General features: G+C 38.4%; 3 protein-coding genes, 1 long non-coding RNA gene and 1 pseudogene across 4 annotated transcripts; 3 read left to right on the top strand and 2 right to left on the bottom strand.

The window, feature by feature from the left end:
* The first annotated feature begins 6,048 nt into the window (after positions 1-6,048).
* LOC139785587 (uncharacterized) lies at positions 6,049-6,875 on the top strand. Its single transcript, XR_011722005.1, has 3 exons — positions 6,049-6,320; positions 6,535-6,628; positions 6,789-6,875. It is a non-coding gene; the product is annotated as an uncharacterized lncRNA (long non-coding RNA).
* Positions 6,876-19,809: 12,934 nt separating this feature from the next.
* On the bottom strand, positions 19,810-24,933 carry LOC139785591 (uncharacterized). The gene is made up of 2 exons (XM_071724763.1): positions 21,856-24,933; positions 19,810-21,753 (listed from the first exon to the last, which is right to left on the bottom strand). The coding sequence occupies exons 1-2, from the start codon at positions 24,931-24,933 to the stop codon at positions 19,810-19,812; spliced, it is 5,022 nt and encodes a 1,673-aa protein (XP_071580864.1).
* A 12,662-nt stretch (positions 24,934-37,595) lies between these two features.
* On the top strand, positions 37,596-39,839 carry LOC139785590 (putative nuclease HARBI1). The gene is made up of 6 exons (XM_071724762.1): positions 37,596-37,795; positions 37,885-38,025; positions 38,457-38,478; positions 38,557-38,724; positions 38,815-39,135; positions 39,675-39,839. The coding sequence occupies exons 1-6, from the start codon at positions 37,596-37,598 to the stop codon at positions 39,837-39,839; spliced, it is 1,017 nt and encodes a 338-aa protein (XP_071580863.1).
* Positions 39,840-41,028: 1,189 nt separating this feature from the next.
* On the bottom strand, positions 41,029-42,804 carry LOC139785589 (uncharacterized). The gene is made up of 4 exons (XM_071724761.1): positions 42,780-42,804; positions 42,242-42,495; positions 41,851-42,004; positions 41,029-41,156 (listed from the first exon to the last, which is right to left on the bottom strand). Exons 1-4 carry the CDS (start codon positions 42,802-42,804, stop codon positions 41,029-41,031), a joined length of 561 nt encoding a protein of 186 aa, XP_071580862.1.
* A 610-nt stretch (positions 42,805-43,414) lies between these two features.
* LOC139785588 (serine/threonine-protein phosphatase 6 catalytic subunit-like) lies at positions 43,415-45,592 on the top strand (annotated as a pseudogene).
* Positions 45,593-62,000: the final 16,408 nt, after the last annotated feature.

The raw sequence follows: 62,000 nt of genomic DNA, 5'->3' as shown, positions 1-62,000 counted from the left end.
CCTCTCTCTCCTCTCTCTCTCTCTCTCTCTCTCTCTCTCTCTCTCTCTCTCTCTCTCTCTCTCTTCTCTCTCTCTCTCTATCTCTCTCTCTCCTCTCTCTCTCTCTCTCTCTCTCTCTTCTCTCCTCTCTCTCTCTCTCTCCTCTCTCTCTCTCTCTCTCTCTCTCTCTCTCTCTCTCTCTCTCTCTCTCTCTCTCTCTCTCTCTCTCTCTCTCTCTCTCTCTCTCTCTCTCTCTCTCTCCTCTCTTCTCTCTCTCTCCCTCTCTGCTCTCCCTCTCCCTCTCTCTCTCCCTCTCCCTCTCCCTCTCCCTCTCCCTCTCCCTCTCCCTCTATAATTCTTTGAGATTCGGTCAATTATTTCCCGAAAAATTAGAAAAATTAGAAAAATTAGAAAAACCGGTTTCCAAAAAATCGATAACAAAAAACTATACACATAGTGACACTCCCCGGAAAATTCTACCCCTATTTCATATACTTTCGGTAAAAATTCGGTTCAGGGGTTTGAGATTCGGTCAATTATTTCTCGAAAAATTAGAAAAATTAAAAAAACCGGTTTCCAGAAAATCGGTAACGAAAAACTATACACATAGTGGCACTCCCCGGAAAATTCTACCCCTATTTCATATACTTTTGGTAAAAATTCAATTCAGGGGTTCGGGCTGGGCGTTGATGAGTGAATGAATGAGTCAGGACATCTTCCTTTATATATATAGATTATATATAATTTTTTTTTGCCGGGCAAGTTCCATACGCACACATGACCTGCAGTATTATTTTATAATACTGAATTATATAATATTATGTAACGAATTTTTGAATTTAATATCTATAATATATATAAAAACGATTCAAATAAATTTTTAAATTTAGGATTAAATATCTGCAGCATATATGATACTTGCGAATCTATATCTATACAGATATAGTGTTATATCTGGTTGTACATAGGACAAAATTAATCACATTAATATATCTGGCTATATATGACTGCATATATAGTTGTATATAATGCTATATCTAGTTATATGTAGGGTGCACTACTCACATATCATTATATCTGGCTTCACATAAAATTATATACATTTATATACAAGTAGATATGGTGCTATATCTGGTTGTATGTGGAACCACTGATTGCACATATGGCCATGTATAATCAAGTTAGATATGACCCCATATAAAAACATATATAATTATATATAATTATATATATACCAGATATAATTATATATGATTATATCTAATCATTTTTTCCCGGGTAGCTTCTTAATACTTACGAATAGTATAATTAGTTCTGTAATGCTTCTATTCGAATATACCTTATGTTGAATTTTAAATTTTTCAACAGATTAAATCAATGTAGAAATATCAAAATGTATTTTATTTATTTTATAAAACCAGTCTAAAAAATATAAACTATATTATCTCTATTAACAATACGATTTGGTACTCATGTTCGGGTCGGTCAAAGGGGATAAACACAGAAATCTCATTGCGCATATTTTAAAAGCACATAAATTGTGGAACATTTTAAAACTAAAACCAATTTGCTATCTGTATTTTAATCAATTGTTATATTTACAGATCATCTGAAATACTTCTTATGCCCGTTTTCACCAACGTCATTTAACTTGAACTTTAGTTCAATTCACTCTTTGTCTGTTTCTACCCAATCAGCAGACAATGTTTTTTAAATGTATTTTTAATATTTATTTTTTATTAATTATACATTTGTACAATTCATTGTAAAAATAATATTTATTTAATGTTTATTAAATATTTATTTCACATTGATTATTTATTTGAAGTAATGATTTAAAAAAAATATTTATTAAACGTTTATTTAACATTTATTTAATATTTCTTTTTTATTAATAATTCATTTAAAGTAATGATTTAAAACATTATTTATTAAACGTTTATTTAACATTTATTTAATATTTCTTTTACATTAATAATTCATTTGAAGTAATGATTTAAAAAATTATTTATTAAACGTTTATTTAACATTTATTTAATATTTCTTTTACATTAATAATTCATTTGCAATAATAATTTAAAAAATTATTTATTTAACGTTTATTTAACATTTATTTAATATTTCTTTTACATTAATAATTTTATAGCAATAATGATTTGAAAAATTATTTATTTAATATTTAGTCGACATTAATTTAATATTTATTTTATATTAATTATTCATTTGCAATAATGATTTGAGGATTCCCCCGTGGCCACCGGCAGGGGAACAGGTGGATCACAGTAAGGGACGTGAAAAGTGTCCGGAAGAATTGAGAAGAGAAGAGGCTGATGGAGAGGAGTGGCGGAGGACGTGAGGAAGGCAAAGAGGAGGTGGAGGAAATGGAGGCGAGAAAAAAGGTGGAACAGGACAAATGAAAACAGTCGGAGAAAAAAGCCAGAAGAAAGAGGTTATGGTTGACTGGAGGAGATGGCACAGGCAGGGAGATGGTACAAGAGGCGGAAAGGATGTAAGGCGGATCCGCAACGAGAGCGCGCATCGTGTAGCAGCGGGCAAACGGAGTGATCGAGGGATCGAAGTATCGAAGTGGGGATGCGATTGAGCGAGGTGAACGAGGTGAGCAGAAGGAAAGGCACGTAGAGACACGTGAGGAAGGTGAGTGCACGTGGCGGTGGTTAAAGCGAGCAGTGGAAGAAGGAGAATAGAAAGAAAGCGGTGTTTGCCGACATATTTGTCTGCGGAGGTTGGAAAGGTAAAAACTGGCAGTTAAGGTGAAAGAAAGAGTCGGATGGAGGACAGAAGGAGAAGACGAATACAAGAAAGCTCATAGGTTAAATAGAGGAAATAATTAATTTTGCTTACAGATGCCGAGAGAGGAATGGAAAGGAAACATGGACGGAAAAGTGGAATGTAGAGGGACATTAGCAATCGACCGGGAGGTGATAGAGAAGATAGCGCAGGGGCAAGCGGCGAGAATGACGAAGGAAATAGAAGAACTGAAAAAGGAGGATGCACAGAATGGAGCAAACATCAGGAAAAAGGAAGAGAGACGAGAGTGAGGAGAGAGGGGATAACGCATTCAAGAAAAAATGGTGGTATGAAGATGACGAAGAGAATGAGGAAGAAAAAAGAAGGAAGAACGTAATAATTAGGGTAGAGAAAGAGAGATGGGGAGGAGGTAAGTCAAACTGGGAAAAGGTGAAGCAGTTATTTACAGAAGGATTAAAGCTGGAGGTGGAAATGAAGGAGGTAAATGTGATAGGACAGAGAGGAGATTGGTTAACATTGCTAGTAAGGACGGGAAGCGAGGAGGAGAAATGGAAGGTACTTGAAGCAAGAAGAAAAGAAGGAAGTAGAATGAAGGTGAAAATGGACGAAGACAAGTCGATTGAGAAAAGAATAAAGGAAGGAAAAGTGAGGGAAAAGAGATGGGAAAAAAGAGAGGAAGAAGGCAGGAGGAAAGAGAGGTCGGCAGAGGAGGAAATCACGAAGAAGATGGAGGAAAATCTATTAATGGAATCAGACGAGGATGAAGAGGACAAAAGGGAGGGACCGAAGGGAAGGCACTGGAAGGGGTAGGGAGGGTGTGAATCATATTAGTACTGTGTAAAGGGTTGGGCACGTCCCTACAAAACGCCACGTTATGTATGATGGAATGAAAAATTGTGTGTTGTACAGGGTTGGGTACGTCCCTACAAAACGCCCTTTCAGACCCCTTGGGGTAATAAAGTAACTTTTCTATCTATCTAATAATGATTTGAAAAATCACTTATTTAATATTTATTCGACATTATTTTAATATAATTATTTTACATTAATTATTTATTTGCAATAATGATTTAAAAAAACGTTTATTTAACATTTATTCGACATTAATTTAATAATTACTTTACATTACTCATTTATTTGCAATAATTATTTAAAAAAAACGTTTATTTAACATTTATTCGACATTAATTTAATAATTACTTTACATTACTCATTTATTTGCAATAATGATTTTAAAAAACGTTTATTTAACATTTATTTGACATTAATTTAATAATTACTTTACATTACTCATTTATTTGCAATAATGTTAAAAAAAACATTTATTTAATATTTATTCGACATTATTTTAATATAATTATTTTACATTAATTATTTATTTGCAATAATGATTTTAAAAAACGTTTATTTAACATTTATTCGACATTAATTTAATAATTACTTAACGTTACTCATTTATTTGCAATAATGATTTAAAAAAACGTTTATTTAACATTTATTCGACATTAATTTAATAATTACTTTACATTACTCATTTATTTGCAATAATGATTTGAAAAACATTTATTTAACATTTATTTAATATTAATTTATTATTTACTTTAAATATTATTTTATATTAATTATTTCATTATAAGAGATGTTTTATCATTTTTCTGTTCTTATTTTGCTCTATAAAAATGCCGTTTTAATTGTGGCAAATTTCCGCGTCACGTATCTATATATATAAAGCTGATATATATATTATATATATATATATATGTATGTGTGATAATTATCAGTTGATTAAAGATGGATGAATTCACACACACATCACACATATATTATGTATCAGAACATTGAAACATATAATTTTATATTTAATAATGGTGATATCGTGTGAAAAGTGAATTACTATAATAAAGTGTGGATTAATAATTGATCTATAAATATTTGGTATGTATACAATTATAAAAATTTTGTATAAATAGAAAACTCGTAACGTTTTGTTCCATTAGAAATAACTAATTAGCTTGTTTCCCGCTTTTCAGTCTGGAATCTACACGGCGATCATCTTCTCTCGTGTAAGCTCAGCGCCTGCACGGACATGTGCATGGTTCCTATTTGTGTGAGTATCCCTTCTATCTCTGCTTTTCAATTAGGCCGCGTTTCGAATCCCGCGCGACGTTCCCTCTCCCTAATCCCGCAAGTCTCGCCCCGCGTCGTCGCCGTTTCGTTTGTCGCGTGCAGGCGTGCAGCTCTTGCTGCTCTTGTGCTCACTGCTCACCAGTACTGTGTACGTAGCGTGTCGTAGATCATCGTTTGTCGATCATCGATTAAGTTCCAATAGCGTATATTACACTTGAAATCCGGTTCCACCGTGTCTGGAAAGGAGGACAAGCGATCGGCTCGTTTTCCGAAACTTTCTTAGAAAGTCGAGAAGGACGAGCGCAATCGCGAGGTGTCGAGACGAGACGACAATAAAGCGGGACACCGAGTATTCTCAGACCCGCAGCGAGAAGAGAACGTACGACGGAAAGCTCAGCCACGAGGCTTTCGCGCTATCCAGGCGAGTCATCTCCGTCGCGGCAGAGGCGGTTTTCGTATTCGGAAAATCCTTTAACGAGGATCCATTGGAAGGCAAGTCTGGTGCCAGCAGCAGCAGTTTGTAGACACGTGGCTCTGCGGACGTACGTATTTAACGTCGGTTTTAGTCAAATTTTGATGGCCTTGTTATGTATTATTTTCCGTTCTACGTGTGAGAGCTGCGTTCCATTTGGCGTTCGCAACGCTCTTGGAATCGTTCGTTGTTTGTCAAAGAAAGAAGGACAAACAAGGACATGTAAGACGTACACCAAGGATAGGTCATTTTTTATATCCGGCAATCGTGTATATATATCACGTTTTAGCTGCGTGCGACGTGGCTAAAGCCCCTTGCACAATTCCAGGCAACAGGCTGTTGGTTGATAGGCAAACGACTAGCGTTTACATTTGTGCAGTAAATGCTCTGAAGCGTTCTTCTTTTCTTTCTTCCTTTATTGAAACAACGGAGAAAAGGAATGCTTCGAAGTATTCGTAGCATTAAGTGGACCGCAGCTTATCACGCATTTTCCGTGCGATCTAATTGACTCGAACGTCAGTCTAATTTAAATTAACAGATCCGTGAAACCCTTCTTTCTTTACATTTTACCAAAATACGCATTTCGTAGCTATTTTATATATTGCATATTAAATATTTTCATACATAACACTTTTGATTTTCATGCTTAGTTAGATATAAATGAGTGTATTGATCCTTGGATTTTTCATCTCCAGGTAGACTGCCATTGCTTCTCATAAAATTTCCGATTTTGCTGATATCCTTCGAAGATTGAGGATTGGAAAGAAATTGGAGGTTTGGAATTGACGTTATATTTGAAAGCTTTAAATTTCACTGCTGTGTGCATCTGGCAATTGCTTATCACATTTTGGTAAGTCCACTTGAAGAGTTAGACTCTATGTATTTTGATGGCTTTTAATACATGCAATTTGGAAGGGTCAACGAGGAACCAAATTGAAGTTATCGAAGCGCCGAATAACCAAAGTAATGATCGGTAAGATTTTATATTATTTTACAGTTAATCTTTTCGCTACGGCTGATTTGCTACCATTACGCTGCACGGGAAAGCAAGCCACGAATGTATACTTTGTCGCAGAGAGTCTAATTTGTCTATTTCTAATTTCCAATGTACATAAACTTTAATCTCGAATCTCGTTAACTTTAACTTATCTTTTCTTGCTATAATAATGTTATATTTTTTCTTACAGATGCGGTGACTAAGGAATTTCCAACAATAAACGAGACGATGTTTGGTAGAAAAGCGGGACCATGGCTAGCTCAGGCTACTTTTCGTATAAAAAAGTAAATATACATTTTAGTATTATATAAGATTTTTTTTGCAGATTTGGTTATGGTTATTATATAGATATATATCTATAAGTTAAAGATTTATAAGAAGTAATTGGACTGTACAGCATTAATTATATTTGTTCATTAATACTGATATATTTAACATTAACAGACACATCGGCAACAATAACGAGGCTCATTCAGATGACGACGATGATGACTCTGAAAACTGCAATAAGAGTAGTGATGAGAGCAATGAGGGAAAGAATGATGAGGAAAAAAATCTCCCATAAAAATATTTTTAGTATATGATAAATATATTAGACATGTAAGAAAGAAAAAAATATATATATATAACACATAGACATATTATTTCGTGTAGAAATATATTAAAATTATATAATAAAAAAATAAAATTTTTATTTTTTCAATTTTAATAAAGTACTTTGTTGTTTTAAAGCCTATCAATGAGCACATACGAATACTAAGATAATACGAATACTAAGATTTTCATACAACTATATAATAATATAAATATATATAAAAGAACAATTTTTTGAAGATGTTATTTTTTAAATATTAAAAAAATTTTTCTCTAATGTGAAAGAAATATTTATTCAAATCTTAAATTAACGTTTGTCAAACGTTAAAAAAACATTTTAGAACACGTTAAAATAGATGTTTTTGTAACATAAAAAAACACTTTTTCAAACGTTAAAATAAACATTTCCAAACATTAAAAAAATGTCCTTTTAAACGTTAAAATAAACATTTTTTAAACATTAAAAAAACATTTTTCTTAAACGTTAAAATAAACGTTTTTGAACATTAAAAAAATGTTTTTTTAAATGTTAAAATAAATGTTTTTTTAATGAAAAAAAGGTGTGTTAACCCATGATTTTTAACATTTTTAAAAATGTTTTCAAAAATGTTTTCAAAATGTTCTTAAAAATATTTTTAAAAACATTTCTTTGCTGATTGGGTAAGAGAGTCCATTAGAAAAAGACAAGGAGTGAATTGAACTAAGGTTCAATTTAAACGACGTTGGTGAAAACGGGCATTAGTTTGTAAAATAATTTCTACAGCATCCATAGATATTACAGATTGTTTTATTGGCGAAAAAATTTTTAGATGTGTATTTAAACGACTTTAAATATAAGAATAGATTATATAAATAAGCCTTAGTGCGCACTCAGTATGCACTAATGCAAGCGCCTGAATTTGCTATTACAGACAAAATTTCACAAACATCGGTTAACTCTTTGTCTCTTTCTAACGTCTCCCTTACATCCATTTCTACCAATGCGGATTAATTTTGATCTCGGTTTAATTTACTTTTTATCTTTTTCTAATTTTTAAAACTAAATAAGGATAAAAAATAAGTTAAACAGAGATCAAAGTTAATCGGCATTGGTAGAAATATTAGAAAAAGACAAAGAGTGAGTTAACCTAAAATTAAAAGTTAACCAATGTTTGTGAAAAAAGTAAACATTTTGTTATATATAATAATAATAATAATAATAATTTAATATGTACATAACATACCTCAAGGCACACAAACACAGAATTGCGTATAAATCCACGCGGCGGTGCCCGATTCAAGAAACCCTATTAAACACACATAAATCTATAAGCTAGAAGAAACAACAAATACTTTACTTGTAAATTATTGTTAATACTTACCAAATTACTATACACTTCTCTTTACTTCTCTTTTTTATTATATGTTTCTTTATCAAGAAACACGGTTATCGCTTCACTGACGTGAATCGCTTCACTGACATAAAGTCTCTATCTATCTAAATCTATACCACCATAAACCAAATAAATCATGATATTACCATGAACAATCCCAATCGATAATTCCATTTCGCGTATCGTCGATAATGTTACCGATTGTATAAGAAAAGAAATTGTATATAAAGCGGGGAGCACAGACTTTTGCATAACGCATAATGCGTAAGCATAAGAAAATTGATTGGTCCATATACATGTGCATAAAGAAATAGATCAATCAATTTTTTTATGTTTACGCATTATGCATTATGTAAAAGTCTGTGTTCCCCGCTTAATACATAAACCGTGGATGAGCAGCTAAGTAACAATTAAATATGATTGGTTGGATCCAAAGATAAGAACCAATCACATTCTGTGTGCGTTCGAAAAAACTATTAGCGCTAAAAGCGCGCTCCCCGAACACAATCTCTATTGTTACTTAGCCACTGCAGTCGCCACCCGCGCCACCGTCATTCGTCATTCGTTCATCAACCGACGTCCGCAAATGGCGCGAATCCGCCCCGGAGATTCGTTTCGAACGGCCACACGGCACGCCAGTGAAGTACGCGTAATAACCGCGTGCATCTCCTATTTCCTAGTGCGCGACGAGGATCTCAGCCAGCCTGGGCGATCCTCGGTCCTCGTATTTTGTTTCTTGCGCGGACGAGCGTACGAGTGTTACGCGCTTCGTCTTGAACGGCCACACCAGTCGAGTCATCCGCGCAAACACGTACGTACGTACGTACGTACGTACATACATACATATACGCGTCCCCGCGTGCATCTAGCATCTAGTACGCAACGAGGATTTAAGAATGACAGAATTAATGGACACAGTAAGTATTACGAAATCTAAAAATCTTGGGTACTCGCAAATTGTCGCGTCGTGTAAAAGATCCATGGTGTGATCTCACTTCGCGTATACTTGACGTGAGACATTAACCTTATCTCTTGATTTATTATAATCGAATAATAATATATAATCCTTTTTTTATTTTACAGTCGGAAGACAACGAAATAATAATGGCAGAAAAACAGATGCAACTGTTAGAGTTGAAACATAAGTTGACTGCGAGTGCTGCGGCAACTACAGCGGGCACAGCGGTTGCGACAACTACAGCGGGCACAGCGCCTGCGACAACTCCGATGGCTGCGGCTGTGGCTGCGGCCTTGTCAGCTCCCACGAGACGTAAGTATATAAATATAAATAAATAATATTACATATATATATATATATATATAATATACTTACAACTTGTGTCCGCTCGCGTAAATATATAAATAATATAATCTTATATAATCGTTAAATAATTTCGCTTTTTGTTACAGCAAGGAGATGGCAAAAGTCGAAGAAATCTCGCGGCCCATACCGCGGTGGACATGGCCGCGGCCGCGGATCCTACGGCGGTGGACGTGGCAGCAGCAACGAACATCGCGGTGGACGCGGTGGACGTGGTGGACGCGGTGGACGTGGTGGACGTGGTGGCACAATTATTCAAACATTTAACATGTGGTAAAATGTTTGATACACACACACGCACGCACGCATGCACACGCACACACACACACACACACACACACACACACACACACACACACACACACACACACACACACACACACACACACACAACGTTCGTAATGTAAAAGCGATGGCGCCGGTTGGTACATTTAGTAGATGGTTGAACAATCGATCGACCGGCAGGAGAAAAAAGGCTGCAAACGTTTTCTTTTTCCTGTACTTTTTTTTATTTACACGCGTCTATATATTAATTATGTGCATTGTATTTTTTTGTTTCTTCTCTTTATGCGAGTATACTGTTTCACCGAGTGTATTGTACAAGCGTTATCACTCGTCGAGTGTAGGCCCATAGACCAATTTTTAATCGATTATTTACTATTATTACTGATACTATTATTAATACTACTACTTTTTTTTCTACGATAACGTTGATTGGTGTACGAAAGCGAACGTATTTAAGAGTTTAATGCATAGATATCTACGTGTACAAGAAATTAATTTTAAGTACTTTTTAAGTATATAAGTAAGTTAGCGATTAAGATTTTTAGTTAACCTAGCAGTTAGGATAAATCAACATAAAACATAATCGCAATATAGCATGATTAATGTTAATAAGTCGTTAACTGTAAAATTCTTTATTTATTTTTATCCGCGTATCTTACTGAATGTTGTTCGTAACTGTATATGTACCGATATCTTCAGGAATCGATATTTTTGATAATTACAGATAGACACCTGTAACACGTGTCTGAAATTTACCTGATTTTTTTATTCTCTTATTCCCTTCAACTAATCGCAAATTAATTCTATTTGATAAAAGCAATTCTGTTAAATTTCTCATACATAACGCATTGTTTATAATTTTCTACTAATTATAAAAATATCACGAAAAATAATGAGGATTTGTTGCCACTTTATACAATTAATAATCTCCTAGCGACTTAGAAGATGCATCGTAGTTGTAAATAAAATTCGAAGGAACACCTACCGTGTTTGTTATACCATATTTTTTACTACAAAAACTTATACAATGGATTACTGATTTTCTAGAGGTTTGATGAAAACAATCAATTTATCGATTTGACCGTCATGAGACAGGTTAGTTTTACCCTACTGATGACCAGTCATTGCGATAGTAATCCTGCTCAGTACGAGAGGAACCGCAGGTTCGGACATTTGGTTCACGCACTCGGTCGAGCGGCCGGTGGTTTTATCTCTACTTTTTCTGCTGTTAGAATTTTTTTACCTCTTTCCTAATATCAGAATATCGAAGAGCATTTGTCAATTGATGAACTACTTTGTCAATTTTATTAGCCTGTTTAAAATTTATTATTATTATGTACATTACATTTTTTTTATTGAAGACACCTTACCTTAGCACTGACATTCTCACAAATGCAATTTATGACACAGAGTTTTGTCACAAATATAGTGGTCCATGATGATATATGATACCATGCGATTATTGGTATTTCCGTCCGATCTTTCCGCATTAGCATTCCATATAAGTAATAACAAGATGATGTTAAGAATAATAGGTAAGACGCAATTTCGAAAGTCATTTGCGTTCCAAATATGAAATTCAATTCGCGTGCAATGCGACATAATTCTAAATGGAGATGCCTGAAAGGATAGATTTCGTTACTAGAAGATGTAGAAATTGTGAGAATTGATGAAAAGTAGTTTTAATAATTTATCGTTAACTTTTTTATTCTTATATTAGCACTGATTAATATTTTATGCAATTATATACGTGTACCGATTTACATTGAGCTCCATAATATTTGTTTGTAACTGTCAGCATATAAAGTGTACCGATAACTGCAGGTAATTGCAAATTTTTTCCATGTATTTCTCAACCACGCTTCTCTTTCACCAGTAGACATTGCATATGTTCCTGTACTTTATCAAATCTGATACCAATATACCTGTATTATAAAAGACATTTTACAAATTTTAACAGCGAAATCATTGATCCTAATTGATCTTTCAATAAGAAGCTTGTAAAATAAATTATAATATAATTTTTTAATTAAAAAAATTATATTTAGTTACAGAATATTATATATAATTATTATATATATTGTTGCGCTCACCGCGTCGCTCGTTCTCACACTTTACACTCACTCGGTCGCACTCCCGACGCTCGCGGAAATAAGGAAACACTGCGATTATAAAAGAACAATCTCAATCTTTATTGCAACGTCGCGATACAGAAGAGCGTGGACACACGTCCGTTCGGTCCAGCAGCTCAAGAACAAATCCATCAGCTGTTTCATTAAATCAATAAAATCAATAAATCAGGCTCGTTGCTAAGGACAGGCGTTTCGCATCTTAACGGAAAGTTTTCCGTTGCACGCTTCAGCTCGGTGTCAGAAAAGTATACCGGGCGGCTTGGACATGCACGCAACACTGCCCCCCTTCTACAGATTGTCGTCCCGACAATCAGGAAGACAGCTTGCTGCAAGTCCTCGGGAGACCTCTGTCTGGACGGTTTCCTGCCCTCCTCGTGCTGCTGCAACGAGTTACCGGGCCCCGTCCATTCTAGCCTCCACTTCAGGTTTCTTCAAGCCTCTCCTCATAGAGCTGGCCAGACCCTACGACGAAGATCCTGCCTGACCCCTGACTCCTGCCGCCGGTGCTCCTCTTCCCTCTTGAGCTTTGCGCGCTTGGGTCTTCTTTCTTCGGGATCAGAGGGGGAAACTTCCGTGGACCCATCGCTCTAAGAGCTCTCTGTCCCCTGCCTCGGCATTCGCCCTTAGTCTCACGGGAAAACCACGGTCAAAAACCGTGAGAGAGGCAGTCCAGAAAGGTTTCCCAGGAGAAGACTGTCATTCCCCTGCTGTCATGCCTTATCCGTAAGATGTTAATATCTGTAACAAAAACATTTAAAAACGCAGAAAAATTGAACAAAAACTAATTAGTATTTTCCTAAAAATAATTAAAGTACGGGCTCAGACTCATGTCGGATCAGACTATCACTAATACGAAATCGGAAAATTATTCCCTTTCCTGAAAAGGAGCCAAGCGATCTGCATGGACAATTTTATTTTTACGACGAGGAGACTCCTGGATACAATACACGACATCACTAAGTTTTTTAATTATCATCCATGGTCCTACCCAAGGACTCTGTAATTTCGGGGCCTTTCCCGTAATACGTTGAGGATTATAGAACCAGACTTTTTGTCCTGGTTCGAAAAGCACTCGTCTAGATCGTCGATCATACCAGGACTTAACGTTTTTGGATCTAATTTGTAGATGATGTCTAGCAAACTGATGGATGAGATCCAATCTGTTCCTTAAATTGGATATATATTCTACCTCTCCATCTTCCTCCCTTATTAACGAAGGTGGACTTCCTCTAAGAAGATCTAAAGGTAAACGTAAATCCTGTCCTAGATACATCTCTGCTGGAGTTACTCCAGTGGTTTCGTGTTTTGAAGAACGAAAAGCTAGTAAATACAAAGGAATCCATTGATCCCAATCCTTTTGACTTCCACAAATGAACTTTGCCAAATAATCTAAAATAGTACGATGCTGACGCTCGACCTGCCCATCTGATTGTGGATGAAGAGGGGTCGTACGAGTTTTTCTAATCCCCATTAGGGAGGTCATTTCTTGGAAAAGCCGGGACTCAAAGTTTCTTCCTTGGTCCGTATGCAACTCCAAAGGAACTCCATGCCGAGAAAATACCTGATCTACCAGAGATCTTGCCACTGTACTGGCTCTTTTATTTTTAAGAGGCATAGCTTCTGGCCATCTAGTAAAGCTGTCGACTACCACCAGCAGATATTTATTTCCGTCTGAAGAAGTAGGCAAGGGACCTAAAATATCCACTTGTATCCTTTCAAAAGGAGCTCCTACATTGTAGATTTGTAAGGAAGATTTTCCCTTACCAATAGGGCCTTTCCTAGCAACGCAAATCTTGCAGGTAGCGCACCATCTTTCTACATCCTTTTTACAAGTAGCCCAATAAAAGCGTTTTCGAATTTTCTGTAACGTTTTATTAATACCAAAATGTCCCCCAGAAGGTGAATTATGGGCCTCGTTCAGAATTTCTTGAATCCTTTGTTTAGGCGCGACAATCTGAAGAATATTCTTTCGCAAATTTGGGAATAGCCATTTCTTATACAGAACGCCATCAACTATTGTCAACATCTCCCAATGAGTCCAATAGATTTTTAAAGAAGGCTCTCCAGGAGAAACCTCCTGCCAATCAGGTCGTCTACCAACTTCTTTGGCTTGAATAATTTTTGAAACAACCGGATCTTGAAGCTGAGCGGAACGCCATTCCTGAGGATTCTCCTCAGCGAAGACTATTCGTCCACAAGTTTCTTCTTTCGATCCCTCGTTGAGCTCTATCTTTGCACAGTAACGACAGGTCGTCTCCAAACACGGACGCCTAGACAATCCATCCGCATTACCATGAGCTTTTCCGCTCCGATAACAGACGTCAAAATCGTACTGCTGCAAACGCTCCAACCATCTGGCCAATTGCCCTTCTAGATTCCGGAAAGACATCAACCATCGTAAAGAAACATGATCCGTTCTCACCAGAAACTTCCTTCCATATAAATAATGATGAAACGATTTCACCGAGTCTATTACTGCCAATAACTCACGTCGGGTGACGCAATAATTTCGTTCGGATTTGTTTAGCACTCGGCTAAAATAAGCGATCACTTTTTCTTCTTTTCCCTGAAACTGAGAAAGCACCGCCCCGATACCATGATTTGAGGCATCGGTATCCAAAATAAACTGTCCTTCACCTGAAGGAAAAGCTAAAATAGGAGGAGAAGTCAAAACACATTTCAAATTCTCGAATGCCTCTTGGCATTCGGAAGACCAGACAAATTTATTATTCTCTTCCGTCAATTTGTACAAAGGTTTAGCCAAAATAGAAAAACCTTTGACAAATCTCCTATAATACGAGCAAAAACCAAGAAAACTTCGCACATGCTTCCGTGTTTTCGGAAGCGGCCAATGTTTAACAGAAGAAATCTTTTCTGGGTCTGTTGCAACACCCTTTGCAGATATTACATGTCCAAGGTACTTTACTTCTCTTTTTAGAAATACACACTTCTTAGGATTGACTTTTAACTTAGCGTTTTGTAAGCGAAGAAAGACTTCTTTTAAATTACTCATCATTTCTTCAAAACTCTTCCCAAAAACAATGACATCATCTAGATATACAAAACAAATCTTAGAAATTAATCCTTTCAAAACTTTTTCCATAAGTCGTTCAAAAGTAGCAGGGGCGTTGCAAAGACCGAAAGGCATAACCGTAAATTGCCACAAACCATTTCCGCAAGAAAAAGCAGTCTTTTCTCGATCCTTAGGATCTAATCTTACCTGCCAATATCCACTCTTTAAATCAAGAGTACAAAACCACGAATTCCCCGCTAAACAATCCAAAATATTGTCAATCCTTGGAAGAGGGAAGGAATCTTTCTTTGTTATGGCATTTACTTTTCGATAATCCACACAAAACCGTATAGAGCCATCCTTCTTTTTAACTAGAACAACCGGAGAAACCCAAGGGCTGCTTGATTCCTCAATTACTTTTTGGTCTTTCATCTCTTCCAAAATTTTATTTACTTCTGTTTGTAGATGAAGGGGAATTCGGCGAGGTACCTGTTTAATAGGGCGAGAATCACACAATTCTATGGTATGACATAATACATCACAATTCCCGGCAATAATATTTTCAGAGAAGACATGATAAAATTCTTTCAAGAAATCAGAAAAGACAAGTTTCTGTAAAGGATCTAAATGTGAGGATCCTTGCTCGAATATCGGAAGAAGAGCAGGACAGTCCTCAATTCGAGAACAAATTAGTCCGTGCTCAACCTCCACACTCTTCGTCAAACCGAGAGCGTCCTCTAGAAATTTATCGAGAATTTCCGCTTTCTCAAGAAAATCAACACCGAGAATACATTCGTCGTTAATATCCGCCACATAAAAAGGCATCTCAAAATTAAATTTGCCCAAAGAAATCGTGGTTAATACGCGAGAAATTACCGGCACCCTCTCACCGGTAGGATATCTGAGATTACAGAAATCAAGAGGAACTTGTTTCAAATTTTCCGCCAATCTCGAATTTAAAACCGACACATCCGAGCCCGTATCTATTCTACAAATACAAAATTTATTATTTAAAATTCCATTAACACAACAACGTCCGCGCGGGTCCGCGCCCACGCCTCCGAGACGGCGTACAACATTAGTTCTGGCGCGTGCATAAACCGGGGCCCGGGCCTCGCCTGTCGAGCCAGCCCCGATCAACCCGACAGAAGTTAGTTTTCCTGCTTCTGCGCGGGACACTCTGAACGGAAGTGACCAGTTGCTCCACATCCCCAACACTCCTTTGTTTTCCGGCGCTCATTTCCCTTTTGTCCCTTTAATAATGTCTTTGTTTCCGGAACTTCTTTCTGGCCGGAATGAGAATCTCCCGGCGTAGCGTCTTTTTTTCCCGAAAAACAATTTTGGTTAATAAATCTGAGCGTCTTCGAACGCTCGATCGCTATTCTAAGCGACGTAACTCCTTCCACTTGAAGGGTGCGCTTCACAAAACCGTCGGACAACGCGGCGACAAATTGAGAGCTCGCAATTTTATCGCGAACCTCATGAGAGCATTCTGGATACGCCTTCTGCGAAAGTCTCTCTAAATCCGCGCCCAATGCTGCGAAATCCTCGCCCGGGCGCTGTTTCCGATTTGTGAACTGTAGATAATAGTTCTGAGCGAGTTCACCTTCACCGAAACGCAGCTCTAACTTCGCCTTTAATTCCGCGTAAGAGAGGGATTCGATCCCGTCGGCGAATGAATCGAGTAATGAACGCGCTTTCCCCCGCAAACTTGACGCCAAAACGACCGCTTTTTCTGCCTCGCTCCATTTGTTCGCAACGGCAATGAGCGTGAATTGCGAAAGAAACTCGCGTAACGTCGCCGTCCCGTCGTACGTATCGGGCTTTAATTTTATTCCGCAAGAAATTCTATCTCCGGACGCGTCAACACCCGCGCCCGTCACTCTCATCGCGCCGCTCGCGTTTTCACCCGAAATAAAATGACTGGAGGGACTTAGCTCTGCAATCCTCTCCTCGATTTGACGAAGCTGGTCATCGCGCTGCTGGATTATTGCCGCGAACTCGGCTTCCCTCTGTGTGCGCTCCACGCGCATCTCGTGGATCTCCCGCATCACCGCCTGCAGTGTCACCACTTCCGCCGTCATCTCCGGAGCGTCCGATCGTGGAGTCGCTGTCCGGAGTCGTTTCCTCGTGGGAGCGGTCGAGGCCATCTCGTCTTACAAGCGCAGCTCGTCTCTTCGATCCCGGACGAGCCCCCAAAATGTTGCGCTCACCGCGTCGCTCGTTCTCACACTTTACACTCACTCGGTCGCACTCCCGACGCTCGCGGAAATAAGGAAACACTGCGATTATAAAAGAACAATCTCAATCTTTATTGCAACGTCGCGATACAGAAGAGCGTGGACACACGTCCGTTCGGTCCAGCAGCTCAAGAACAAATCCATCAGCTGTTTCATTAAATCAATAAAATCAATAAATCAGGCTCGTTGCTAAGGACAGGCGTTTCGCATCTTAACGGAAAGTTTTCCGTTGCACGCTTCAGCTCGGTGTCAGAAAAGTATACCGGGCGGCTTGGACATGCACGCAACAATATTATTATATATAATATATATAATAATTATATATTATTATATATAATAATTATATATTATTATATATATTATATATTATATATAATATTTAGAGTGTCTAAAAATGTTTTTATTAAAAATGCTAATAACAACTGCAGTATTTTAATAATTATTGAAAAATTATATGAATTGTATGAATACGAAATACGTATTTTAACTGTAAAAATAACATGTGATTTGCATTAAATTGATAAATTGATAGATATACATAATAAATACAGACCACATGAAGATGATAAATACTAAATCCACAAGAGTGTTGACGTGAAGACTACTATGATTATATAAGTGAGGTACAATGAATCCCCAAGAAGTAGTTTCTTTTCTGTCCAACCACCACTTTGTATCACAAAAATTGACGACAAGGCTATATATGAGCCATCCAATTACTATTCGTTTCGACCACATATGTATTTTTCGGTACATCTTTGGAGTTCCCAACTCTTCTAAAGTGTCATCTACAGCAGCAAGTTTCTTCATACATATTCGAAATCTCTAAAATAATATTAGACAAATATTTAAAAGATATCGTTATGCTATAATATTTCTATGATCAGAAATATGTCCAAGCAGAGACTATTCAATCATTATAATCTATAGGATTAATTATTAGATAAAACCATCAGATATTGATACGTAATTATTATAATATATTAATTAAAATGTATATTTTTTACATAAATATTGAACACAAAATTATACCTTGTCATAATATACACTAAAGATCACGGATGTAATTGTGGTAATGATGTTAATCTCCATAACGATGATACTAATGGTAGCTCGACATAAAGCTCTCAGTGATAAAGAGCTCACCATGTAGTACAAAAAATAGCCATAAACAAACCATACTATTAAAGAATATAAAAATACTTAAATATACAACCCAGCCATCCCTTGGTTTTAGTTCTTTCGAGGGATAGACACCTAAACCGATAATGAAGCACGTAATAAAAAGAGGTCGGAAAGCTTGTTGGATCGCAATCTTCATAGTCATCGCCATTGCAAATGTTCGAGAGCCCGCGGTAGCGCGAGATAGCGCGAGGTAGAGGACGACCACAAATAACGACGCAGCAAGTAACCGAAAAATAAAGTGTGTATTTACAAGTATATATGTACAGAGTTCGTTTTCTTGTAGAGAAAGGAAGCCGTGAGCGCGCACAGAGTTTAGCACGGCAACGGCGGCGGAAGCTATCAAGCTAGCGAATGCGTGTTGCAACGCGATAGGCGGCGTTAAGCGGTTTGCAAAAGCGGTCGAAGGCGAAAAGCAAGCGAGTGCGATAGCAAAGCGGTATAGAACAGCGGTGAACTAGCGGTGATCTGCGAGCGAAATCCTATCCCGCGGCGCTGCGGCGGTCTTTTATCACCTCCGCGGTGATGCTCCCTCCAAGCAGATCACCGATGATTTCGGGCGGGTGATTGGCCCTCGGCGGCCTACGTCATCGCGTTGACGTCACCGTTTTCACGTGCCGAGTAGAAGTGCTCGTTGCTTGTTTTTGGCAGCGGTGTTTATGGCATGAACTTTCTCCCTTGTTGGCGCGGTAGCGTGACTTTGTTATTGCCGAGCGAATGTCAGCAAATATTCCAGAATGCGACTGAGAGAAAATCCATGCCATGATCTGCTAATAATTATAGCGGTTTCTTTAAAGGCGAGCGAACCCCGACATGCAAAAGTCTCAATATATGCTGCTATCAAACGCGATTTCCGGCAGAGTAGCGCAATCTCAAACATCCCGCCCGCCTCGTCATGCTTGACGAAACAAGACGGTGTGCTCGATGGGGCGCCCGACGTCGCGGCGAGAAGAATCGATGTACTATCGATGTACGATCGATTTGCATGATCGCGATTTCGGCACGTGGTGCTGGCGAGCAATGGCGGCGCTGTGCGGCTGCGCACGCGCAGTGTCACAACGCGCGGTGATCTCGAGCGAGACACATAAACATTGACGCGACGTGTTCTGATGTGATATACGTGAAAAGTGATGTGACGTGAATACAAATTGTCGAACGCACGTTGAGTTGAGGCGGAAGGCTGAAATGCGCGATTCCGTACGGTGAACTTTAGACAGTGGCGGAAGGCCCACAAAGACAATTAACCATTGGCGGAGGGCCGATAATAATTAAACATTGGCGGAAGGCCGATAATGTCGATTGAGCGACAGTAAGTGTCGATGGGCTCACGCATCCGTCGGCGGCGGCTGGTCCTTGATCCAGGGAAGTAGCACGAGCTTGCACAGTGGGCGCACGAGCTCAGAGGTGGATGTCCGGATCGTTGCAACTCGGACCACGCCATCATCTCCGGGGTGCAGTTGCACAATTCGGGCAAGAGGCCATCGACTCGGTGGAGTGATCTCGGAGCGTACCAGGCACAGGGCACCCACGTCAGGAGCGTCCTCGGTTTTGTGCCACTTCGGCCGGGCTGTCATCCCGTGGATGTATTTGCGCGACCATCGAGACCAGAAATGATCGCGCATTTTCTGAATGTGCTGCCACCGGGATAGCGTGCCGTCGGCAGTCTCTTCGAGTGACGGTTCGGGCACGGCCAGCAGGGGGGCACCGATCAGGAAGTGCCCCGGTGTGAGTGCAGAAATGTCGTCCGGATCGTCGGACAAAGCCTGGAGTGGTCGGGAGTTCAGGCAGGCTTCGACTTGTGCGAGGAAAGTGGACATTTCCTCGAAAGTGAGCGTGCTCTCCCCGATGACTCTTTTAAGGTGGTGCTTGGTGGACTTTACAGCGGCCTCCCAAAGCCCGCCGAAGTGTGGTGCGGCAGGCGGATTGAAGTGCCACTTCACTCCTTCGAAGGTGGCGAAGTTGGCGATGCGTCGGCCGTCGGCGGATGAGGCGCGGAAGAGGTCTTGCAGGACTCGGTCAGCGCCGACGAAATTGGTGCCACAGTCCGAGTAAACCTCCTCACAGAGGCCTCGACGTGCTGTGAAGCGACGGAATGCCGCCAGAAATGCATCCGTCGTATAGTCGGAGACCACATTGAGATGCACGGCCTTGGAGCAGAGGCAGACGAACACGGCGATGAAGGCCTTGTGGGCCTTGTGCCCTCGTCCCCGGCTCGTGCGGATGAGAATGGGGCCGGCGTAGTCCAAGCCGGTCCGGAGGAACGGGCGCGCTGGAGTGACTCGTCCTCGCGGAAGATTTCCCATAGGCGGCTGCGGGGTGGACGCTCGCCATCGTGTGCACGTGACGCACCGGTGCAGCATCTGCTTGACTACGGTCCGACCTCGAGGGATCCAAAATCGAAGGCGAAGGAGCCCGCGAGTGAGCTGCACTCCCCCGTGAAGCGTTCGACGGTGGCAGGAGTCGATTAGCAATCGAGTGAGCCACGAGGATGGTGGAGCGATCATCGGGTGCTTCTCATCGTGAGCCAGCGGTGCGTGCTTCAGGCGTCCTCCTACTCGCAACACCCCGTGGTTATCCAGGAACGGATTCAAGCTCACCAGTGGACTTTTTAGTGGTACAGTGCGGTGGGAAGTGACTGCGGTGACTTCGGCGGCGTAGTGCAGCCTTTGCACTACGCGGAGCCACAGAGACAGTGCCTTGTCGACCTCGTCCGGTTGAAGCGTGAGCGCCGTGCGGGCGGCGGAATGTCGCCATCGAGAGCACCAGGCCGTGACTCTCAGTAGACGGTGCAGGGATGAGAACCTGAGGAGCATGTCAGGCTCGGCTTCAACCTTCTCGGCGGCTTGCACCACTACTCTTTGTTCGGGCATCTGGTCTGCAGGCAGTTCAGAATCCTCGTTCGGCCAGTGAGAGGAGTCCTTCTGGAGCCAGGCTGGACCCGTCCACCACAAGGGGTGGTGCAGTAGTTCACTTGGTGCGATTCCCCTGGAGGCGCAGTCGGCTGGATTGTCCCGCCCCGGGACGTGTCGCCATTGAGCGTCGGGAAGCTGCAGCTGGATGTGAGCCACGCGGTTTGCGACGAAGGTCTTCCAGCGGGAGGAGTGCCCTCGAATCCACTGCAGTGTGGTCTTAGAATCTGACCAGAGAAAGACAGGTGCTGTGGACAGACTTAAAGTGGTGCGATAATGTTCTACAAGATCGGTGAGCGACGCGGCGGCACACAGTTCGAGGCGCGCCAGAGACACTTGTTTTACAGGTGCCACTTTGCTCTAGGCGGCCAGAATGTGCACTGCATGGAAGTTGCCTGAGGAGACGCGGAGGTACACGACGGCGGCGTATCCTCATTCGGATGCGTCGGCGAAGCCGTGCACTTCCAAGTGCTGGTTCTCGGCGCCAGTGCCAAGCCAGCGGGTCACGCGGAGGCCTTCGAGCGAGGGAAGTTCCTTGAAGAGGAGCTCCCAGCGGTGAGCGTCGGAGGACGGGAGCGGAGTGTCCCAGTCCAGTTGTTGCAGCCACGCGGACTGGATTAGAATCTTGGCGCGGATTATAACAGGAGCGAGCCATCCCAGCGGGTCGAAGAGACGTGCGGTTTCCGCGAGGACGCGTCGTTTGGTGTATTGAGTGATCGTGCGCGGGTGTATCACGAACGCGAAACTGTCCTCGCTCGGGTACCAGAGGAGACCCAACGTGGTCTGGCTTTCGCTCTGCCACGAGTGCGGTTCTTGGAACAGGCGGTGTTCCCTGGGGATGCCCTCTAAGGCTTCCTCGCAATTCGACGACCACTTCCGAAGCGGAAACCCGCCCGCCATGCAGAGCTCGCGAAGTTCAGTCTGTAACGCGATCGCGCCGGGTATTGTGTCCGTCCCAGTCTGGATATCGTCGACGTAGCGATCCTCGAGCAGTGCGACGGCGCCCTGCGGATATCGTGCCTTCTCGTCGTTGGCCAACTGAATGAGTGATCGGATCGCGAGAAACGGCGAACACGCGAGGCCGTACGTCACCGTGTTCAGGAGTAGTTCGCGCAGTAGCTCGGTCAACTTACGTCTCCATAAGATTCTCTGGAATCCGCGGTCTTTAGGATGCACGAGGATTTGACGATACATTTGTTTAATGTCCGACACGAGTGCTACGCGGTACCGGCGCCAACGCGTGATCACGTCGGCGAGCGCGGGCAGGAGATTAGCGCCAACGTGCAAGTGGGAGTTCAACAATTCACCGGACTTCGTGCGTTGCGACCCGTTGAACACCACTCTGAGCTTGGTGGTGGAGCTGGCCTCCTTGAACACTCCGTGGTGTGGTAAGTAGCACTTTCCTGTTGCGTTGTCGTTGGAACTGCTCACCTCCGTCATATGTTGCAGGTCCTCGTATTCTTGCATGAAGGCTCGGTAGAGCTCACCGAATCGCGAGTCCTGGTCGCATCGTCGCTCCATGGTTGACAGCAGGCGCTCCGCCGGCTTGCGAGTTTCAGCCAGGCTCGTTGGAGCTTTCCTGAACGGGAGTCTCACGACGTACCGTCCGGTGGCCGTCCGTTCGTGGGTGCGCACGAAGATCTCCTCGCATTCTTTCTCTTCGGGCGTGAGAGCGGCGGGAGAGGAGACGTCGGTTTCCTGCTCCCAGAAGCGGCGCACTAGGTCGACTAGCTCGTGGTCGGCAGTGCATTGAAGGGAGCTGCGGTGCCCCTCGGTTGCACCACCGCCCCCCGAGAGGATCCAACCAAGGACCGTCTTTTTCGCGATGGGCGTTTGCGGTCCGCCTTTGCGGATACCGTCTTCAAAGATGGTGGAGCAGACTTCCGCTCCGAGGAGTATCTCGACTGGATCGTTATCCAGGAACTGCGGGTCGGCCAGAGGAAGTCCCTGAATGTGCGGCCACGCTGGAGCGCGCCTCGTAGTCGAGCCCTGATACAACGAGAGACGCGGCAGCACGAACGCGACGGCGGAAATTGTAGACCCGGTCGTGTTGGAAGTGAGGTTCACTGTTACCTTCCCGCGGGTCGATCCCGATTTTGAACCGCCGATCCCGAAGATTGACACGGCGGAGTAAGAGCGTTTAAGGCGGAGCTGTTGAGCCAGAGATTCCGAGATGATTGACACCTCGGATCCCTGATCGATGAGAGCTCTCGCGGCGTGTGGCTCTCCATAGCGGTCGGCGACTATCACCCGCGCGGTTGCCAGGAGAATTGCCTTACTATCGTCGGCTTGACGCACTGCGGATAGTGCGCTGACCTCTGCAGGTTTCGTCTCTGCCGGTTTCGGCACGGTGACCTGAGCCTCGTGGAGCATCGTGTGATGTCGAGATTTGCACGTTAAACAAGTCTTTGTCGATTGGCACTTCGCGATCAGATGATTGCCGAGACAGTTATAGCACAACCGAGTGGTTTCTACGAAGGATTTGCGCTCGCTGGCCGGCTTGGCCTTGAACTCGTGACAAGTCATTAGAGTGTGTTTTCCCTTACACAACGCGCACTGTAAGTCGGAACTGTGTTTCGCGACGTGAGTTTTCGCGGATCGTGACGATTCTGAGACTTTAGATGCGGGTTTCGGTTTCGCGGCATTGAGTGTCAGTGTGCGTTTGGTTATGAAGTCCGTGAGTTTAGTGTGATTCGGTGGATCTACGGAGTCGCAGATGGAAGACTCCCACTCGAGACGCGTGCGCGGATCAAAGAGCTCGACTACGAGGTGGTTGAAGAGGTCCATCCCGTGGGACTCGATAGGCCGGCCGATGTTCTCCTGCGCGTTTACAGCGGTCGTGACGGCGTTGAAGATTCGACTAAGTTCCTCGGCGGTATCCCCCTTCATCTTCGCGACGGCGGTGAACGTTGCAAAGTTGGAGCGTATCAACTCCCTTTTGTTCTCATAGTGCTTGCCTAAGATCGCCCATGCGCGGCCGTAATTGTCTCCGGTTACGTTTAACGACCGAATTAATTTTTCAGCTGGACCCTTTAAGCACGACCGAAGATAATGGAGGCGCTCGACGTTTGAGATGGCTGAGTTTTGACCGATGACCGACTGGAAGAGGTCACGAAACGACGGCCAGTCTTCATACGCGCCCGAGAAATGCGGCAAGTTAATGCGAGGCAACGAGGTCTTTGGAGCGCGTTCGCTCCCCTGCTCTGACGCCGGGACGGACGTGGGAGCCGCCGCGGCTTTGAAGCGTTTCGCCTGTTCGGACAGGACGCTACGCTGAAGCACGTAAGCACTCTCGGCGAGGTCGAGTAAATCAGATTTGGCGTACTCACTCTCAGCGTAGCGGTCCTTGTAGCAGGCTCGAACAAGGTCATGCTGACTCTCGAACTTTGCCCAATGGTCGTCGAGGATGCGAATGCGAGTCTCGATGGCAGAGAGGTTGATGTTCGCCTGACCCATTTTCTTCAAATTGTCGACGGCCTTGGAGATGCGTACGTAGAGTTCGTGTTGGCTGTTCAGCATGGCGCTCTGGTCGAGACTCATGGTGTCTTCTATTTTAGGCACTCCCGATCGCGGTTGCCGGCGATGATCCAGCTCGAAGGACCAGAATGTTCGAGAGCCCGCGGTAGCGCGAGATAGCGCGAGGTAGAGGACGACCACAAATAACGACGCAGCAAGTAACCGAAAAATAAAGTGTGTATTTACAAGTATATATGTACAGAGTTCGTTTTCTTGTAGAGAAAGGAAGCCGTGAGCGCGCACAGAGTTTAGCACGGCAACGGCGGCGGAAGCTATCAAGCTAGCGAATGCGTGTTGCAACGCGACAGGCGGCGTTAAGCGGTTTGCAAAAGCGGTCGAAGGCAAAAAGCAAGCGAGTGCGATAGCAAAGCGGTATAGAACAGCGGTGAACTAGCGGTGATCTACGAGCGAAATCTTATCCCGCGGCGCTGCGGCGGTCTTTTATCACCTCCGCGGTGATGCTCCCTCCAAGCAGATCACCGATGATTTCGGGCGGGTGATTGGCCCTCGGCGGCCTACGTCATCGCGTTGACGTCACCGTTTTCACGTGCCGAGTAGAAGTGCTCGTTGCTTGTTTTCGGCAGCGGTGTTTATGGCATGAACTTTCTCCCTTGTTGGCGCGGTAGCGTGACTTTGTTATTGCCGAGCGAATGTCAGCGAATATTCCAGAATGCGACTGAGAGAAAATCCATGCCATGATCTGCTAATAATTATAGCGGTTTCTTTAAAGGCGAGCGAACCCCGACATGCAAAAGTCTCAATATATGCTGCTATCAAACGCGATTTCCGGCAGAGTAGCGCAATCTCAAACAGCAAAGCAACACTGAGTGTCTGTTTAAACTTATTTCTCGGATGCATCGCAATTACATTGATTGGCAATAATAGTGTTAAATTCTTTTATAATGACGATATGTGTTCGTTGTAGCACTTATGCGTATTAAAATGATCGATCCACTCTGATGAATGATGAATGAGTAGCATGACTCATGTGTTGAGAACCAATCATTAAAATGATATGACATTAATTAACATTTTTTATGCAACACGTTATATTATACATATTTGTCTATTTATCAAGAATTTGAGATATAGGAAAAATATATATATCATGTATTTGCACCATAAAAAGAACAACGGTGACAATCCAGGCAAAGAACTGGAAGGAAATATCAAACAAAAATATACTCCGTCTGAAATTTTATAGCTTTGTTTAAGCTAAATTTCTACCTAAAGTATTATGAATGATATTAAAGACTAACCTTACGAATAAAATCGTAGCCAAAGTAAAACAGACCCAATCCGCTAAACTTTAATGGCCGTAGTAATATTTGCAAAACAAATTGGGCAATCTGCATTATATAATAAAGCAATTTTTATTCAAATATTCCTAAACTAAATAAAGATTGTTTAGAATTGAGAGATGGTGATATAAAAGACTATATCTTACCTCTTTGCGTACCTCGGCAAAACCGACAAGATTTGTCAATCTATTGACAACGTTCTTGGTCTTTCGCGCCTGAAACATATATAATAGAATTAATTATATTGATTTACATATATAATAATACACTGTATTGTTTTTAATAATAATTGAGTTAATTTTTTTTATAAAGAAATTTTTAAATCTTTTACGACTGAAAAAGTTTATCTTTGTAACATTAAAATTTACTTTGCTGCGATTATTATTCAAATTTTTTAATCTTTTAGAAAGATCGAAGATTATGTCATGTAACTTTTTTATTTACTTGTAAATATAATTTACTTGTAAATATAATTTTGTTAATCCACTGAAAATATTTACCTTAACGCTAACACTTTCGCATATATGATTCAATGAAATAAGTTTCATTAAAAATATGATAACCCACATGTTGATAGAAAGCAATATTTTTAGTGTTATATCATCTTCGTACACTTCTTTCAGGTGTAATATTATGTAGTATAGAAAAAATAAAACAATCCACTTAAGGCAACGAAATAAGATATTATTTGCAAAGTCATTTGCATTCCAAAGAAGCCATTTATATCGTGAGCTATTCAACAAAGTTCCAAATGCAGATGCCTAGAAATTTACATAAATAACAAATAAATTTTAAGAAGAAACATTAGAGGAGATTGAGGCTAAATGATCCCAGGAGTATGTTGCTCACGTTGCTTTTTTAGTGTTAATTTTGAGTGATTTTACTAACAGTAAAAATAAAAGTTACAAATTTTAAGTAACATCGAAGGAAAGGGAGACGTAAAAAGAAGGAAGATAAGAGAGATAAGTGATTTCGAAGTACAACAGATAGTATAAGTGAATAAAAGAGAGAAGGAGGACATGTAAAATGTATATATGAAATGAAAAAAGAGCATTTTTATCTTTTTCTAACTCTTAAAACTGGAAAAGAATAAAAAATAAGTTGAACCGATATAATAACTTACGATAATTCCTTCGCGTAAACGGGATTGATCTCCTCGGCATCAGCTCCCTGCCGTCAATATATAACTTGCATTCCGCTTCTGCATAATCGACGATACATGCCCATTTCATGGCATCTAGCCTTAGCATCTTTGTGATATCGTCATCATTAGGATTTTCTTCGTATCCTATCTTCTGAAGAAACCCATCGAAAATTCTTGATATGTATAACTAGATGACATTCAGAGCACTGGGCAAAAATCACATAACATTCAGAGCACTGGGCAGAAATCACATATATATTATATATATATATATATATTCACGCCAAACCGCATATATAACATGTTATTTTTACATTTAGGAAAATTATTTCATATTAACTCAATAGGCGTTAAACTTGCATACATACATAGGGAACTTTCCAGCAAGTGACACAAGCCGACACAAACGTCGTTCTATCTTTCTTTTTTGGCAATGAGTAACAAAGACAAAACGATACCTGTGTCGACTTGTGTCGCTTGCTGGAAAGCTTCCATAAGTGAATCTCGCGTTTTATGTAAAATTTTGTAAGAAACCGGTAATCTAACCTATACTACATTTACGCGAGCGTTACTTAATTCTGTATAGTAACTTACAAAAACGATACGATAACTTACGATAATTCCTTCGCGTAAACGGGAACGCGCGGCCGCAATTGCGCGGCAGAAACGCCTCGTATGAACAGGCTCCTTGATCTCAGTATTAGCTCCCTGCCGTCAATATCAATCAATATATATATCTCTTGTATATATATCTCCGTCAATATCAATCAATATATATATAGGTTAACCTGTATGTAATAAACACTCACGTAAACGTAGTATAGTATAAACAGTATAAAACAATTACCTTGAATTAATCGTCGCGTTGCGTAAAGAGTCACGGTCGGTCTCGCTCCGCGCGTACTTGGCGCGAGACACTACCGTGTCTCTTGATTGATAGGCTGATCTTCAAATTCAATATATTCTATAATTGGAGCAATGCGTGTAGTAGCTCAGACACTATCTTATGAGGTTAGATTTATTATAATTATTTTAATTACTATAATTTTGAGAGAAAGATATAGAATTTCTGATTATATAATATGACAGATGAATTTTTGATATTTAATATCATTATTTCCTTTATTTTTAGTATTTTTTATGAGAGTATTAGCGGAGTTAAATCGTAGACCTATAGATTTTGTAGAGGAAGAATCAGAGTTAGTTTCAGGGTTTAACATTGAATATTTTAGAAGGGGATTTGCTTTGATTTTTATGGCGGAGTATGGTATAATTATTTTTTTTAGATATGTAATGTTATTGTTATTTACAAATATTTATTTAAATATAAATTTAATGTGTTTATTTTTAAATATTGTGATTTTATTAGTTATTTTTATGCGAGGACTTTTACCTCGAATGCGGTATGATAAGTTAATATATTTATGTTGAAAAATTATTTTGCCTTTAGTATTAAATTATATAATTTTGGTTATAGGGTTTAAATTTATATTTATAATAGTAATTTATGAAAAAATTAATAGAAAGTTTGAATTTCTTTTTTATATTTTCAAAATATATTCTTAAACAAGATCATTAATTAAATTTATTTATTTATAAATAAGTTAGTTTTTTTCAAGAATAGTGACATCAGGGAAGAATAATAAAATATAGGAAGTAGGAAGATGAAAAAAATTGGCTAATAGAGATAAAAGTATTTTCAATAACTTGGGCTCCTGCTCAAGTTAAAATCATAAAGTTATTAATGAATAGTCAAAATAATAATTGAGAGGGCGGTCTTCAAGGCATATGTCAAGGATTAATTAAGGAAAGGGTGTAAAGGATTAAAATAGAAGTTAAAAGGGCCAGGACTCCTCCTAGTTTATTAGGGATAGATCGTAGAATGGCGTAAGCAAATAGAAAATATCACTCGGGTTGAATATGAATAGGAGTAATTATAGGATTAGCAGGGGTAAAGTTATCTGGATCTCTGAAAATATATGGGTATTGGAAAATTAAGATTGAGTAAACTGTTAGGAATAATATGAAACCGAATATATCCTTAAAGGAAAAATAAATATGGAAGGGGATTTTGTAGGAATTACTGTTAATTCCTAGAGGATTTGAAGAGCCAGTTATGTGAAGAAAATATAAATGTGTAATTACTATTATTAGGATGATAAATGGGAGGATAAAATGTATAGAATAGAATCGATTTAGTGTTGCATTATTAATTGAAAATCCCCCTCAAATTCATATTACGATTATTTGACCTATGTAAGGAATAGTGGATACTAGGTTTGTAATTACTGTGGCTCCTCAGTAAGATATTTGGCCTCACGGTAGAACGTAGCCCAGGAAGGCTGTTGCTATAGAAATTAAAAAAATTCTTACTCCAATTATTCAAGTATCGATTAGTTTGAAAGAATTATAGTAGATTCCTCGGGCGATGTGGGTATATATACAAATAAAAAAAAGAAGCACCATTAATATGAATATTATGTATTAATCATCCATTTGAAATATTTTGTATAATATGAATAATACTTGAAAATGCAAGTTGATTATTGGGGCAGTAGTGTAGTGATAAAAAGAATCCTCTAATAATTTGAATGAATAAAAATATTCCTAATAAGGAACCAAAATTTCATCAATAAGAAATATTGAGGGGAGTGGGTAGTTTTAATAAGGATTTTTTAATAACATTAGTAAGTTTATTCATATTTGTTTAAGAAATCTTTCGTAGGGAGGATGATTTGATGGTACATAATTTGATAATAATAAATATAGCGATTAGTAGAAAGAATATACATAAGAATGTAAAATTATTGTAAGGGTATGTGTAGATTATGAATAAATTTTTAAATATTTCTTGGTTAAAGGTAGAAAAAATTTGTGTTTCTATGTAAGAATGTAAGGGTCAGGCATTATTTTTAAAATTAGTATATCTTAAATAATAGAAAAAGATTAGATTGATAATAAAATTAATTAATATAATAAAATTTATGGAGAATTTATTTTGGACATTAGTAATAAGACTTGAGAAGTAAAGAAAAATAATTAATAAGCCACTAATTATGATTAAAAACAATAAAATAGAGTATATAGGGTTAGGTTGTCATAGTGAAATTATTAGACAAATTGAGAAGGTATCAATAAGAATTAGTAAAATTATGAGAATAGGGTGAGGTTGAATGTTCATTAGTATATGTAGGATTAAAAATAATAAAATTATAAAAAAAATATAAAAAAAAAGTATTTTTGGCATAATTATTTATTAATATGGGTTAATTTAATAATGAGATTTTATTGTAGGAACAAAATATAGTTTATAAAGAATATTAATTTTGGAGATTAAAGGTATAATATTTGCTCGGGGGGGTGTGAATCGCCCCGGATTCGCGAATGGTCTAAAGCGTGTAGCGATAACTCGAAGGACCAGAGGGACCATTCCCTCACGAGATGCAACGACATGCAAAACGAAAGCGAAAACGCGAGCGAAAACAATGCAAAGCCAAGCGATTCACCGTTCGTTGCCCGTTGCCCTCTCGGATGGTGTTCTCTCGTCTCTCTCTCTATTCCTCTCTCCTTCGTCCTTCCCTCGGGTAAGTCCTCCGTTGTAAGCGAGGAGGCGAGCCGGCATGCAAGCAGGCAAGGCACGATAAACAAGCAAGCAGTGCAGGAAGGTAGGCAAGGCCCGAGATAGACAGGCGAGCGGTGCAGCGGACAGAACAGGCAAGCAAAGCACGAGCTCGAAGGGAGTCGACTCCTCGTGCTCCAAAAATGTGAGTGTTGACGAGTTCGCGTTCGAACAGCGAATGTGTGCTCCGGTACTCCATCGTCTCACGCACCTGCGAATTGCGGCGCGAGCGAGTACCAACTTTTCCAGCAATTGGGCGGGCCACCCGCGGGCGGGCAGCACGAGTCGGGTGAGTCGCGCGAGTGTTGCCTATTTATCGCGATCCGCCAACGTCTCGCGCGAGTCACGAATTACGATTTTGGTGTTACCGACGGTAACGTTTCGACCAATGTACGCTAATAATACATGCAACTTATTAACTAGTATATACAACTAACACTAATACCCGTATTCATAGTCCTTCCTTATTTTGAGGATAAAGGAAGCCTTCATGAAGGATTCCTTGAATCTCCAAGGCTGCCTTGTTTCACAAATGGATCTCGAGTCTTCCTTCTAGAAGGAGGGAATATTTTAGGGATTTTTAGTAACTTACTGAAGGCAGCATCGTTTTATGATGTTTGCAACTAATTTCATGTAATATAAAAATTTTGTTGTATCGTAGTGATCGTGAAAGCTGTGATAAGCTGTGATAAATTTTGCAATAATAATGAATAAAGATAAAAGTACAAACGTTCATTATACGGAGCACGAAAGAATGCTTTTGGCGCAGCTCATTAGTGAAGAAAAAGTAATAGAATGTAAGAAAACCGGTGCGTCAGATTTAAAAGATAAGACGGATGTATGGGAAAGGATAACCAAAAAATATGCAAGCCAAGGTTGTACGCCTCGCACTAGTAAACAATTAAAAAAATGTTGGGACAATATGAAACAGAGGTACGTGATAATATCATTGATAATTAATAGGGGTATTCAAATAAGTTAAAGTTTAACGGTTTGACAGGTTATGTCGGGTTAAAGTCGAGTAAAAAGTTAATTAATTAACTTTGGGCGCGCTACTCTTTAAGGTTAAGCAAAATACACAAGTGACTCATTAACCTATCACATTAATCTTTGGGTTAAAAGTTTAAAAATTAACTTTTTACCCGACTTTAACCCGATATAACCTGTCAAACCGTTAAACTCTAACTTATTTGAATACCCCTAATTAGTTTTTATATACTTTTCTTCCAAGTGTATAGTCCTTATCTATTATGTATATTTCTATATTTGGTTTCTATTATATTTTCATATCTATTACCTCATTAATTAATTATTTCAGAAAACGAAAAATAACCACGGCAATCCGGCACGAACGACTTATGACAGGTGGAGGTCCTGCACCAGTACAGCCGAAGGACCCAGTGATAGAATTCATGGATGCAACAAATTCAAATATTGATGTCGAAATTGATTGTCCATTTGACAGCACGGCAGTATTTGAGAAAGAATGTAAGCACTATATACATATAGGTTTCCACTTAGTAATACAAGTCAACACAAGCATCATTCTATCTTTATTCTCATAGAATGTAGATCAAAGATAGAGTGAGGCTTGTGTTGTCTTGTATTGCTAAATGAAAAGCATTCATAGTTTCTATTTTTCTTTTATATTACAAAAGTCATTTTTGATATTTTACTTTTAGATAATATAAAGATGGATACGATGGATTCTACAAAAAAAACATTGATTATTGAATGTGAAAGTGAGAAAGAAGAGGACGATAATGTCGATGAAGTTACATATGATCAAAGCATTCAATCTATGTCTCGCAACATATCATTGGAAAAAATGGGTACTTCAAAAATTAAGAACATACAGGTATTGAAAAAGCTCATGAATTCGGTTAATATTAGTTATTAATATTAGTTAATATAAATTAGATTTATGATAATGTAATAAATTAATAACAATAAAATACTAATGATAGTATAATTGGTTTTCAGAGTATCCGTGACGAAAGGGAACTAAAGTTAACAAAAATTTGAGAAGCAATTGAACAGCAGCGGGAGCCGCATGCTAAAGGAATGAAGATTGCTGATATAGAAGAATAAATGAAAAAACTTGCACATCGCTTCCTTATAGTTTTTAAGTGTGCAAGTAGAAACCTGCACATTGCTTCCTCTATGGGTGCGTTCGGGGAGACGCTATTAACGCTACCAACGCAAACGCTACCAGGACTGTTCGTAGAGCCAATTGCGCAATAGTGATAGTGAGTTCTATGAACAGTCATAGCGTTAGCGTTGGTAGCGAGCTCCCCGAACGCACCCTAGTGTTTGCGTTGGTAGTTTTGATAGCGTCTCCCTGAACGTATTCAATAGAGGTATTCAAATAAGAAGTTTAACAGTTTGACAGGTTATGTTGTGACCGAACATTTGATCAAGGATCCGTAGGACTTACTTGGATGTAGTATTTTATGGTCGCCACTGTGTTTTCCAAGCGATCACACAGAACGCTGATATTCTCAATCACCTTGATCGAGAAGCTTCCTTCCTTCCTTCTTGGAATGTTATCTTCCGGCTGCGTGGCTCGTCACGTTTTTCGGCACGATGTCGTTCGACAAGGGCACGTACTCGCACTCGGTTCGCGTTTCAGATAATGTTATCAGAGGATAGGAAATGTGAATGAACTTTTAGATTTGTATTTAACAATAACAAAAATAAAATATATTTGTTTCGGCACAAAGTACACGAAATAGAGAATTATCTCTGTAACTGGTGACGGATGTTAACCGGGTACAATCCCGAGTCTCACACTCTACTCGCTTTATAAAACACGCTTCGCGAAAAACTATCTTTCCACTTGAGCGTATCGCAAGATATTTCCGAGTGATTTTATATGGAATAACCGACGTTCGTTCGACGATTTCCCAGGGAAAGATAGACTCTCGACTAACTGTCGATGGATTTACCGTCCACGGACTGACTACGAGCGTTCGCTCGAGCTGGCTTATATACCCTCCCTGGGCTGGTGTTCCCACCCACAGGCTCTCAACCAATGAGAATCGGTTGCGAAGCCCGCATTCGCTTTCTCTCTCTATCATGCAGTCGACTGGTCTGAACACGCTCGACGTAAACAAGATATCAAATTACCTCGCTGGCTCGAAGCTCGCGGCTTGCATCAAAGCAATGGAATTTTAATTGATTCTACGAAAAGACATGCGACTACATGACCAACAAGATTTATTCCTTTAGCAAACAAATATATGTTAATAAAATTTGATGAATCCTGCGAATATCGTTCCCGACATTATTCTTATTCCTTTTTCCCTAATGTATACATTCTTGCACGCTATACAATAAGTACGGATGTTCCTGCTCATTACATAATTATCTAATCCCGTATGTACATTCGTTCATGCATACACTCTCTTTTTCTTTTCAGATTCATCACGCTGGCTCTAAGATTCTTCAGGATTCACCAGGTAAGTATCGGTAAGTATGTAATAATTACACTTTCTCCCTTTTGGACAAAGCAACGTAAAACGCTTGTAATTCTTGTAAAAGGTATCCAACGTATTTATATCTGTCTACGTCACATGATTCCATCGTTAATATTTATCTAACATGCTTAATTCGAAATATCACGTAACTGACCTATGACAACGCAATAATTATATACGCATCTAAATGCAATTTTAACTCGATATATGTCTCTCTTTTGTCACAACAATGCATTCTATGCAATAAAATCCGCATATATCTCAATAATTAATTATCTCGTAAAAATAATAAATTTCTTTAATATCGACTCGAATTGAGTAATCAACGGCTCGTTGGATTCGTTTTACCTTTCTGAACTTATATCTATTGATAAAATATAAAATATACGCCAATTACGGATTTTGACCCTAACGAGTGCATTTCTTAATTAATGCCTCAAAATGAATTTAAATAACACAGGATGGTTTCTCACATCCCTCTGAACATGAATCTATCGAAATATCACGAAAATATTCGATAATTAACAATTTTGCAAAATTTTGTGAAAATCCGTAATTATGGAAAAATTCAAAGTTTTTTCCCATAGGTGACTTTGATTGGTCCCTCTGAACACAAATATCAAATAAAAACTTTAAAAAATCACTTAATACGAGTTTTGACCCCGAATGGTCATTTTCTTAATTATGATGAAATTTGCACAAGTAACGTCAGATTCTCTTTCCATGTGTCCTAGGGAACACGTATATATCGTTGAATCATCATAATTCGACTTAACAACAAATTTCACCATTTTATTGAAAATCTTTAAATAATCGAAAATATCAGAATTAAACTATATAGATCACCTCCAGGGATCATTAGAAATCGTTTAAGACGATTCGCAACTCGATCGGTCGCTTATTGACAAAGTGCACCCTAAATGGTGAAAACTCGTAATAATGAAAAATATCGAAATTAAAGTATATGGGCAGTCTCTCTGGGACTAGACAAATTGTTTAAGCCCTTAAAAATCAAAATCGCATCATAAATGGCGAAGTTGCCGCCGAGGGGTGAAATCTTTAAATAACGTTAAAAATCTCAAATAAACTATACAGGCGGTCTCTCTAGGATCTAACTAGACGTTTAAAACCTTATTTCGCTAAATCGCATCACAATTGGCAAAGTCGATCCAAAAGTGTCAAAATTCGAAATATTGCGATTTCTTAGAAATAAACTATATAGGCTCGTTCCTTGAGACGATACGAATGTGTCCATGCTCTTCTTTTATCAAAATTATCCAAACTAAAGATTTTTATAGAAAAGTGTCAATTTTGTAAATATCGATCCTAAATCGACAATTGACATTTATCTGATGTCTGGTAACCATGAATGATCGAAATCTATCGTTATCCGCGCGAATTTATCCTTCTATCGATTAATCAGCTGATCGCGCTTAACTCGCATCTGATGGTAAAGTTACGGTATATCGATCACATTTGGACTCGTCTCGATTCACTCTACGCGAATCTATCGAAAAATGTCTTTAATAGACGTCGCTTTACGCTATTGGCCTATTTCGTCGCGAAATCTCCTTTCTGGCCAAATAATATTAAAATAATCGATTTCGACTCTAAACGTCGAATAAAATAAAATATAATCGTCGGATGCTCCGTACATCCTTATGAGCTATCGCGCCCTATCAGTCTTGTCAAAATTATAAAATAATTATGATCGTGCATTACGATCACGCGATAAGTTTCACCTTCTACGTGTGACGTTATTCTTATCGTTATGAAACTATATCTAGTCATTACTATAATACTTAGCTCGTTTGGAAGAGCTCTTGGTTATTATCAACTCAAAAGAATATATGAATATATTAGAATAAATCAATAGTGACAAGAGTCACTCGCTCAGTTCGTCGACCAACCTCTACTGTTGCGTCTCCGACGTCTCGGCGTTGTCCGGCTTGATCAGCTGACTGCTCTGCATCAGCTGTTCCGCGTCTGGCGCCTCGCTGTCACTGCTTTCCAATGGAATTGTGATATCAAGGCTAGTGTCGTTGTCATTCGGATCAACCTCGGGAATGGGAGTCGAGGAACGTATTTGCGGGTCTATGGATTTACTCGCCGCCTTGGTTTTAACGGGTTCTCTCGTCGGTGTTGCCTCTCGTCCCTCCGTGCTTTGGCTCGATCTCTGGGTGGTCATCGCGGTAACGTATGGAGTCGATGAAGCCGTCTGAATTTTGACAGGCGGTTTCAATGTCAGGTTAAATTTGATGTAAAAAGTTAATTAATTAATTAAGTTAATTAATTAACTTTGGGCACGCTACTCTTTAAGGTTATGCAAAATACATAAGTGACTCATTAACCTGTCACATTAATCTTTGGCATAACCTGTTGACATAACCTATCAAACCGTTAAACTAACTTATTTGAATACCCATAATAGTACGCAGTTCTCTCGATTTCTCCGGGGCGAAGATTTCTCCAGCTCATTTTTAGGTGGAAAAGCAATTTGTAAGTACATACGTCTGTATGTTACAAGTGGATTTGCCATTTATTCGAAAACGGGACTTGCTTCTGGAGTCGCTGTGCAAAAAAGCAAAGAAATGTATTTCAATAAGAAATATATGTAACGTTTAAACATATTACATGCAAAACATAATTATTATTTAAAGAATTTTATAATAATAGACATATTGCTTAATCATTAAAATATATAAAAAATTATATTTATTATTTCATTTTCCACATGAACAAAAATTAATTTGCATTATTTCATCATTGCTACTATTTTTATATTTATTTCTCTATTATATAAGAATAAAGAAGATAAATCAATATATAACATTAAGATAAGAAATGACAGTAATAAAAGAACGGTAACAAATAAGAAATGAAATGTGCTGACTACATTTATAACTATAAAAATTATAATAATATAGTTTCAGTTAATGGCAAAGAATGGTACTAATAGATATTTTTTATACGAAAAATAAATTATATTTTCGTGTTTTCTTGTTTTATTTTTTTTAGGTACTGTTATTCGAAGTAGACATACAACACAGTTTCTGCACGAGAAAAAAGCTCCTCTCGGTTGTGCGTCGTTTCCTTGTCGGTGTGTAATACTCATTGTCAGTCTCAAGTCTATAAAGAATAAAATGCAACAAGATCGCAAAAAGATTGTTGTAACAGCAGTATCGCTTATAGTGCAAGAATTAGAGTTTTCATCGTCTGAAAGCGATGATGAAGAATTACAATTAATTGGAAGAAACCCAAGAAGAACTGTAACAAGAATCGAAAATTATGTAGAAGAGTTAATACCAAAATTGACAAAAAAAGAATTTAAAGCTCATTTCAGGTATGAATTACTAATATATAAAATTTCTAAAAAAATAAATAAATAATATGTATATTATATAATATGTGTGTTATGTGTATATAATTTAGGATGTTACCTGAAACTTGCAATTACATTCTGTCTCGTATTGAGCACAGACTACACAGAATAACAAATGGAACCCCTATGATTTCTCCGCGAACGCAATTCTTGTTGGCCTTATGGAGGATGGCTACCCCAGATTCCTTTCGGTAAGTTATTATAATTTTTTGTAATGTCCGGTTGTTATTGACATCTGTGTGTTTGATAATAAAAATATAAACTGTTACTTTTATTATTGTGCTGTATACAGAATTTTCTTTACGTATATATGCAGGGTAAAGCACTTAAAATTACTACCTTAAATATCTTCGCTATTTTTAGTGATACGAAAAAATTATTCTTACAAAAGTTATACCACATTAAGAAGATATGCTATGCTGTGCAATGATTTTTCTTTGAAAAAGTGAAGTTTAACGAAATTTAGTATTTTATTTAAAAGTGTCAAAATATTTTGTAAACTATTTTTTATTTTTGAAATATATAATTTTCGATTGTTTTGCCTTACCTTGTATATATCAATGTCAGTGTAACTATGATCAAATCTTTAATTCAGTTTTTATGTCTATTTCTTTATGTTTAGTTCAATATGTGAACGCTTTAACGTTGGTAGAAGCACCTCACTATATATTACAAGACGTGTTGTAAAGGCACTCATTGAGCTTGCGCCTATTATTATTAAGTGGCCTACAGGTGAAAGGGTAGACGAAGTGTGGGCAGGATTCGAAAACACGAGTGGTTTTCCGAAAGTTATTGGCGCTATAGATGGCACCCACATAAACATACCAGCTCCAAAAAAGTACCCTGAATCTTACGTCAATCGGAAAGGTCACCATTCCATTCAACTTCAAGTATGTTTCATGTTTTATTTTAAATTTTTCCATTATATTTTTAATTACATTTTGTAATTATTTATTTGTAATGTTTTTCTTTTTGTTTAGGCTATCTGTGATCATAAGTGCCAGTTTATACATTGTTTTGTTGGAAATGTTGGATCCGTACATGATCAGCGAGTGTTCCGTCAATCTGAAGTGCAACATTACTTGGGTAATGTTACAAAATTTCCACAAGACAGCCACTTAGTCGGTGATCTGGCTTACAAATTGTATGAAAATTTAATGACACCATACCGAGACAATGGTCATTTAACAGAACGACAACGAAATTATAATTTCTGTCACTCTTCAGCGAGAATTGCCATTGAAAGAGCATTTGGAATGTTGAAAGGAAGATTCCGAAGTCTGTTGACTGTACTTGCAATGGTGCGAGTCGATCAAATTCCTGCAAACATTCTTGCTTGTTGCATATTGCACAATATTTGTTTAGAAAGAGATGACGCTCTTGATTTTGAAATAAATGATGTTGAGGCGATTGATGCAGCGGAAAATGCTATAAATGTTCTTGATGCACGTGCTGGTGCTGCCAAAAGAGATTTGCTGTGCGAAACATTAAGAATTAGACATGTCTAGCCGACCGTTAAGCGATTTATATACATTTTTGCAATTGCGATAGCATTGATACATTGTTCACTATTCTTTTTTGATACGCTTTTTAAGGTAAATCACACAATTCTCGCATGACGCTTTCGTTTTTGCTTCACGCTCGTAAGTTTGATACGAAATGCTCGTTGGGATGGAATAACATTATAATATATACGGGCGAAAGTTTCTTGAACTCGTGAAATTATTAGTTGTCATTGACATCCGCGTTTTCTGTCATAAAATTTTTGTAAACTTTCAAATAATTTTGTATCGAGAATTTACAAGTTTAGAGTGAAGATAACTTTTGATATCTTTTTCAGTCCTGCTCGCATTTTCCGTACATCTACTTCTTGGAGAACACTGGCCCAAAGATACAGATATTGAGAGTGAAATGGTTTTGCATTTCAACTGGCAGCAACGTGACCACCCGAGCAGGTGAGATCGCTACGCAGGAAGGAGATAAACACATGGTACGGGATTGCTGAATCTCGCTTGCCATTTTCATTTAATTATTAAAGGGGAGTGTCTGAGACGATACAAACGGAATGTAAAATTTTAGTTTTGCTAAAACTAGTATCACGTACGTCGCAGCTGTAATGGAAATTGTGGAATTGTAATTTTCAATTCACAAATTAGTTTGTTACTGAAACACTTATTTTGTTGAAGATCCTGTATGTTTTGGATGGAAGATCAAATGCGTATTGATGATGTATTGCGCTACATTAACGTGAAAGAGCGATAGCTACAATTACTTCTCCGATTAATTGTTTTGTTTTTATAGCGACACTAATTAGAATCAATTCCAATGCGAGTATCAAGTTTTTTTTTTAATTTTTTTTCTCATTTTATATTCTATTTCCAATAATTCTAAGTTATATATATGTAACAGCAGTTTCTCAAGAAATGTGTCACGCATATAGCAAACGTATTAAATTATATTACTTTTAAATTGTTAAATAAAATTACTGTTTAATCTGGATGTACAAGGAAATTAGTAAATTCCAAAATAAATCTTATAGTATGATTTTATTTTTGTGTTTACAGTTAATACAGAAACCCAATAGGGAAAAGTTATTACCTAATTTATTAAAATATCCATATATTCAACTTTGATATACTCTAAACATTTTAAATAAAGTACTCGTTTTTTTTTTTAAAGAATAGGAAATAATATAGTCTAAGGCTGATATTACATTAGTTGTAAGACAAATTTTTTGAAATTTTCTATTCTACAGCCGATCAACACATTTGAAAAATTCGTCATACGACAAATGTGATATCAGTCGAAGACAGTTTGTAGCTCACAAATAGTTTAATTGTAACAAAATTTTTAAATAACGCATATAATTAAGTTACTTATTAAAGTATAGTGTACAATACTTCTTCATCGTTTTTAGATTAAAATAATAAAATTAAATGCTCAAATTACGACTTCCAAAATTATCTGCCAGCGCTGAAAATCTATAATATATGTTACATGCATTATAGATTTTTAGCACTGGTAGTGAATTTTGGAACATAGTCTACATCTCGTCGCTTTCTAGATAAATAACTAAAAGAAAATAAAATAATTAATTGCTTATAAAAATATACGATTTTTCTCTATATTGCGTACAGATTCGGTTCGCGAGTATTGTACAACTTTATATAAGTAATGTTCTATAGTTATATATTCTACAGTTTGTCGATAAGTTTGTCCAGTTTCTCCAGCAGCTTATGTTTGACTTCCATCTTCTCCTTATGTCTCTTCTCTTTCTGTTCGTCATCTATTTTTTGGGAAACATCATTAGCCTTACGTTTAACTGTAAATGTACAAAAATATATATCTTTAGTCTTTTGTACTGAAAAGTGTATTGTGACTAAGGCCGGATTCACACCTTAGCAGAAAAACAGAAAGCACAAAGGCAGAGGCCCAATCAGAACTCTCACTTATAGTAAGCAGTATTTAATAGTATATACCTTCACACGGCATGTAATATTTGTGAAACATTGTTTTAATTGAAAACAATGTTCCACAAATATTACATGCCGTGTGGGCCAATACATATTGCCTATTATGATTGAGAGTTCTAATTTGCTTCTGCTTTTTTCTGCTAAGGTGTGAAGCCTAAGCCGGCCTAAGGCTGAGATCTTCTTATATATCCTATATCCGACAACGACATTGTCAGACGTAGGCTGCGGGATAAAAAATTTCCCGAATCTTTAGAAATTTTTTATCACGCAGTCAATCGCTACGTCCGACAATGTCATTGACGGATATATGAAATCTCAGCCTAAGGCTGATATTACATTTGTCGTATGACAAATTTTTTGAATGTGTTAATTGCAAAAAAAAAGTTCTTGAGTCTCTAGAAATTCTTTTCTATAGCCAGTCAACACGCTTGAAAAATTCGTCGTACGACAAATGTGATATCAGCCTGATGCTAAAATTTAAATTTAAGTATCACCAAAAGTCTGGACTCAAATTACGATTTGCGCAAATGCATATTGACTTACAAGGCACACTAATATTCACGTTGGAAGATTTTCCAAGGATATTTAAGTTGTGAGAAGAGCTAGGATTTTCTGTTTTAATCGTTTCTGCACCAGTGGAAGATAATGTACTCAAAGGTTCCATGTACGGTTTGTCTCCCAGAAGACTCTCCATCAGCTAAACAATTTATACAATTTCAAATAAAGTTATGTCTAAATAGGAAAGGTGGTTTTATTATAGTTTTATATACATGTGTACACTGCATTTCACGGATTGAGAGAGGAACTTTTTCAGTGTAGACTAATAAAACCAATCCGCTTAATCTCTGAACCAAGCATTAGTTTATCATTACACTACACCGAAAAATATATCAATCCCTGAAACGTGATATATGTACATACATTATACACTTACGTCCAAATATTTCCAGTCTCGCCTACCGTTTCCAGACTTTTTATTAAAATCCTTCACAGATTTATATGTGCGTTTCATAGTGTTTACCCGTGTACAGCATTGTCTGCCGGAAACCATGTAGCCTTTTTTAGTTAAAATTTGAGCAATTTGTTCCCATATTTTTTTATGGCTTACTTTTCCAAGATACATATCTTGTTCTCGTTGACGATATTCTTCTAAAAGAAGCAAAATAGCTTCATGAGACCATCTAAAATCTGTTTAACAAAGAAAAACATCAAGAGACACGGCAGTGTCTCGCGCCAAGTATACGCGGAGCGAGACCGACCGTGACTCTTTTACGCGACGCGACGGGTTGCGAGTATACGAGATGTTGAGATCTCGATAACGAGTGAACGGATCAAGTTCTAAGTAGGCTTGATCGATAGCTTGGGGTCGAATTAGGGGGGGGGGGTTTCTGTTATAATATTCCGCTACGTGCCTTACGAGCGGAGATATTGCGACGCAAAGTCCAAATGTTGAAAATTTTATTTTAAGATACTTTCTTCTACGTCGACCGCTCTCATCTCAATATAACATATATATAACAGAAAAATGTCACTTTCACTTTTTCGACACTGGCGGCTAACGGCGTTAGTATCGCAGCGCAGTGCAGTGCAGTGCAGACAGTGCGTTTAGCGCGCTGTCAGTCAGTTCATCAGTTATATCGCAGCGCAGTGCAGTGCAGTGCAGACAGTGCGTTTAGCGCGCTGTCAGTCAGTTCATCAGTTAACCTATCTCGTCGAGAGACACGGTAGTACGCGCGGAGCGAGACCGACCGTGACTCTTTACGCGACGCGACGATTAATTCAAGGTAATTGTTTTATTATGTAATTATCTCCTATTCTATATATTACTGTTACTTATTTTACTGTTTACTACGTTTACGCGAGTGTTTACATACAGGTTAACCTATACTATATTATTATATATTGACGGCAGGGAACTGATACTGAGATCAATCAATCAAGGAGTTGACGGCAGGGAGCAGGGAGCTGATACTGAGATCAAGGAGCCTGTTCACACGAGGCGCGATTGCGGCCGCACGTTAACGTTTGCACGAGCCGCACGCTGTCGCGAGGTAAGGTGCGACAACGCGCGCATACGCGCGTACGCGAAACGGTAGTAACACCGTAATCGTGCCGGCGATATACTGAATTTGAATTGCTTCGTGCTTATCTGGAGATTTCGTATCCCTACATCGTGTTACCACCGCTGCCGGAAAAGAAGGTTCTCTACGCTTGGCAGAAAGTGACGACTGACACGTTCGATCCCGACTTCGTTGATCGCAGAAGAGCTGGACTCGAGGTACGTTTCCGATTTGCAATTATAACAGTATCGTGCGATGAATGTTGTACTAACCTCAAAGTCGGAGCATCCTTGCTCACCGCTACGGGATCGACGTAAAGTTTTAGCGGATTTTAATCTTCCGAATTAGCGTCGGAACAATATTAGTCTTCCATTATCTATTGCCTCACAACTTTTCGATTTTAATATTCTGTAGCTGTATAGTTATTTGTACACAATCGTGATATTAATATACATCAGATTGTTCATGTTTTTGTGCTGTTACAGTTCTATGATTTAGAGGAATTGTTTCGTAACGGTGGCCCCGTGCCAGATACAAATTACATATTCCTGGGAGATTTTGTCGATCGGGGCTAGCTTAGAAACGTTTACTCGTCTGCTCACACTTAAAGCTAAATGGTCCGACAGGATAACGTTACTACGCGGTAATCACGAAACTAGACAAATCACGCACGTTTATTTGGATTTTACGGTAAGTGCGCAACGATACTTTCTTTTCTGGGCTTTTTTTATTTGTGTATAATAAAGCTTTGATTTCATTGGTCTCTTCATTTTCTGTTCTAGATGAATGCCAAAACAAGTACGGCAATGCTAATGCGTGGAAGTACTGTTGTAGGGTATAACTCCACTTTTGATTACGCTCGAATAAAATTCTGTTTTAGTTAATTGATGAACAGGTTCTTTGTGTACACGGTGGATTGTCTCCAGCTATTAGAACACTAGATCAAATTAGAACGATTGAAAGAAATCAAGAGATTCCACACAAAGGTATTAATTGTATAAAGTGATATGTCATTGCAAAAGTTACATAATAATTAAAAGTTACATGACTGGATATTTACTGTTATTGTACAATAATAATAAAATATCGTTGCTTAATTGCCATATTACAGGTGCTTTCTGTGATTTGGTCTGGTCCGATCCAGAAGATGTAGAAACATGGACAGTAAGTCCGCGTGGTGCAGGCTGGCTGTTTGGCAGCAAAGTGACTTACATGTTCATGGAAGTGAATGATCTTAAACTCATCTGTAGGGCACACCAATTAGTTCAGGTAGGTATGTCTTTGCTCAAATATTTCTGTCGCAGATTTTTTTAAATATCTCGGAAGTATGTATTGATGACGCATATTTTTATCATGCAGGTTATAGGTACATGTTTAATGACAAACTCGTCACAGTGTGGTCGGTCCCAAATTATTGTTATCGATGTGGTAACATAGCTAGTATCATGCAGTTCACGACAGTGGATCAGAGATCACCAGTGCTGTTCCAGGCAGTGCCTGATTCCGAGAGAGTAATCCCACCTCTAATGCCCACTCCGTACTTTTTGTGATCTATCTTAAGTGGCTCATCTGTACGGATGCGGAAGAGAAATGTCTGTGTCTAGACTCTACGGAATCACATGATTTGATTGGCCGGATCCAGGCTGGTACCATGACGGACCCACACATTCATGAGAATATATCACTGATTATATACATATTACTTTAGAAAATTTTGATTCCCTTAAAAGAAATTATTTGATGCGTTCTACGATCAAAGTACGATACTTAGAGAGGACTGAATTGTCGTGTGATTGATCTTATTCAGGGAATGTTTTTTAGATTTTTTAAGAACTTTATCAGGTTTTACATGTTGTAAAGTTAATTACATGTTGTAAAGCTAACTTTTATATATCTACATAGTATCTGCCATTGCATCAGCCTGATTTTTGTAGCTCGAGAAAAAAAAAGAAAACGATATTTTGCATCAGAGCAAATGTAAACATCCTGTGGTATAGACGCTTTTGCTGTCTACTATGTACATTCTGTAGAGCATTCATATCTCAGAGCAGCATTCTGGACTTTAATGTTCAAAAGACTAAGAGCTTTTAAATAATTTATGAGCGCGAATAACGCAAATAGTCCAGTGCTGTGTGTGAATATAAAAAGAAAAGAAATATCACGTTTAAACATTCCGGCAAAAAGTACACTCTCTGAGTACAGTAAATGCTTCTCTGACATTACAATCGTGCGTAGAATTCAGATTTATTAAAGCGTGAGCATATATAGTACTGTTAAGGTCTTCCTGAACATATAAATGATCTGTTGCTGGTTTAGATACTGTGTGTGCTGCGTACCGTTCTTTTTTCTTCTAAATGCGCAATCGGTGTTCTTAGCAAGAATCGTAAATTCGGCTCTTTTTCGCCGAAGTACAAATAGCGTGTAGCAGTAGCCAAAGTTTTCCTGCTTAGGTAAGGAAATCCGATAGCGGAATCGTTATAGCATCTGTAGAGAGTTGTCTTATTATTTTTATGCACATGACATTTTTTTACGCTTAATTTTAAGAAATTTCGAGCTCAAATATTGTCTTTAAACTACCTTGACACACATTAATGTTCTTTTCAAGAAAGATATCCACCATTCGTTCGTCACACACACTTCTCTCTTCTATATATATATATATATACATATATGCCAAATCGCTGACGTATTGAATAATCGTAATTAGCTAATTGTCATAAGTTCATTAATGTAGGGAGCAACTTGAAAAGAAAAAAAACCGAGACCCTTAGCAATGTGCCTCTAAATTAATAAGCGTTTGTGTAATATAATGATACGATATTGATATGACATAATTAATGGAAATGCACCGGCCATTGCGTATCATAAGCCTGAATTCTGACCATCGATTTTTGCTAGCTCACGATAATTCCTAACCGATCACAGACCCGACAAATATGGCATTGGCATTGTGGCACAGGCTGTCAAGTTGAGACTACTCTATTTTGAATTTTGTGATATAGACCGAAGGAGGCGTGTGCAATGGTCATGTCGATGTTTATAACGACTCTCCTTGTCGCACCATTCGAAGAGGTGTTTTGCGAAGACCCGTTATTCCAAGAAATGTAATAAACTTTTGAACAGTGCCTTCAGAACTATAACACGACGGTCTACTAGAAGTATAAATGCTTTCTTATTATATTTCATAAGCCTTCCGCTATTGTTTTGGAACGAGCCTTTGCTTTTTCGCGAAACTTTTCTACGATATTTACGTTTTACGATTTTACTACCTTTTAGGTCTACTCTTACAATTTTACATCACGCGCGCGCGGTATATTCTCTATTTGTACTACATATTATAACGTACAATTACAATTGCGCGATACTTTACGCGAGTAATGTATTACATAAGGTAGAGAGGAGCGCATCTAGAACGAATTGGGACACGGAGCTTGCGTTACAAACTCGACTCGCTACATTTGCAGCCTCCGAGTCGTGAAACGGTTTCGCAACGACGGGAACGCCCTACGTGCGGTACGGATATCATTAGAAATCCTTAAAAAAAAAGAAAAGAAGTATTAGCCTCTGTATCTATTGGGGTGTTCGCGGCGTTTCGTTTACCGGAATGCCTCTGTCTGTGATAGCTTTAATCTTATCGAAGTGTCCAAGCGCTTGCGGCGACTCGATATTAATAATCGGTAAGCTCGCGAGAGAGAGAACAAATAAAGACAATTTGCAAGATAAAAATAAAATAACGAAGACTAATTTAGCTTAATGTGCTCCGTGCGGGAGCTTGAACACTGCGCATAATCCTTAAAGATCTCACAGGTAGACACCATTTTAAAACGATCATCATGTACCTTGAAAGTATAGACTTTGTTATGTTAATGTAATGAAGAACGTCTGTAATAAAAATGCGCAAAAAATCGCACTTGATCGCATTGTCAATAATAGAGAAGAACACGATCGCATAGTGCAGACCAAACGCTTTGGACCAAACGCTATGGTACATGAGCATATTTACAGTTCGAAGACCAAGAGGCAGAGCCGCGGGGATACGACGACAAGAAGAAAGATGTCGTCAGCTAACTACCATTGGGGTAGACGAGGCAGAAGACCGAGACAGTAACATAATTATTTTTAAGCCGTATTTTTAAGCAGTAATATAACCAGTCAGTATTATATATTCGTACCTCTGACCATACACATATGAACACACACATACAAAGTGAATATGTGAATATGCTACGTTTCTTATACATACATGAAAACATAATTGCTAAATAAACATTTAATAAAACTATTAGGGGAGACCGGGGCTAAGCCGACAACGGGGCAAACTTGACACTAGGCTTTTTGCCAATTTAAATCTATCGTAGAAACTTGCCTTTTCTACTGTAAATGCGTCTTTATGTGCCAGTATTATCAACGGAATTTGGTAACATTCTGAGTTATAGTGTAATTTTTAACGCGACATAAGCGTTTTTGATAGTGAAAAGTAATTTTTCTGATCTCTCGAAAATGTCTACTCTTTCATCGAGCTTTACTCTTGCGAATCTACCGGTAAGTGATTTTGATGGGAAATTTGATGCTCTATATGAATCCGATAATCGTTTTTGCATATTTTCAAAATTTTCATGTTTTTGAAGTGACAAAAGTGAAAAACGACGTCCGGGGCAAAGTCAACACCACGCCGTTTCGTCGGCTCCCAGTAACAAACGATGCTTGTCATGCAGCCGTATGGCTCATGACAAATGTATGCGCACGTCCGATCGCGAGTTTACCTGCATTAATTGTTTTTCAGACATGAGTTTAGATGAAGATAATTGAAAGTTCAACAATTTTTGTTCTCATTATTTTAAATGATTGTTCTAGCTACTTTATTCCGAATTTTTGTACTTTTTAAATACACAATAAACAATGTATTTTCATTTTCAGACAGAAAAAAATAAGTTCCAGATCAAATTGTGTCGATCAGACAAAGTGTTGAGTTTGCCCCGGCGGGGTGTCGAGTTTGCCCCGGCATTTTTCAATTCGAAAATTTGTCTTCGCGTCACTTTTCCTTTCCTGGCGGCAAAACAAAGCGACGTACAGCAAAACTTCCTGAATCAATTTTGTACCTGAAGAAACACTCTTTAAATATGTACCATTGAATTTGCCTAAAAATTTTAATTAAATATTAAAAATTGCCTTTGAAAAAATAGTGTCGGCTTAGCCCCGGTCTCCCCTATATTGTTATTTACTTCATACTTACCAAATCAAGTTTTATTTAATATGTATAATCTATTGTAACTGTAAATAAATTTATTATTTACTGTATAATTAAATGCTGGTACATTCAAGAAATTTGTAATTCTGACCTGGATTTATATCCTGTCTAAACTACACATGTATGTTTAAATTGATGTTTTACCTAGTTATTGCACCAATAATGTTTAAATAAATCGTAGCTTTAGTTTTTAACGCAGGAAAAGAAAATTTAACGTTTAAGCGCTAACCAATGTTGATGCATTTTTCTGAAGAAATACTTACATATTGATTTTGTTGCATATTCGAAATCTATAAAAATCCGAGCATGCTAGAAGCACTTTCATTATCTTCAATGTGTCAGGTATTTTAAAAGAACACTAAATTTATCTTTAAAAATAGGCAAAATTCAAGCAGCTGTAACTTTGTTAAAAATGAACAAAATTTAAATTTAAAAAAAGGATTTTAAAGCTTGAAATCTCTACTTTTGAAAGTTTTTATCGTGGATTGAATAAGAAATGAGCATTTTGACTTTGATTGCTCATAACTTCCTTAAAAAACATCGTATTACAATTCAAAAAACAGATTCTTAAAGCTGAAACTTTGCTTTATTGAACGGTATAATTGCCAAATTTTTTAAAATAACAAATAGACATGATACAAATGGATGAAAATAATGTAAATTATTTTTAAATGCAGAGTACTTAAAAGTACAAAAAAACAAAGAATAAATTTGTTTTATTTGTATCATGTCTACATGTTATTTAAAAAAATCTATTTTCTTAGAAATAATAGTCTGTAACACCTTTAGCTTTACAATCTGTACATACTGTTTGTAAGATATACTCTTTATAAGACTAGTTAGAAGAGGATGCGTAACACTACAAAATGCATGATATCAGTACAAAATTACCTTTTTCAAAAAAGGTAAAAAAAGGGCGCCAAGTACACGCGTGGTTGTTACCTCGGAAAAAACCAAGTGGTAGTATCATTAATTTTATCTCACAAAATTGTCTCACAAAAATTGTCTCACAAAATTGTCTGACAAAAATTGTCTCACAAAATTATTAAATTACAAAATTGTTACTTTATTCAATCCAAGTGATATCTATCTTAACAAAATTATTAAAAACAGAAGTCGTTTTTGTTCGACCCAACTGGCCTAATAATTATTGTAATATATTTAAACTCACAACGTTTCGAAAAATTATCTCACAAAATTGTCTCACAAAAATTGTCTCACAAAATTGTCTCACAAAAATTGTCTCACAAAATTATTAAATTACAAAATTGTTACTTTATTCAATCCAAGTGATATCTATCTCGAAAAAACCTAAATAACAAGTGGTATCTATTTAAAAAAAAATATGTGAAATCTTTTAATACTGCGCCAATTACAAAGAGAGTATATATATATATATATATATATATATATATATATATAGGGGAGACCGGGGCTAAGCCGACAACGGGGCAAACTTGACACTAGGCTTTTTGCCAATTTAAATCTATCGTAGAAACTTGCCTTTCCTACTGTAAATGCGTCTTTATGTGCCAGTATTATCAACGGAATTTGGTAACATTCTGAGTTATAGTGTAATTTTTAACGCGACATAAGCGTTTTTGATAGTGAAAAGTAATTTTTCTGATCTCTCGAAAATGTCTACTCTTTCATCGAGCTTTACTCTTGCGAATCTACCGGTAAGTGATTTTGATGGGAAATTTGATGCTCTATATGAATCCGATAATCGTTTTTGCATATTTTCAAAATTTTCATGTTTTTGAAGTGACAAAAGTGAAAAACGACGTCCGGGGCAAAGTCAACACCACGCCGTTTCGTCAGCTCCCAGTAACTAACAATGCTTGTCATGCAGCCGTATGGCTCATGACAAATGTATGCGCACGTCCGATCGCGAGTTTACCTGCATTAACTGTTTTTCAGACATGAGTTTAGATGAAGATAATTGAAAGTTCAACAATTTTTGTTCTCATTATTTCAAATGATTGTTCTAGCTACTTTATTCCAAATTTTTGTACTTTTTAAATACACAATAAACAATGTATTTTCATTTTCAGACAATAAAAAATAAGTTCCAGATCAAATTGTGTCGATCAGACAAAGTGTTGAGTTTGCCCCGGCGGGGTGTCGAGTTTGCCCCGGCATTTTTCAATTCGAAAATTTGTCTTCGCGTCACTTTTCCTTTCCTGGCGGCAAAACAAAGCGACGTACAGCAAAACTTCCTGAATCAATTTTGTACCTGAAGAAACACTCTTTAAATATGTACCATTGAATTTGCCTAAAAATTTTAATTAAATATTAAAAATTGCCTTTGAAAAAATAGTGTCGGCTTAGCCCCGGTCTCCCCTATATACTTTATAACAAAATTATTATTATATCACGAAATTGCGTTACCAAACTCAATCCAAGTGATATATATATTTCAAAAAAATATATGAAATCTTTAAATTACGCCAACTACAAAGAGAATATATATATTGCTTTGAAAAATATCTGTAGTGCAACTACTCTTAAAAAATAAAACAAAATTGTGTTACCTAACTCAACCCAAGTGGTATGTATCTTTGTATTCCTGAGGATCTTTCTATCAACCCAAGTGGTAGTAGTTTTAATTCTCCTTGATAAAATTATAATATTACAAAGAATCATTTAATCATTTTAATCACAAAGAATTAAAGAGGTAACATTATAAAATAAAAATATTTAATTAAAATAAAATAAATAAATTTTTCTTGTAAAAAACTTGGCGCTGCTTTTTTAAAGTCTATCCAGACAAATTTGCATCGCGCATAAACATAAGCGTAAGAAATTGATTGGTTCAGATATATGTGCAAAAGGAAATAGACCAATCTATCTCTTTATGCATATGCTTATGCACCTATGCAAGTTTGTCTGGATTAACCTTAAAAAAGCAGCGCCAAGTTTTTTACAAGAAAAATTTATTTATTTTATTTTAATTAAATATTTTTATTTTATAATGTTACCTCTTTAATTCTTTGTGATTAAATGATTAAATGATTCTTTGTAATATTATAATTTTATCAAGGAGAATTAAAACTACTACCACTTGGGTTGATAGAAAGATCCTCAGGAATACAAAGATACATACCACTTGGGTTGAGTTAGGTAACACAATTTTGTTTTATTTTTTAAGAGTAGTTGCACTACAATTATTTTTCAAAGCAATATATATATTCTCTTTGTAGTTGGCGTAATTTAAAGATTTCATATATTTTTTTGAAATATATATATCACTTGGATTGAGTTTGGTAACGCAATTTTGTGATATAATAATAATTTTGTTATAAGGTATATATATATATATATATTCTCTCTTTGTAATTGGCGCAGTATTAAAAGATTTCACATATTCTTTTTTAAATAGATACCACTTGTTATTTAGGTTTTTTCGAGATAGATATCACTTGGATTGAATAAAGTAACAATTTTGTAATTTAATAATTTTGTGAGACAATTTTTGTGAGACAATTTTGTGAGACAATTTTTGTGAGACAATTTTGTGAGATAATTTTTCGAAACGTTGTGAGTTTAAATATATTACAATAATTATTAGGCCAGTTGGGTCGAACAAAAACGACTTCTGTTTTTAATAATTTTGTTAAGATAGATATCACTTGGATTGAATAAAGTAACAATTTTGTAATTTAATAATTTTGTGAGACAATTTTTGTCAGACAATTTTGTGAGACAATTTTTGTGAGACAATTTTGTGAGATAAAATTAATGATACTACCACTTGGTTTTTTCCGAGGTAACAACCACGCGTGTACTTGGCGCCCTTTTTTTACCTTTTTTGAAAAAGGTAATTTTGTACTGATTTAATATACCGTGCTATATTTGTGAAATGTTAATAAACGTAATATAATAAAATGTTAATAAATGTAATAATTGTAACCGTATTGTAAGCATATAATTTACTTACTCTCTGAAACCTCTTCATTTGAAACTGTGTCTAAACCTGAAATTGAATCATCTGGAACTGAATCTTGAAATACATCGTTATCGTCTGGAACTGTATCGTCTGGAACTGTATCATCTGGAACTGTATCGTCTGGAACTGTATCATCTGGAACTGTATCGTCTATGTCCGATACTATTAAAATAGCTGCAACAAATGAAACGTGTATAAAAATTAAAAAATGACTGTCATATTATTTGTTTGACATATGTACATATCAAACAATTAAGATGAATTAATTTATTACCCATACTGTTCATACTGTTAAAACAATTTTTATTAAGCACTCACCCTCGTCATTTTTCAATTCACGTGCATGCTTTATTAATTGTCTTGCAAAAGCCTTATCTATATAGGGGTAACAGAGAAATGAGAGAATTAAAGAAATGAGAACAAAGAAAAAAGAAATGCAAACAATAATAAAGATGACTGAAAAGAAAGAAATGGATAATTACGTAAAACAGATATTACAAATAAAACAGTTTTCAAGATAAAATGGAATATGACAGGTGAATAAATAAAGCTCCAAGATGGATTCAAGCAAAGTTAAACACAATCAAGACAACCCAAAACAAAATGTTATTTACCTTTTCCTTCTTTACAGTTTTTACTTTACAAATAACAATAATAATTAGGGCTGTGTTTAAAAATTTCACTAAAGTGAAATTTCTATTCTTCTATCCTTATTCAATTCTCAGTAAAAGGTACAAAGATAGAAAAATGGAAATTTTACTCGAGTAAAGTTTCTGAACGCAGCCTAAAGTAATAAGTAAAGTAATAAGTAATAACTAAAAATAAAAAACAATCTCAGAAGCCTTTTAACTTACCACGTCGGGCTTTTAGTGCATCCACGGGAGTAAGTTGAAGAGTAAAGTACTCTTGCGTTTCTGCATCATACATTTTCACTTTTACGTACATTTTTACGTACAGTTGAAAAAGTTAACCTGAAAAAAAGTTGAAATGCAAAACCATTTCACTCTCAATCTGTATCTCTGGGCCAGTGTTCTCCAAGAAGTAGATGTACGGAAAATGCGAGCAGGACTGAAAAAGATATCAAAAGTTATCTTCACTGTAAACTCGTAAATTCTCGATACAAAATTATTTGAAAGTTTACAAGAATTTTATGACTGAAAACGCGGATGTCAATGACAACTAATAATTTCACGAGTTCAGGAAACTCGCCCGTATATATTATAAACGTTATTTCATCCCAACGAGTATTTCGTATCGAACTTTCAAGCGTGAAGCAAAAACGAAAGCGTCATGCGAGAATTGTGTGATTTACCTTCAAAAGTGTATCAAAAAACAATAGTGAACAATGTATCAATCCTATCGCAATTGCAAAAATGTATATAAATCGCTTAACGGTCGGCTACACAAATGGCGGAAATTGAACTGTGCATGGATAATGAGTAATCTAGATGCGCTTAGAATTTACTACTGCTACTGTTCATAGAGCTTGCAAACGCTAACGCTACTCATACACCACCTCCAAGGCAAGAGCGTTGATAGCGTGAGTTATGACGTCAAACGCTACAGACAATGACGTCACGGATGGCGCTGGTAGCGTTGGCAGCGAGCTCCCCGAACACCGATAGTACCGAATAGCGCTAGTAGCGAGCTCCCCGAACGCACCCTATGAGGAAGCCAAATTAATAAATATCTACTAATAATTATGCATAAAAAAATAGGCTTTCTCATAGAGGAAGCAATGTGCAGGTTTCTACTTGCACACTTAAAAACTATAAGGAAGCAATGTGCAAGTTTCTACTTGCTCACTTAAACAAGTTTCTACTTGCACACTTAAAAACTATGAGAAAGCAATGTACAAGTTTCCACTTGCACACTTAAAAACTATGAGGAAGCAATGTACAAGTTTCTACTTGCACACTTAAAAACTATAAGGAAGCAATGTACAAGTTTCTACTTGCACATTTAAAAACTATGAGGAAGCAATGTGCAAGTTTCTACTTGCACACTTAAAAACTATGAGGAAGCAATGTGCAAGTTTCTACTTGCACATTTATTTTTATGGATAGAGTATCATTAAAGGTAGATTGGTGTTGAATTTGGCAATGATCGGTGAAGGGGTTACCCATTTTTGCCTAAAAAGTGTACAAGTCATACATATAATCTTATATATAAGGTATCATTAAAGGGAGGTTGTTTTGAATTTGGCGAAGATTGGTGAAAGGGTTACCGATTTCTGCTTAAAAAATGTATAGGGTAGACCGAGGCAAGGAAAGAACCTTTTTACCGATTATCGCCAAATTCAATACATGTAATTTTTTTAGCAGAAATCGGTAACTCCTTCACTGATCATCGCCAAATTCAATACCTTCCTTAAATAATATTCTATCCATCAAATAACTTACACATTTTTTAAGCAAAAATCGATAACCCTTTTACCGACCCTCGCAAAATTCAAAACATCTTTAATTTAATAATACTCTATGTAAAATTACATGTACATCTTATACACTTTTTAAGCAGAAATCGGTAATCCCTTCACCGATCCTCAAAAAATTCAAAATTTTATAAAGAAAGAACCCTTTTACCGATTATTAGATATACCGATAATCAACCAATATTATATATGAAATAGGGGTAGAAAAGACTGAAGAATATAATAAAATTAGAAATAGCCCCATATTTCAAAATTTGCAAAAGAACCCCTTTACCGATCATCGCCAAATTCAATACCAACCTTCTTTAAATGATACTCTATCAATTAAAAAAAAATTTAGCCCGATATCTCAATATTTGCGAAAGTTAGAGCAACCACGGACATTTCTAAAAAAATTCAAATTTTTTTTAAAAAAGAACACCTTTACCGATCATCGCCAAATTCAATACCAACCTTCCTTGAATGATACGCTATCGATTAAAAAAAAAACAGCCCGATATCTCAATATTTGCGGAAGTTAGAACAACCACGGACATTTCTAAAAAAATTCAAAATTTTTTTTAAAAAGAACCCCTTTACCAATCATTGCCAAATTCAATACCAACCTTCCTTGAATGATACTTTATCGATTAAAAAAGAAAAAACAGCCCGATATCTCAATATTTGCGGAAGTTAGAGCAACCACGGACATCATGCAATCGTAAAGATTTGGTAAGTTTAGCTGTTTTTAAACAGAAATCGGTAACCCCTTTATTATTAGCAATTTTTATTAATTCTATTATATTCTTCAGTTTTTTCTACCCCTATTTCATATATAATTCGTTAAGATTTGGTTGATTAGTTCTGAAGTTATAAAAATTTCGGTAAACTTGGTTATTCTTTTTAACAGAAATCGGTGTAACCCCTTTATTATTAACAATTTTTATTAATTCTATTATATTCTTCAGTCTTTTCTACCCCTATTTCATATATAATTCATTAAGATTTGGTTGATCAGTTCTGGAGTTATAGAAATTTCTGTAAATTTGGCACAGACATACATACACACATACCGACATTTTTTTTAATGCAATATTTCGACGTTTTAAAACACTCTGAACATATTGACATTAAAAACTCAAAAAACAATCTTTTCTTTGGTTTCTTCTACCCCTATTTTATATATAATTCTTTTAAATTTTGTTGATTAGAGCCAACTTTATACGCAATCAAAGGTTCATATACGAATTTACGAAAACAAAGCTTCCTCTATGAGGAAGCAAAAGATTGTTCTAGCAAAACTTTTGAAAGAGGAAGAGGCACTCAAATAACAAATAACTTATAATATTAATAACGTAATAATATATATGATAAAATATAAAAATATATTTTTATATACTATAATTAAAAATATAGTTATTGATTAGTTTATTAAAGTTTTAATATTTTAATAAATATTGTGTATTTGTGTTAAATAAATAAAACATTTTTCAAATAAAATAAATTTTTAATTTATATTTGTACAAAAATTTATTATTAACATTATTTTAATAATATACAGATATATATATATACATAAATAATAAAAAATATAATTTGTTCGTGGCACTGTTGTACAAGACTTTATCATGATTAACATATAATATTAAGTAAACAAAATACAAAAATATATATATATGTATAATATAATATTGAGAATCACATTTCTCATTGGGATTCGTGATACTGTTTCATAAAAGCACTTTTTTTATGAAAAGTGTCTTAAAATAAAAGCATTTCTGTGTGCAAATCCTATACCATTTTGTTCACGATTTATGATGTCATCAAATAATATATTTTCATTGAACTGCTCTTCGTTTATTTCGCCCAGATTATGTTGAATGCAGAGATTATGCAAAACGGCAGTAGCCCAAACAATTGATACCGATGTGCTCAATTTCGTTCTTAAACCATTATACAAACATGGAAATCGACGTTTCCAAACTCCAAACAGTTGTTCAACTATAACGCGTGTTTTCTTGTGTGCAGTGTTGTATCGAACTTCTGGGTCTTTCTCAGGTCTTAAAACAGGCGTTAGTAGAAAGCTGCGGCACGCATATCCACTATTACCAAGTAGAATTCCGTTCAGATATCCCTGCTCGAAACGACAGCGCAGACCACTTCGATCAAATATTACGGCATCGTGAGTTGAACCGGGATGCCTGACAACTATATCAAGAATTTCTCTTTGGGGTCCAGCTACAACCTACAAAAAGAATAAATCATAACAATTATTAACTCATTAATAATTATTTAACAAACAAATTTTGATATACAAAATAAAACAGTTAAAAAATATACCTGTACATTCAGAGAGAACCATCCTTTTCGATTCCGAAATACCTCTCCATTATTCCCTCCAGGATTTGCAATACGTATATGGGTGCAATCGATACACCCTATTATAGATGGAAAGTTTGCCACCTCATAAAATTTATTTTTATTACTCCGACGTTTTTCTTTGGTGGAAAAATTTATATAAGCACCTACGTATGATGCTAAAATTCTGGAAACTCGTGCAACAACTCTCGATACTGATGCTTAACTGTATCCTCGCAAGTCTCCATTAACAATCTGCAATTAAAATAACATAAATGAAATAATAAATTAACGATTTGTTTACCACACACACAGTGTTAGAACACAATTTACAAACCTGAAAGCTGCTCGTTGCATAAAAACGCAATGTGATTAAAAGCTGCATCAACGGAGAAATCGGCAGTCCACGATTATTCAATCGTCTCAACTGATCACTTACTAGAGGTAATAAGATCTCGATCACAGCTCCTTTGCTAAATCTGTATCTTTTCCGAAAAGGAACATCTTCGAAAAATTCTAAGGGATTTTCCCAATCACGAATGTAGCCAATGTAGTTTTCGGAAGCCGCCACAAAATCTGATCCTCTGGATTTTCATCCTCAAATCCAGTATCAGAATCACTTAAAAATTCGTTGTTCATTATTTTTTTTCTTTAATACCTTTCAGTCTAAAAACGTGACACTGCAAGGTTACGTGACACTGGTAGCAAGGTGACACTGTGAGGTTATGAATACGGGTATATGGTAGGTTAGATTTCAATAATTCTGCGAATCTCCTCCTCAAGGAAGCTCGTGACCTCCCTTGAGATAAGGGAACCAATAAGGTTCCTTGTTCGGTCAAGAAAGGTTATGAAACTTGAAACGAGGAATAAGGAGTCCTTATTCCTCAAGGAAGGACTATGAATACGGGTATAAGGACGCTGATCTTGACTATGTACAGGCGAGCGCCGACCATACCGCCCACCAAAATACAACGCATTGTATTTTATTCCTCCGAATCCGTGGCCCGTGGTGTTGTGCCCATCGGCAGGGGGCACAATTTCACCAAGGGGCGTAAGATCGAGCCGTCCGCCACCCGATCCGTGGCGACACGCGGGACGCCCTCACTACCGGAGTGGAGCGCTTCCACGCGGCCGCGTTTCCAGCGCAAAGGGGACGCGTTATCGTCCTTGATAAGCACTAAAGAGCCCACGGTGAGCGGGTTGGCTGTAGTCCACCATTTGGGACGCTGCTGCAGAGTACTAAGATACTCCTTGTGCCAGCGCCTCCAAAAATCCTGGTGCATCCGCTGTACTAGCTGCCATCGGCCTAAACGATTCGTCGACAACGGAGTCAGGTCGGGCGAGGGGACGGCCACGAGAGGCTCCATGGTTAGGAAATGTCCCGGAGACAGGACCTCGAGATCCATCGGATCGGTACTCAGCGGGCAAAGGGGTCAAGAATTCAAGACGGCCTCGATCTGCGCGAGGACCGTCGTGAACTCTTCTATCGATAGGGTCTGATCCCTCACCACGCGTCGAAGATGGGTTTTAAAGGACTTGACACCCGTCTCCCAGAGGCCCCCGAAGTGGGGCGCCGAGGGAGGATTAAACGACCATTTAATCCTTTCTCGCTCCGCTGCGTGGCACATGTGCTGTTCAAGCTCTCGTGCCGCTCCTACAAAATTAGTGCCGCAATCACTGAATAAGAGTGAGCAGCGTCCGCGACGAGCGACGAAGCGTTGCAGCGCAGCGAGAAAGGAGTCTGTGGACAGCGACAGTGCGACTTCCAAGTGGATCGCCTTAATTGTGAAACAAACGAACAGGCATACATAAGCTTTGAGGGAGGAGACTCCCCGAGCTCGACGGGGACTATCGAAAACGGTCCCGCGAAATCTACACCGCTGATCGAAAACGGCTTGACTGCATTAACCCTTTCGGCCGGAATGTCGGCCATGGGAAGTTGGAGAGCGTGTGGATTCGCTCGGAAGCATTTATAACACCCGGCAAGGACGCGTCGAATCGCGCGGTGTACTCCGATTATCCAAAACCGCTGGGCGAGCAAATACTGAATCGTGCGTCTACCTGGGTGTAAATTCGTACGGTGTACCTGTTTGATGACGAGCTCGGTCAGTCGGTGTTTATTTGGTAGCAGCACAGGGTGTTTGGCCTCGTACGTCAATCCCGAGTGGATGAGTCTGCCGCCCACCCTGAGAATACCCGTTGGGTCAAGAAAAAGAGCGAGTTTGAGAAAGGCTTGGGTAGTCTCTTCCCGTTTCTAATGTTATCAATCTCGTTGCGAAATGATTCCGACTGAACAAGTCTTACTACTACTAATAATGCTGAATGCGCTTCGAGTTGATCCACGGCCAAGGTCGCGGGCACCGGCTTGGCCCCGGATTGACCTGTAAATCTTAGGAGATACGCTACTATTCGACAGATCTTATCTAGCGACGAAAATCTATCTAATAATGATATAACGAGTGCGAGGGATCGAGCGCGACGAGGGATGTGATCCGTTCCTCCTCGCGGGGAAGGATGTCTTCCGATAGCACAGGCTCGGCGCGGGGCTCGAACTCCTCCAGCCACTCAGGGCCTCTCCACCATAACGAATTTTCCGCAAGTTCACGAGGAAAAAGTCCACGCGAGCAGTGGTCGGCTGGATTGCACTCAGTGGCAACATGGCTCCAAGCCAATACTGCGAGTTTCTCCTGTATCCGAGCAACGCGATTGCGAACGAAGGTCCTCCATCGGTGCGGGGAAGAACGGATCCAAGCTAGAGCAACCTTGGCATCGGACCAGGCATACTCATCATCTATGTCTATATGTCCTTGCAGGACCTGACGGACGTAAGCGATCAGGTTCGCAAGAAGCAACGCAGCGCAGAGATCTAAGCGGGGAAGAGAGATAGCTTGCAACGGAGCCACCTTAGATTTAGCACAAAGTATCACGATCTTAACCCCCGAAGGAGTGACAAGACGTAGGTACACGACTGCACCATATCCCTGTTCGCTCGCGTCGCAAAAGCCGTGTATCTCGCGCCGAACGTTATCGCCCGTGGGAAAGGTACGAGGTATACGCAGGGAAGCTAGCGCGTCGAACTCCGATTGATAGCGTTCCCATTGACGGCGAACATCTGATGGAGGTTCGTCGTCCCACTCGAGCTTTAGAGTCCACAAACGTTGGATTAATCGCTTTGCGGTAAATGTCAGCGGCGCCAAAAATCCCAGGGGTCAAAGGTACGCGCTACGTCCGATAATATTGTACGTTTTGTGCATTTTCGAGTCAGAGGGTTAAGCTGAAACCCGAAGCCTATCTGACTGCGAGTGCCAACGAAGGCCCAGAACCTTAAGTGCTTGATCATCGGCCGACTCAAAAGAAAGGCGTCTTCTGACTACAGATTTCCGGATCGAGACCCCCCAACGCGGCGGGGTGGCTACTCGACCACTTTCGCAACTCAAGCCGGCACTCCGAAATAACTCGAGCAATTGATCGCGGAGCGCAATAGCTTGTTCGACGGTGCGGACACTGACGACGACGTCGTCCACGTAGAGCGACTCGAGTAGCGCCGCGTACACCAACAGATACTTGCTCCTATTATCGTAAGCTAATTTGAGCAAACAATAAATCGCTAAAACGGAGAGGCCGTGGTACCGAATGTGACCGTCTTGAGTAAGTAATCGAGGATTGGCTCTATTCCGAAAAAGCGCCAGACGATACGCTGATAATCGCGATGCTTCGGGGTATCCAGATCTGCCGGAACATTTGTTTCAACGTCCGCGGTAATGGCCACGGGCTCAGCGCGAAGAGGAGTAGGACCCGACTATGGTCGGGCTGCAATTTCGGGCCACTGAGCAAGGTATCGTTTAAGGATAGCCCTTCGGGCATTTCGACGAAGCATCGAAAACGACGCGAAGTTTTGTAGAGTGCTGTCTAAGCTTGTAAACCCCGTGATTGGGGGCAAATAATACACGCGGACGTCCGCGGGGAAGGGATCGCTCGCTAGCTCCATGTGGCCGTTATCTAAGTAATATTGCATGATGCGTTATAGCTATCTCGAAGTTCCCCATTTGATTTGAAACGACGCTTGAGTGCGCGTAGTCGATTGACGGCTATCGATCGAGAATCCACGAACGTAGGGAGTCCGAGACGAACGATACGAGACAACGAAACGACCCGAATGGTTCGCGATAAGTGGTTCGGTCGAATATCTCCTTGCAACGCCGATCCTGCTCGGAGCAAGGAATAGATTCGGGAACCTCCTCCAATTTCCAGAACTGCCCCACCGCGGCGTCAATCGACTCAATAGTAGTGGCGAAGGAGCGCAAGGGTTGCACGTGCAGTAATGGAGAGACCGCGCCCATCAAGACCCAGCCGAATGCTGTGTTAAAGGCGTCCGGTTCTCCGGTTTTGCCGGTACGCCGACCGTCGCGTAACACGGACACGAAAGATTCAGCCCCTAGTAGCATATCGATAGAACCGGGCAAATGGAATTCCGGATCTGCGAGCGGCAGTCCTCGCAGGTGATCCCACGATTTAAATTCGACTCGGCTACTGGGCAACGGCGAGGTGATGCGGGGAAGCACGGTGGCTTCAACGGGAATCGAATGTCGGTTTTTTTTGCAACCCGGATAACGAATGAGGTGAGGCCCCTCGTAGTAGCGGCCTCTTTTCGCCAACGCCTACACC

This window comes from Temnothorax nylanderi, unplaced genomic scaffold, assembly GCF_030848795.1.
Source record: "Temnothorax nylanderi isolate EJ_2023f unplaced genomic scaffold, tnyl_v1.0 TNYL_tig0836_pilon, whole genome shotgun sequence".
Taxonomy (NCBI): Eukaryota; Metazoa; Arthropoda; class Insecta; order Hymenoptera; family Formicidae; genus Temnothorax; species Temnothorax nylanderi.
This window is presented reverse-complemented; position numbering and strand designations above follow the sequence as displayed.

Bases quoted from the DNA above. Each gene is read 5' to 3' on its own strand.
- LOC139785591 (XM_071724763.1), bottom strand. From the start codon at position 24,933: ATGAGTCTCGACCAGAGCGCCATGCTGAACAGCCAACACGAACTCTAC. The intron at 21,754-21,855 runs GTGCACGGCTTC...CTGGCCGCCTAG, and splicing joins CCGAGAACCAGCACTTGGAA to AGCAAAGTGGCACCTGTAAA.
- LOC139785590 (XM_071724762.1), top strand. From the start codon at position 37,596: ATGCAACAAGATCGCAAAAAGATTGTTGTAACAGCAGTATCGCTTATA. The intron at 37,796-37,884 runs GTATGAATTACT...TATATAATTTAG, and splicing joins GAATTTAAAGCTCATTTCAG to GATGTTACCTGAAACTTGCA. The intron at 38,026-38,456 runs GTAAGTTATTAT...CTTTATGTTTAG, and splicing joins GCTACCCCAGATTCCTTTCG to TTCAATATGTGAACGCTTTA.
- LOC139785589 (XM_071724761.1), bottom strand. From the start codon at position 42,804: ATGAGAGCGGTCGACGTAGAAGAAA. The intron at 42,496-42,779 runs GTATCTTAAAAT...TTTGTTAAACAG, and splicing joins AGCGGTCGACGTAGAAGAAA to ATTTTAGATGGTCTCATGAA. The intron at 42,005-42,241 runs GTAAGTGTATAA...TAAATTGTTTAG, and splicing joins GAGACTGGAAATATTTGGAC to CTGATGGAGAGTCTTCTGGG.